Genomic DNA, 70302 nt, shown 5'->3' with positions numbered 1-70302 from the left:
GTTATCCACGTAAGCCTCGGCGTTGCGCCCGATTTGCCTCTAGAGGCATCTCTGGATGGCTTTCTGGTAGGTGGCACTCGCGTTCTTGAGCCCGAACGTCATGATGTTGTAGCAGTAGGCCCCAAAGGGCGTGATGAAGGAGGTCTTCTCTTGATCCGACTTCTTCAGGGTGATCTGATGATACCCTGAGTAGCAATCAAGAAAAGATAGAAGAACGCACCCAGCTGTTGAGTCAACAACCTGGTCGATGCATGGTAAGGGAAAATGATCCTTAGGGCAGTGTTTGTTGAGATCGGTGTAGTCGACACACATTCTCCATTCACCATTTTTCTTTTTTACAAGGACTGGGTTTGCCAGCCAATCTAGGTGTGCGACTTCTCGAATGAACCCAGCAGCTATAAGCCAGGTGACTTCTACCCTAATGGCCTCCTTCCGATCTTGGGCGAAATGGCGCAAGCGTTGTTTGACGAGTCGTGCCTTCTCTTTGAGATCCAAGGAGTGCTCAACCTCCTCCCTCGGAACGCCTGGCATGTCGGAGGGCTTCCATGCGAAGATGTCCCAATTAGCTCGGAGGAAGGAGGTGAGTGTGTCTCCCTATGCCGGGTCGAGCTAGGACCCGATCAACGTTGTCTTGTGAGGCTCGTCATCCCTGAGGGCGATAGCCTTGACCTGCTGGTCTGGCTACAGCTGGGACTCGAAAGTCGAGTCCTTTGTCGGGGTCTGAAGCTGATCCTTTGGCAGGTCCTTAGCCACCTGAGTGACTAAGGCAGAGTTCCTGAAACGTTCCAGGGTGGAGGACAGATTGATGTTCTTCGTCTCACAGGAGTGAGACGTCTGAATGTCACCGTAGATGGAGAGGACTCCATTTGGCGCCGGCATCTTCATGAGAAGATATGTGTGGTGGTGGATCGCCATGAACTTGGCGAGCGCAGGCCTCCCGAGTATGGCATGGTAGGAGGAGTCGAATGAAGCGACCTCGAAGTTGATGCTCTCGGTCCTGTAGTTGTCCCGAGTGCCGAAGGAGACCTTCAGTGTCACCCTGCCGATCGGAGTGGACCTAGCACCGGGGATGATGCCGTAGAAGGCCTGGTTCGATGGGACCATGGTGGTCATGTCGTATCCCATGTTCTCCAGGGTATCGGTGAAGATGATGTTGAGACTGCTGCCTCCGTCGATGAGTACTTTGGCTAGGCGGACCTGGCTGACCATTGGATTAACCACAAGGGGGTAGGAACCCAGCTTGGGCAAGTGGACCCAGTGGTCGCGCCGATTGAACGTGATCGGCATCTCCGACCAGCGAAACGGCTCAATCGGGTGCCTGAACACCGAGTTGACCTCGTGATCGTGGAGCTTAAGCTGGCGTCGGCAGGATGGAGTGCTGGAGCCACCGTAGATGAAGTTCACGGCCCGTTGGTCCTCCGGGAAAACTCCAGGGGGAGTATTCGAGTGCTCCTCGCGGTCTCGCATGAGCGATTTGTTCCTGCGACCCCGGCTGTGGGAGCCTCTGGAACTTCCTGGCTTGTCGCGGTCATCCACCTTTGCGCGCTTTGGCTCTTCTGGGTTGACACTGTTGGAGAGGGCGCGGCACAACCGCGCGTTGTAGTTGGCGTCCTTGTGCCAGCGGCACTTGCCATCGAGAAGCCGGTCGAGGTCCTCTTGGTTGAGGGAAGACCGAAACTGGGGCCGGTCGGTGACGGTGATGGTGTTCTCGGGGCCTTGCTTCCGGTCCCGGCTCTTGGATGACTCGGCGCGGTAACAGTTCTTGTGAGGTCGAGGTGGACTTCCATCGTGGGGAGGCCCCTGCTGATCATCCCTTTGACGAGGGCGATCGGCAGGGTCGCGGCGGTCCTTGTGCCGACGATGAGCGCGCTCGGCGTCCTCCATGTCAGCGTGCTTGTTGATGATGGCCATCATGTCGGAGACAGTTCTAGGGTTGGACTCGAACATCTTCCTCCATGGTTCGATGTTGTGGAGGCCTTGGTGGAAGTGGTCGATCACGTCCCTGTCATCAACCTCCGTAATGGTGTTACGGTTAGCAAAATACCTCTTGATGTAGTCGCGAAGGGACTCGAAAGGTTGTTGTGTGATGTTGCCCAGATCCCATCTGGCTTTGGGACCCGGGCAGGAAACCTGTAAATACTTGATGAAGGCGTTGCAGAGATCCTGCCAGCTATTGATGGAGCCGGCAGGGAGTGCTTCTAGCCAGTTGAGTGACAACGGGCTCATCATGACGGGGAAGTAGGCCGCCATGATGTCATTGTTGCCGTTGACTGCCGAAACGGCGATGGAGTATGTGTGCAGCCATGTCTTGGGGTTGGACTCGCCATCGAACTTTTCGATGCCGACCGGCTTGAAGGTCGCGAGCCATTGGATGGCCCGTAGCCTGTTGGAGAAGGCGAAGAAGCCGTCAAGGTCGTTGTCGAGGTCGTCGTCGATGACGATGTGGTCGCGACGTCGGGCCGGGATGAAGTTGTCGCGCCGATCGCGGTTGCGGTAGGCGCCAGGGGCGCCGTGTTCTTCATCATAGCGGCGGCGGCGCTCCTACTTGGCGGCGTCACGATCGTGGTGTCGGTTGTTGATGCGGGGACGCAGATCTTGGCGATGAAGGCGATTACGGAGGTCGGGCTGATTGACCTCCTCCTTGCAGTCGCAGGTACGGGAGCGAGCCGAGTGGTTGGACTGCGCCAAGGTATCCCGAGTTCTCCTTTCTCAGACACTGGGTCTGAGCTGCTGCAACATGGAGACGACCACGAGCTTTTTCGAGTTCGGGGGTGTTGGGAAGCGTCTCGAATACCTAGAATACGGCGGCCATGTTGGTGGATGGCATGCCGAAGACATCATGGCCGTCGTACTCCAGCATGAACTCGTCCTCCAAGTTCTGGGCCTGGATGGGGGAGCGTCGTCGTGCCACCCTGGGGTGACATCCTTCAGCGACATCGAGGTCCTCCTCGGCTCACTGGAGGGTTGCTTCATTCTCACGTCGGGTGGCACGATTGGCGTTGCGATTGAGCCGTAGATCGCGCTCTTCCAGTTCTTCTCGATCGACAGAGTCCGAGTCGGAAGAAATGATGGAGATCTGGCGCCGATCAGTCGGCCTGTTGCGGTTGGGCAGGAGGGTGAAAAGCGCCACTTGGTACTCAGGATCCAGCCCTAGTGCTGAGTCAGATCTAATCAGACCTGGGGCGGGAAGACTCCTACGGGGTACTCGGAGCCGATCCGAGTAAACTGCCGAGTTGTTGCGTAGGCCAAATGGCATACGGCCCGAGTTGCCTGGACGATGAAGGGCGTTTTTGTTGAGTTGAATGCACTCAACGATGGAACGGCCGACGCGATCGATCTGAGAGATCAGATCGTCGGAGTAGATGGCGAAACGACTGGTAGTCCTGCGGCAATGGGAGCGTCATCGATCTCGAGTTCAGAAACTCTACGTGTGATGGAGCACTGGGCGGTCAGATCGGATCTAACTCTGGAGGAGGAGCCGCTCTTGGTGGTCGAGGTGCTGGTGGGTGGGTTCCGGGGAACCATGATCTCCGGGAAGCTCCCAAAGGTGAAGGAGAATCCGGCGGCGGCCTCCATCTGGACAGCGACGTTAGCGGAGAAGAAAACGCCGCTCTTGAATGCCACCAAACTCGCAGCAAGGACTCCTGAGAATCCTCCTACCTGGCGCGCCAACTGTCGGATTGCGATTCCGGCAAGTCCACTAGGGGTATACCCGGCAGTAAGTTTCAGGTGGAGGATTTCGGAGCCAAGAGATCGATGGTTACGTGGTGATGCAAGGGTTAGACAGGTTCGGGCCGCTAAGGTAGCGTAATACCCTACGTCTTGTTGGTTGTTGTATTAGGATTTCCGAGGTGTAAGATGATGTGGTGCTATGTAATGTGGTGTTTTCTACGGATCCCCCCACGTCCCCTTTATAGCCTAGAAGACGTGGGTTACAAATAAGAAAGAAGATCTACTTGGGTTGTTTACAAGGAAGCCGGTCGGTTCAGATCCCAAGATTTGCGGGCAGCTCTATCGAGCCTTCATCCTGATCCGCAGAGGACCCTTCCGTTCGTCCAGCCGAGTGCATGTCCGCCGGGTAGTTTATGCAGAGTAGCCGAGAAGGGTAGGCACCTGGACTCATGGACCCTACTCGGCAAGGAGGTACCTAGATCTACCTCCATCACTCTCTCTCTCCCTCTCTCTCTGCACCTCACCTCATGACTAACCGGTTTCAAAGTTAACCGGCGGTGATAAACTATCACTATCTGTTTGAAACAAACCAGCGGTGATGGGCCATTTGCAATGACCCGATATGTAGTAGTGTTCAGATATTCCTATTTGTGGGCGGAGCCACATCTGGTCCCCTAGAGGCCTGGAGACACTGGCAAAATATTCAGCCCCAAGTGTCACCAGGAGTTTCTTTTTTTACTTCTGGTCTTCTGCTACTGAACAAATCTGTCACCTATTATGGTCTTCTGCTACTCAACAAATCAGATTCAAACTGTTAATGGAGAGTGCACCTTGCAAATCTGATTAACAGAGAGTGCACCTTGTTGGTGGAGCAGGAGCTGCGTCGGATATTTTTGGTTGGAACTTGAAAGCTTCTCAGGGGCGCTGGAGCTCGCGGGACGCCGGGGCCGCGAGATAGTTTTGCGGCCGCCGTGGCGCGTCGCGCGATCATTGGACTAGGCCAAGACCGCGAGACGGCGAGGGAGCGAGGCCACCAACGCAGGACGACGGCCGGGGTCGGGGTGGGCACGAACGGGGGATGGCAATAATGGAGGTAGGCGCGCCACTGCAGAAGATGCTTCGTCCACCAGTAGCAGCAGCCCGCAGTGGAGGGACCCGCGCGGGCACAAGAGAGTCAAGCCGCCGGACACCGACGGAGCTCGGCAAGATAGGCGTTCCCACCCCCGTAACCCCGTACAGCAAAAAAAAAATATCACATCAATTGTTTCGACACATGAAGTACTAAATTAAGTCTATTTATAAAATTTTTTGCATAGATGGACTGTAAATCACGAGACGAATCTAATAAGCCTACTTAATCTATGATTTGCGACAGTGATTATACAGTAATCATCCGCTAATTATTAATTAATCATGAATTAATTAGCATCATTAGATTCGTCTCGCGATTTACAACTCATCTGTAAAAAAATTATAAATAAACTTTATTTAATATTTCAAATTAACAAAAAAAATTTGCAAAACATCTAAACACGACCATAGTTTCTGAAGAGCCTGAGGTCTCCCGGCCGGATAGGCCTCGCAGGAAGTCACAAGTCGAGGAACACGACGGATCAACGCCCATCCATTTACTGATTTTTGAAAAAAAAAACACTTTCGTTTTATTTAAGGAAAACGGTTTGACGTAGGTTTAGTCTGGACAAGAAGCTTCTTTATTAGTGCAAAATAGGCGTAGCGGATTGCTTTGGGTGACCTCACCTTGCGTTCGAGGTCTAAAGCTTGCTTGCTTTGGCAGGTAAATGGCAATATCAAATGGATTTTGTTTGATTTATTGGGGGAGTCGCTGATCGAGAACCCAACGTGCTGCTGGTGGCCGCCGGCCGTGGCACCGCTGATGGAAGTGGAGGAGATGAGCGCTGCCGTGATTCTTGGGCATCAGCTCGTCGATGGCCAGCACATTGCCATCCAGTGAGCTTACTGCACCAGCGCTCCTAGCGGACTGTGGCAGTGGCGCGTGGTGGTCCAGCAGTCCTGCACGTACGGTTACTCTGCTAGAGCATCACAGCTGCGATAGCGGCATAGACGTTAGGCACCATCTTTGTCAGAGACTTGAGCACGAGAGCCCAAGGCGGAGACTATATGCTGGCGCTTCTGCTTGACGGTGCGAGAGGCCGCCGTCTTGCTCAGCCATCAAATTGAATCCACCTGTTGCTTGTAGCCTCTCCACTGATGGAGATGACATGGGGAGGACATGAGCAACAACGAGGGAACAATGTGTGAGATAGCGCTGTTGACTGGAATCGTGAAGGAACTAGAGTGTGGCCGTTTGAGACCGATGAGTCTCCGCTGACTTAAGTCAGCGGGACTCGGGCCATTGACGTGTGGGCTCCACGTGAGCGTGGCCCACACGCCAGCCACAGTGTCCCGCTGACTTAAAGTCAGCGGATCCGGCTCAAACTCGAGAAGATCGAGACGCATTCTGCTCCTATGGGCTGTGTGCTTGATTTCGGCCATAGATGAAAGATCCGACGGTGGAGAAAGAATGGTGACGTGGCCCAATCTCTTGCTCGAGCTGATGGGGCAGATTTCGTTCGGTAGAGATTTGAATTTTTTATTCCCCACTTTTAAGTGGGATCGTTTGATTTTTATTTTAGGTCTTGTTTAGTTACAAAATTCACAATTTCAAAACCATCACATCGAATAGAAATATTACATGCATGAAGTATTAAATCTAGACGAAATAAAAAACTAATTACATAGTTTGCTTGTAAATTACGAGATGAATCTAATGAGGCTAATTAGGTCATGATTAGACACTAAATTGCTACAGTAATTACTCCAGGCTTACTTAGGCTCATTAGATTTGTCTCGTACTTTACAGGAGAGTTCTGTAATTAATTTTGTAATTAATCTATATTTAATATTTCAAATATGAAAAAAAATCAAAAGCTTTAACGAGACCTTATTTGAAATGGGGATCGTTTGATTTGATTGATGGGGATGTGAGTGCCCCCCGCCAGTCTGCCAGAATCATTTGGATCTGGGTTGATTTTGAATTTGAGATTGGGCTGGGCTCGATCGGAGGCTGATCTTATAGGTGGTGCTAACGGGCCCATCTATCTTAACGCGGACGATGTGGTGGGAGATTTTTTCATTTTTATATTTTTTAAAAATTAAAATTTCAAAAATATATGTCCGTTTTCAAATATTTCAAAAATCTAGCCCGGTCGCCCTCCCATAGGGCGACAGGCCCAAAGTGTAATTTTTTTTTCTTCAAATTTACAACAAAGTCCCTGGAGAAAAAAAAGGGGGCGACAGGCCCCCCTTTTTTCCAGGGACTTTTATTTTTCCAGGGACCTATTTTGAGCTATTCGAGCGTGTATTCGTCATCATCGTCGGCAAGATCTCGGCCGCTAACTCCTACCGCACGTAACTTGTCCTTCATTAAATCACGGGAAAAAAATCACAATAACTTCCCTTATTTCACGAGCATTACGGAACCCACAAACATAATAATTTCACATCAATAATATCTATAGAAACAAATGACAAGTAACCTACCACAATCATAAACATCGGATACAAATAAGCAGTCCACAGCTATCTCATTACAAATAAACATCATATACATCTAACCACCCCTAGGGCGTCGGACCCTCTTAGCCCTCTGCTGGGCACGGACATGTCCCTCGGAGTAGGTGAGAACATCCGGAGACCTCACCTGTCGCTCAGGACGCGCAAGGGGCTGCGGTGTCTGCTGCTAAGAGATCCCAAGTGGTGCTCCTCCTAGCTGTGAATACCCCAAGACATCGGGGTCACCTTGCGCGGCAGGCTCTTCTGGACTCAAGCTGTCGAAGTCGTCTAAGGTGAATGTCTCGTTATCTGGTCGAAAGGAGGAAGAAGAAGGTCCGGCGCCCGCATCGGGGTAGAATCCTACGCAAAAAATGTGGATGTTAGCGTACGCTCGTATATTTCGTAATGACATGTAGAAACCGAAATACGAAACATAAATTAACCTGTGTACGCCGGTATCTGTGGCCCCGGTACCATCCCTGGATACGGTCCACCAACTGGTGCTGTCCCTCTAAACATTCCAGTATGGCCGAACACAGTAGCTGGATCGTATCCTATATGTGATATTAGTAAATATGTAGGAACACTTGATGTAATTTTAAAGAGATATGTACGTTACCTGCACTTGGGAAGAACTGCGACGTCGGCCCGTGCATGGTCGACGGACACGGGAACGACGACGAGGCCTGAGACGACCCGTGGCTGTCTTCGTACTGCACACGGCTTCCGAAGTTGTGCGCTACCTGACGCAACTGATCACGTTGCCTCGACCATGCCTCTGTCTGCTCAAACTGGGTCATTGGGGATCCGGCACGTACCCTCGTCAGGTAAGTCGAGCAGTCCGTCTCCATCATGTTGCAAAGGCGAAGCTGCATCAATTCAGTAAAGTTACAAACACATGAATTATCTTATCAATATGATTATATATATATGCAAATATGATCAAGAGACTCACCGCGCCAGCTAGTGCCTCCACGTGGTGCCGGCCATAGCCATCCTGAGGCCTCGCCTGGTGTGGCTGCGGGTGAGTGTCAACAAAAACCAGACGAGCCCGAGTCCGGGGTAAGTACCAGGTGAGGTAAGCCCTAAAGGAGCTGTCTGTGTGTGGTCCTGTTGGATGGACCAAGAGCTCGTCTGCCTGTTCCCATTGGTCCACCCACGGCTGGATCTTGGTGAGCCAATCATCAGAGCACGGCAAGCCACTTTTTGACAACCTACAAAGTGGATTACGAAGAATCGTTAGATTCGACACGAATGTATGAGCCAAGTTCATTCATAATTACCTGTGGTCCTGGCGACTGACACGCTCCAATGCGGTGGGCACCGGAAACTCCTGGCGCTGCCCAAACAGTCTCCTGACTCTCCAGGGGCAATATGCCTCAACCGCGATGTCATAAACCAGGAAGGCGGAAGTAAGCCACAGGCTCGCATTCGCGGAGCAGTGCGAAGACAGGCCTGCTGCTGCACGCCTAGCCACAGCCTCTGGGCTGTAAGGCTCCCAGATAACGTCCTCGGGTGTCAGCATGTCGAGCTCCGAAACAAACTCAGGATATGCGCGTCTAACCCGCGCATGTGCCCAGGACCTCTGCATTCCGAATAAGTAAAATTAAAATTGCGCTAATACATCATGTAATAATGAATAACAAAATTAGATTTGATACGAACGTACCTGACGCCATATCCAGATAGTTCCCATAGTGGGCCTCTCGTCCTCCTCGTCGCCGTACATGCCTCCGTGGTAAGGCTCGTGGCTGACAAAGGGCCGACCAACGGCTAGCCTCTCGTACGACCAAAGCTGTAGCAGTAGTGGGCACCCTGACAGGATAGCGTTCCCATGTGTCTTCATGCAGCCGTCACAGAGTCCACGGTAAGTGGCTGCAAGTACCGCCTCACCCCAGCTGTAGGGCGGTACGTCCTCGTCCCCATCCGCAATCTCCCGTACATACGGAAGGAGAATCCTATCGACCGAGTTGCCATGAGTGTTGTTGAATATGATGTAACCAAACAACCAAAGTAGGTACGCCTCCAGCGATCTGGTCACACTGTACTCATCGGCATCCGCAGCCAAAAGGGCAGGCTGCATAAACAATTAAGATTAATGGTTTCAACTATCAATGGAACATGTGAATTGTAACAATTAAATTTATATTTGGAATGAATACGTACTGTAAACTGTAGGAACCAGGTCTTCGAAGGACCTGCTGCTCGCGGGTGCGGGTTGATCGGACCTGCTTCTTCCACGCGGTCAACCAGGGCAAAACGGGCCTCCAGCGCATCCTTCCATGAGGCCGCCACCACACGCGGACCTACAGCCTCCCCGACGATAGGGAGGCCGAGGAGGTAGGCCACGTCCTGCAGCGTAGGAGTCATCTCCCCACACGGGAGGTGGAACGTGTGTGTCTCCGGCCTCCATCTGTCAACGAGCGCCGTCAGGAGGGATCAGTCGAGCTGAATAGGCCCAACCTCGACAAGACGGCTCAGAGTCAGTAGGCCGGCCTCACGTAACCTGCAAAAAAACAAAAAATGTCGAAACAAAGGAAAACCTCGACAATAATATTTCATTACATACCGGTCACACCAATCGTGGTGTATAGAGATCGCCTCGCCGGGTGGATGAGGACGTAGCACCTCTAGGGCTCGGTGCTCAACAGCTGCAAAGTAAGACCTGTGGCTCGAGTCGATCACTGGGTCTAGCAAGGAGTCCATCTCCATACCTGCATTCAAAAATATATGAGAACACATAGGTAAATATATATTTCATACAAACTGGACACATAAATACAATAATACTTCATTATATACCTGCCATATTTCATTACTACATATTACAAATAATGAAATACAATTGTGGATCATGACACCGAATGCCTTCCACGAGCAATTCTCGCCGATGCTCGTCTGAACATAGGAGGTGCTCCATCTCTGGGATTTTCGGAAGGACCGACGTCAGCAGCATCGTGAAGTGTATTCTGAGGACACTTCTTGTAGTTATGACTCAATGATCCACATTGGCTGCAATGCTTTTGTGCCTTGCTTGCTTCCGACTCGTCCATACCATTCCGAATACGACGTGTCTGACGGCGGCCTTTGCCTTTCTTAGTGGCTGGATCAGGAATAAACATTTTATTCTCATTATCCTGAGTGAAAGGCCCCACAATTCCAATCCCGTATACCTCATGTCCCCATGTGGATACAGCTGCTTCCTTGCTGAAGTACGGTGAAACAAATAGTCCTGGTTGTAACGCAGACTCTGCACATGCCGCAATGAGATGGGAGCATGGCATATGCAATAACTTAGGCTTCATGCAGGAGCAGAATGCTTTGCCATCAACTGTAATCAAACTCTCCTGTACCACTCTATCTCTACGGATACCACGACCACTTCTATCCTTACATAGAACCTCAAATCTATGCTCCATTGTACCTGTGGATATGGCGCGGTGCAGTTTGGCCTTTTCAATCTTCTCTTGCATATATTGTGTCACTCTTTTGCAAAACTGAATTTGGGGGTTGCTGATATTTATGCTTGCAGCCGTGTAACGCTCTCGGAAATACTTCATGCACCCATACATGATGAACTCAACAATTCCCACAAGTGGAAAGGCACGACAAGAACGCATAACCATATTGAAACACTCTGCATGGTTCGTTGTCTGAATACCATACCGTATTCCGTTGGTATCATAAAGGAATGACCATTTCCCCTTAGGTGCACCTCGAATCCAGTGTGAAAATGGCTTCTCAATTGAATCCCTAGCCTCTGCAGCCTGACTCGTGCCTGCTCCTGATGCCCTTACCTTCACTAGCTCTGCAGTCAACTGATCAAGCATCTGTCATAATGCATTGAATTTTCTCTGTTGATTTTGGGTGCACAATCTCTTAAACAGGTTCTTAAGATCCTTGTTCTTGAAGTGTTCATAGAAATTTGCACCCATATGCCTAATGCACCACCTGTTTTGGACATCATGCCATAATGGAGGCATTGTCGCAGTTCCACGTTGCAATTTCAGAATTGATTGCAGGATGCCTGCATGCCTATCACTAATAAGGCACACATCTGGACGTGCAGCAACAACATGATTCTTCACTCGTTCAAGGAACCAATACCAACTGTCTATGTTCTCATTCTCAACAAATGCAAATGCGAGCGGAACAATTTGGTTGTTGCAATTTACACCGATTGCGGTGAGTATCTGACCTTTATACCTTCCAGTCAAAAATGTGCCATCAATGCAGATCACCGGAAGACAAAACTGAAATGCTCTAACAGAAGCACCTATGCAAAAGAAGGCTCGTTGCATAATTCTTTGTCCCCTAGTCACGGCTGGTAAAAGGTATGTGTCATAAAAGCTTCCAGGATTTCTAGCAGCAACTTGGGATAACATACGAGGTAGGTTATCATATGATGCCTCGTATGTGCCGAACCGCATCTCGAACACCCTTTGTTTAGCCCGCCATGCCTTCAAATAACTGATTGTGTACTGGTAAGTCTGCTCAATGTGTCGAACAATCATTTTTGGCTCATAATTTAGGTTGTCCATAATAAATCCATACATTTGCTTTGCAACAAAGTCGCATGATATATTGCGATGCGAGGGAAGAACTTCTGACAGCAAATAAGTGTGCTCTGTGACAATGGAACATTTCCAGTTTGACTTCCATTTTCCCTTGAATGCATGTACTCGCCATGGACATCCAGCATTCACACACTTCACCTCATATTCTTTACTGCCAGACTTTACGACTCTGAATTCTCGTTTCAATGAGATTGCCCATAGTCTCACAGCATCTTTTACGGCTTCAATGTTTGGATATGTTGCACCTTGCACTACCTCATTCCCTCTGTACTCCCACTCCTGATTTTGTACATCTTCTGCGACATGACTGCCAAAACCATGCTCTTTCCACTCTTTTGGCAATGAGTACTGCTCGCCATCAGATGAGTCCTCATATTCTTCCATCTCTATTGCGGTTTGGTCTTCTGCCTCCATCTCGTCCAGAATGCTATGTATCCTCTCTCCCTCATCAGCAAGGCCCTGTGGTCCCATGTTTTGGTTCTCTGTCTCTTCTGACTCATCTTGCTCAACATAATTGGTCTCTCTTCGAATACTCGGAGTTTCTTGATCTGCACAATGTTGGATTTCATTTTGTGTCTTCTCCTGGATTTGTACAAGAATGGCCAGAGGCCACCCACGCTCTAGAGCTGCTTGCATGTACTTCTGCCAGTCATCAGTGCTGTGTATCATCATTAATTCCCATAATTCACTTTATACCTCCCAATTAACAAGAGACTGGACAGTGATCACATGTGTCAACGGATCAACATGGAACCCACGCTGCAGCCACTTACATATGGAACCAAAACTCCTTTCCAGAGGTTTATCTATGTCGCTAGATGTGCGCTTAAAGGCAGAAAGATCTACTCCATTTGGCCCATACATAACATTGTATTCACCATAAAATACTTGAAACTACATCTTGCTCGACATATCTGTATATCACATAATATTTATCGAGTTATACTCTTTACTTCACTACCTTATTCAATAATCCGTAAAAACTAAGTATGAAATTCAATTACAACGTATAAGTATTCATAACTACGTGATGACACTCAAATTCTATACTGCATAAATGGTTCTACTAATTTTCTAAACTAATTTACTACTACGTAACTACAAACTAAAGTATCATTGAACTCCTACTTAAATGGTTCTACTATAGCACTAATTAAATCAAATTACTCATATTAAAATACGTAGTACTTAAATATAATAATATTTAAACTAAATGTACTAACCTGCAGATCACAAGTACTGAATCCGGCAGGGCTTCGCCGCTTTCCTTCTCCTCACTTCTCTCTTTTTTTCTGGAATTTTCGGGCTCAAATGAGGAGGGAAGGGGAGGGCTGGAACTTATATAGGGGGTACCCCCGGTCGCCCGGGGGGGGGCGATAGGCCCCCCTGTCGCCCGCGGGGGGGGGGGGGGGGGGGGGGGCGACAGGCCCCCTGCCGCGCCCGTGGGCAGGGCCCAGCGGCGGTCGCCCGTGGGCTGGGCGACAGGCCCCTGTCGCCCCCCCAACGAGCGACATGTTTTTTTTTATTTCCAGGGATCTTATTGCGAATTTGAAAAAAAAAATTCACTTAAAGCCTGTCGCCCTATGGGGGGGCGACCGGGGGTATTTTTGAAATATTTCAAAACGGACATATATTTTTGAAATTTTAATTTTTAAAAAATATAAAAATGAAAAAATTTCATGTGGTGGTGGGTCGGAGGAATCGGATAGACGATGCCATACAGAGCGGTCCGGCCCAAACTGATAGGCGCCGGTCCGATATGGCGATGTTGCGCTTCAGCGCTGTTAGGGAGCTGTGCGTTGTGGATTAATTTTTACCTTTGCTTTGATCGATTGCCAAGTCTTGCAATATTTTTGTACTAGTACCCACGCGCTCAATTTTACTTTGTTTCTATTTGGTTATACACAATTGTTACGACTTACAAATAGTGAAAGACTGTTAAGCGGGCTAACTATTCCTTTTCGAAAAGAAAAAAAGATTGTAGTATTTGGTCGCGTTGCGTACAGCCTCTTGCGATTCTTTTTGGTACTGCAATGCAAAGTAGGGATGGGGAAGGGTATTATACTACGAAAAACGAAAACGGTCAGGATTTTCCCATTTTTATGAAATTAACAAAATCAAATATGGTGAAAAACAACTATAAAATTAATGTAAATGATAACTTTTATATTTTTCTAAAAAATGGAAAGAGTCGGAAATAATATCATAATACGGAAAACAATATCGGCCCGTACAAGAATTTCCCGGCGTCGTAGAATGCAAGTGAATACCCAATAGTATTTTTTGATTCTGCTAATTAATTACGATGGCATACCACTCTAGTTTATTTCTCATTCCAAATTATTTATGCGGAATGCCACCCTAGTTCACTCATCAACTTTTTGGGTCAATCGAATGATCCAAAATATAGATAATTTACATCCCCAGTTGTGCATGTTTGGATGCAAGAGGTACATAAAAATCAAGGTTTTAAATAGCCGGCTATAACTTCCGCTATAGACCGCTATAGCTTCTAGAAAGGGCGGCCGCTATGGCATTTAGCCCGCTAAATTCCGGATATAGCCCGCTAAACGCCGTAACGGCAGCTCTACCGCTAAACGTCGTAGCCGGCGATTTAAAACCTTGATAGAAATACATATGACTACAGCGTTTACAACAACATCGTTTCATAGACTAGTAGAAGCACCGCATTGATTACATGAATATAGTACTCGAATTCTTCCTTCTAAGGCCGTGTTTAGTTGCACTTTGTAAAAATTTTGAAAAGACATCTTTCTATATTTGAAGTACTAAACATAGACTAATCACAAAAATAATTGCAGAACTCGTCTGTAAATCGCGAGACGAATCTAATGACCCTAATTAATCCGTCATTAGAGGTTATTTACTGTAGCATTACTGTAGCAATTTAGCATCTAATTACAGCCTAATTGGGTTCATTAGATTCGTCTCGCCATTTACAGACAGCAGTCGCAATGCGTTTTTTATTTCGTCTAGATTTAAGTCTCCATGCAGGTGCCGGAAATTTTTTTTGGAATTTTGATTTTTGTAACTAAACACGGCCTAAGTTACATGTATTATATATCACTTCAAAGGCGTACGAACAGTCACTTTCAGATATTTGGACGAGGCACAGGCACAGGCACAGGCACAGGCCGTGGCCCAAGAAACATCATCGTCCTTCGTTGCTAGTACTTGCCATGCTGCTGAGTGCTGATGGTCAGGAAGGACACCTGACCATTCAGCGTTAAACTCGGTGAACCTGCAGCTGGCCCCAGGATGTTATCGACACGAACCAATATATCGAGAGCGCGACGCACAGAGAAAGATTGACAGGTCACCCGAAAAACAAATTCAAATTTCTTCCTTATCAATCAATCAACAGTCACGAAATCTCTCCGATGCCGAGCCCTCACTTTCCTTGCATATGCATTCTTAGCTGCTCCCCTATATATCCACCTCACGCCTGCATGCTATCGCCATTGCGCGACCGTTCCAAGGTGCAGATGGCGGAGGAGGCGTCGGCCATGGCGGAGGCGGCGGAGAGGCGCCGCGGCGAGGCTGGCGGGGAGCAGCGGAAGAGGAAGAAGACGCTGGGGCGGCAGAAGATCGAGATCAAGCGCATCGAGGGCGTCGCGGCGCGGCACGTGTGCTTCTCCAAGCGCCGCAGCGGCCTCTTCAAGAAGGCCGCCGAGCTCGCCGCGCTCTGCGGCGCGCACGTCGCCGTCGTCGTGTTCTCCCGCGCCGACAAGCCCTACTCGCTCGGCATCCCCTCCGTGGACGCTGTCGTCGACCGTTACCTCTACCCAGCCTCCGCCGCCGCCGGGGAAGCTCCAGCAGGCGGCGCGGACCCGGCGGTCCTGGAGGAGTTCGAGAGCGAGAAGGAGCGCCTGGACAAGGCCATCGCGGCGGAGGCGCGCAGGCGGGAGGCGCTCATCGCGGCGGCGCGCGCGGCCGGCGTGCCGGACGGCGACGACGTGCGCCGCGCGGGGATGCCGGACCTCCTCGCCACGCTCGCCGCGCTCGAGCGGGTCCGGGCCGAGGCGATGCAGCGCGTGCGCGTGCATGAGGCCATGGTCGAGGAGATGACGATGCAGCAGTGCGCGGTGGCGGTCTCCGGCGACGCCGGCGGCGCCTTCTACTGCGCCGCCGGCGCAGGCGCTTTCGCGGCTGACGGCGGCGCCAGCAGCAGCAGCAGCCATCAGGGGGTCTTGTACACGCAGATGCTGATGGGCGGCGACGCCAACCATGCATCGATGCCTTTTGCTCCGACGAAGCCTCCTTATCTTCCGCCGCCGCCTTTCAACTACGGCTCTCACCACAACCAATTCGCCTGCTACGGCTACGACATTGGAGACGACGGCAGCTGCCACGACGCCGCCGCCGCATATGGAATGGAAGGGTACCACGGGACAACGACGACCTGCAACTTCTTTTGGTAGCAATAATGCGACAGTTCTAAAATAATACTCCCCCGTTCCAAAATGTTTGGTCGTTTTGATTTTTCTATATTCATATATTTTGCTATATATCTAGGTACATAGCAAACACTATGAATCTAGAAAAACCAAAATGACCTACATTTTGAAACGGATGGAGTATCACTTGTTGCAGCTCTTGCGAGAAAATTAATTATTGTATTTAAATGCAGCTTCAAGCTGTGCCCTGTTTTTAGTTCCACAAGCATTCAAACAAATGGTTTCGAGTGATAGAACTACTCCCTCCGTTCCAAATTATAATTTGTTCAACTTTTTTTACCACAAGTTTGACCACTCATTTTATTCAAAAAATTAAACAAATTATCACTTCATTTGTTATGGCTTGCTTTAGTAATAAAAATTCTTCAAAAATGACTTAAATTTGACTATATTTGTATAATTTTTTGAATAAGACCAGTGGTCAATTTAAAAAAAATCAAATAAATTATAATTTGAAATGGAGAGATATATAGACAATATATGAGTTGAATAAGAGTCGATGGGCACCTTGTTTTAGCTGAACATATTTCGTTAAACAAGTTGATATTGTATTTTCTTTATAGTCGACTTCATCGCAGAAAACTAATTATTTAATAATCACTTATTAAGGGAAAATTCTTCCTACATGTGTTGATATTAACTTCTGTGTGCATGTGAGATCTTCCATATCAAATATGCGTGTTTGAGATATTCTTCATGCTGACTTGCTGATACTGACCATGCATGATGCTCGGTGTTGAAGTATAATTAATTAATTATGTTCCTTTTATCGCCCATGCCCAATTTACGACATAGAATTGGAAGGTGGGGCAAGGCTCTTTCCTCTCTAGTTTCTTCAAGAATTTCAAAGGGATGAATGTCTCGAATTTTAAATTTAAAAATAAATTAAATGATAAATACGAGCCAGACATTGTTCATGTCGGTACCCTGCAACTGGGGTACCCACTCCTACTGTGCCAAGACTCGCGTAGTTATCCGTAACTACGCCCTAAGGAGCTGAGCAGCCGGACCCCTGGGGTCCGACTCCATCTCACCGGACCAACGGTCCCGGACCCGCTTCCCGCTCGGGGACGGGTCCGGTGTCACCACGTGTCCTAGAGGTGGAAAAGCTCAGTACCTGTGGCCGCGGACCCGGACCCCCGCAGGTGGGTCCGGGACCTCCACGTGCCATCCGGACTCCCGCAGATGGGTCTGGGACCTCCACGTGCCTATCCGGACCCCCGTGAGCTCTCGGCTCAGCTAGCTGATCGGGAGGGGTCCGGAGCCGCCACGTGTCACGCAGGCGCGGGCGCAAGCCTTCCGCTGGAAGCTCCCTCACCCACCCGCATTAAGTGCGAGTAGTTGAGGCAGGCTCTGCTGCCTTCGGGCACGGGGCAGCTTTTGTAAGTCCACACTGTGGATCGCCAGTTACCGAGGCGGCTCGTTAGTTACCAAGACAAGCATTAAAGACTCAGCGCCGCGCGCACGGGCGCCGAGTCATGATGACCAGCTACTGACTGGAGCAACAGTGCACGCTGCTATAGTGGACTGAGTCAGTAGTTCGGTGCTTCATCATGACCTCGACGCGCGGCTGCAGAGGCTAGACCATCCCTGGTCAGAAGCTATGCACGGAAGCCGACGACAATATCTCCGGATCTGAGGCATTGAAGGCCAAAGTGTAGTTTATAATACATCGTCGGGTCCACATGTCGGGGCCCCGTTCAGTGTACGTGCTCCCCTTGGACATATAAAATGGAGAGCACGCCTGCTAGAACACAGGTTCACACAAGCCCAGGCTCACGTTGGACTCAGCACCAAACTCTCGCAGATACTCTCGAGATCCTCAAAGATCCTCAGAGACCCTCAGACTCTCTCGAGACTCTGCTGTGGATACACACAAGCTCACCCAGACTCAAGCAATACAGCACACAGTGGACGTAGGGTATTACGCTCCGGCGGCCCGAACCACTCTAAATTGTTGTGTTCATCGTGTTCTCCCTCTGCTCGTGTTCTTCCTCTGAGATCGGGCTAATCCTAACTAACCCCCGAGTACTCACCCTTTGGGCTTAGGCTGGTGCACTACGCCACCCGGCTGTGGTTTGCCACGTGTCGGGTGCCACAATTAGGGACACCCTAATTGGAGTACTAAAACCACTTTCGAAAACACAAACACATGTTAAGGCAACTGGGCCCACAAAGGCCCCCGGCCTCCTTCCAAATCTGGAAGAGAGGAAAGGACTCAAAGAAGCCTAGCATGTGGCCCATTCGCACCCCTCTCAGGCCCACCGAACAATCTCCGCCCCGCTCGAGGGTAGCGGATCTACCCTCGGGCGGGTCACTCATCTCCGCCTCGCTCGAGGGCTCCCCTCGGGACCCTCGACCGCGCAATCGCATTTCCGCCTCGCTCGAGGACAGCGGACCTGCCCTCGAGCGGGTGGCCAATCTCCGCCTCGCTCGAGGCCATCTCTCGGCACAAGGGACAAGTGGCCCCGCCGCCCAACCGACCGCCGTACAAAGGCATTAAAGGCCAGCTACTCCGCCACGGCTCAAAGGACGGGCGGCGTCAGACTGCCACTCCCGCAGTGGATGTGACCGGCGTCCCGTCCACTGACCCCGGTCACTGCTCTACCACCCCAGCCGCTATAGCAGCACTGTGGAGCATTCAACGCGGTACAAGACAAGTTGGCGCCGCCCCCGTTACTGTCACGCCGACATCAACCATCCGAACACACATCCCCCTGGGGAAGGGGTCTGGCGATGTCACGTGCCCTTCCGAGAGGGGCACTCCGCATGCGCGGGCGGGACCCCGGACCTCCCTCTTGTGGGGTCCGGGACTTCCACGCGCCCCCGGACCTTCTAGTGCGCACGCTCGCACCCCGACCAGGGAGTCCGGGACCGTCCCACGCCATTACTACCGCTGGGACTCTGCAGGACGGCCGCCGCCATCTCCACGAGACCAAGGACGGAGCCCAGGATGACGGCGACGTGCGTCGCCTTCCCACAGTACACTTCCTACAGTGTTCGACCACTGTACCCGCGATTCAGGGGAAAACGACGACTTCCGCGCCCCTACACTCATGTACGCCGCCCCTCCTTACAACTATAAAAGGAGAGGGTGGGCTTCCTTTTGGGCAGGCTGATCGACTCTCTCCAATCAAAGGTTGGAAGTAAGTTCTCTGAACTCCCCCTCAGAGGACTCTCAGCACGACTGAGCACTCATCTCAACCAACTCCACCTCTAGCAGAGACTTGGGAGCTTCTCTTCCTCTCTCGCCTCGCTTGTATCCCCTACTACGAGCACTTCGGGTGCAAGATAATACAGTGCCCTCGCACACCCCCTTTGCTGGACGTACGGCCCCGCGGCCGGAACCAGGATAAAACCGTGCGTTACTGTGATTGCCTCTTGCATCATCATCTGGGACGAGGAAACACACAGCATTTACTAGTTGGGATTCAGGCCCCACGGGTCGGAACGCCGACAGTTGGCGCGCCAGGTAGGGGAGCTGCGTGACTTTTTCTCTCTTTTTCCCACTTGATCTCCAGGAATGGCGAGCAGATCGAACCCATACCCTATGGGTGTTTTGGATCCGTTTCTATAACACCCTAATTTTAAATTTCAGCATTTATTAATAAATTTAAATGGCTTTATTCCATTTCTAAGGTTTATTGTGTTAGACTGGCATTCAATCTAAATTTTTGTTCCTTAAATAATTAAAATTCATCATAGGTTAATTTTGTTGTTGCATCATGCTGGAGCATCTTTTCTTTTGTTGTGTGGTTAGGTTTTGAATTCAAATTAGTTTGAATTCAATTAGTTGTATTTGGTTAGAATTAGGAAGGAAAAGAAATAGAAGTACAGAAGAAAGCCTTAAACCCAAACTCAGAAAATCCAAAACCCAGTCCGGCCCACTACCTCAGCCCAAACTCGCGAGATCCAGCCCAACCCGGCCGGCCCAGCTCGCCACCCCGCTCCTCTCCCCGTGGCCCAGCTGGCTCTCCCTGCCCAGCCCGCTCCCCGGCCCGCCAGCGTGCCACTCGGCCCAGTCCCGCGTCGCGCACGGCCTGCTCACCCCGCACTCGCTCGGGCCCGCCTGCCAGCGCCCGCGGCCTACGCAGCTCGCCCCAGCGCGTCGCCCACTCACACGCCCCTCTCTCCCTGCGCACCCGGGCCCGCCTGTCATCGCCCTCCTCCCCCTTCCTTCTCCAGTGCGCCAACGAACCCCGCCCATCTCGCCGGAGATCTCGCCCGCGCGTCCAGTGGCACGGACGCCCAGGACCCCAGCCCCTTCATTTAAACCCCACGACCCCCCTGCGCCTCTCCCAATCCAACAGAGCGCTGCCGTAAACCCTAGCCGCTCGCCCGCCTCAGCTCTGCCCCTGCGCCGCCGCGGACTCGCCGCTCCGCCGCGATTTCGCTGCCTCACTGCCTCCCGAGCCACCACAAGCCTCGAGTTAACTCCGCCGCGTGCCCAGAACCAACACAGAGGCCGCCTTTCCCCAACACCGGACCTCGTCATCGCCGGAATCGCGCCCTGTCCGCCGCAGGTGAGCAAGCTGCGCCGCCGCAATTGTTCGCCGCCGTGGAACCTCGGGCCGCCTTGACCCTCGGTCCTGCTTTGCAGCACCGCCAAGACTCGATCCGTGGAGCCTGGACGCCCAGAGGAGCCCTCCATTGGCCAGGCCCCGAACTCCGAGCGCCGCCCACGACCTTCGCCGTCGTCGCCCTTCCGCTGCTACTCCAGCCATCCCTCGCCTTGGTAAGAGTCAGCCCATCTCCCGGATGCTTTTACACCATAGCTTGTACCCCGTAGGCCACCCCCGTAGCGGGAACACCCCGGCCGGCGAAGCGCCACCGCGCAGAGCCGCCGTCGTTCTTGCAGGCGCCGCCCAGAGCCCTACCCAGCCTCGCAATTGCCTCAGGTGGTTTACGCATGTTGCGTAGACCCTTCTGGACCCTAGCGCCGGTCCGTTTAGCCCCCAGAACACCGGATTTGAGGAAGTCCGGCGAGGTACGGCCGCACGCCGCCGCGGGCACTCACCCCCGGCGACCCAGCGCCGCCGCCTGAGCCCCCAATCACCTAGTGCCGCCCGATCTCGAATGGACGGCCGAGATTAGAACGGCGCCCCCTTTGATCCTAGCCACCAGATCTGGATCTGACGGTCCAGATCTGAACGTACCGCTTCGCCCTGCCCACTTTGCTAAAGAGCCCTCGGGCTTTTGCAATATCAACCCGCCGTCCCAGCCAGGTCAAAAATATTTACGGTTAGGCCCTGTTTTTATCGTTTTAGCCCCTGAGTTTTACCAGAATAGTACCCGCCGTCCAGGCTTAGTCTTTTTGCGAGTTAGACCCTAGAGTTTTAGTTTAATTATGTTTTAGCCCCTGGTTTTTGCAGAAAACCCCCTGGAACTTAGTTTTTCTCGCAGATAAGCCCCTAGAACTTGTTTTTGGCCTAGAAAATGCGTTTTAGCTCCGTTTTTAGCGTTCTTTATATCCACGCGATCGTTGTAACGCGTAAAACAGTATTAGAGTAGTTTAGTGCGCTGTTTTTATGTATTGATGTACTGTTTCTTTGCTTTTTGTTAGTGTTTGCTTATATGCTTATTTCGTGCAATGTTTTGGCCATGTGCTCGTGAGTAGACGTTGATCCATCTGAGGAGCCCCAGTACCAGTACCCGGAGCAGCCATCTTCGGAGCAGTTTGAGCAGCAGCCAGAGCAGTACGAGGAAGGCAAGTATAACATGAACAACCTATCACCTTTAAATACATTTTCTTACTGCATTTAATACTGTATGCCTATAAGGATTTCCTAGCCACTTTATATCCTTTATATACATCCTTTGGGTTGCATTTTGGTTAGTTGTGCTAGGTTGCTGTGCTATAACACACTCTGGTCCTTTTTAATTAATTTGATTAATGGTTTACTTGAACTTAATTCTGAGAGTGGCACTCTGTGTGGCTTGAGTGGCTCACGTCTCGTTAAAAGATGTTTTTTGTAGAAACATGGTTTAGGGGGCCAGCACGGTGCTTAGTGCTTGGTTGGCCACTCTCCATAAGGACCGGTTCATAGAGCGACAACCTGGGACAACAGCGCTACCACAAGGCTAGAATGGGATAGACTTGGCTTACTAATTAGGTCTTTTTGGTTTGGAGTAACTTACCTGCGGGGCAAGAGTAGTAAGCTTCAATGGTCCCTGCTACTCCGGCTTGGTCTGTGCTTGGATTGCGCTCCTGTGCTTGTACCCCCGGAGGTGAGCCCCATCGTCGCTGACCTAACTCTCGCGGTTACGCCTTACCAACGAGATTGTTTGTAACGGCCTCGTAGTGAGTCGCTAGTCATCTCACCTAAGGAAGTGTGATGAACCTCTGGCGTAGCTCACGACTTGTGGTTAAAGATGTGCAACCTCTGTAGAGTGTAAAACTGGTATACTAGCCGTGCTCACGGTTATGAGCGGCCCAGATCCTCCTTTTGATTAGTGGGGTTGTCTCCTTCCGACGAGGAAGGTGCCTCTCGGGGTTACCTTGGTTTGGTTTGGTTTGGTTTGGTTCTCAGTAGTATCATGATTAAATTTGACTAATTACTATGTAACCGGGTTAATGGTAATTCATCAACTTGTAGTAAATAGCTCTAATAAAATTTTGCCAAGATTAAAAGCTAATGCAGTTGAGTCAGCCAACCTTAGAGCCTCATAGTTTGTGTTATACTTGTTGAGTACAAGTTGTGTACTCACTCTTGCCTCTTCTCTACTTTTTCCTCTTGGCTACGCTACTGCTGCTCAGTTCCTGCCGACACAAGGGAGTTCGTCCAGCGCTACCAGAACTACGAGGACTTCTAGGTGTTCGTCTCCCAGTCGACGTCCCTGTGGCGCCCTGCTTCCGCTTCGGAGAGCTTTATCGTATTTTGTACTTCGCTTCCGCTGTATCAGACATTTTTGTCATTATTGTAATAAATAACATTCGTATTCGCTTTATTATATCTTTTACGTGATATGTGCTATGATATACTGTTCATTCTGTTGTATATACGTGTGACTTGATCCTGGCACGTATATGATTGCTCGGTTTATGTTCTTTTATAAACCGGGTGTTACAGAGTGGTATCAGAGCCGTATCGACTGTAGGACGAAGCCTAGATAGAACTGGTCGAGTTTTAGGACTTCTTCTCTCCAATCCTTGCCTGCTGAAACTATTTTACTATTATACCCCTTGACTTCTATGACTTTTTACCCGTCTTGCCTTGATTTTTCTCTCTGAAGAATAGTTTTCGTAGATTTTGGCCTGAATCAGTCATCTGACCACCATGAGTATTAGCTAGGTGACCCTTTTATAATAATACGATAGCACGTTCTGCGACGCGTTGTGTTAGTCGAGTCTTTTGCTAAACTCGGCTAAGTTGTGAAAAATTGTCTGCTTGTTATTATGCTACATGTTTGATTTGGATTTTTGACTGATTGCATAGCTTAGTTGTTTAAATTTGTTTAAAGAAAATCACTCAGATGTTAAAGTTAACTAATTAATAAAATGAGTTAGATCGTTGGGGGTAAAACAGTCAACTCTATCCTGTCTACTTTAACATGGCTGAGTCTTTTTCCGCAAAGAGTTATCATATCCATCTGAATTTATTACTGCAATATCCTTACTCGTGAAATCTTTTGTCCAAAATCAGATGGTGAACACCAGGCGTGGTTCTGACCAGCAGGGGCAGAACAACCAGGGTCAGAATACCCAGGGGACCGGAATCCCGATGCCGCCGCATTTGACTCCGGAGCAGTACTTCCAGCTCCAGATGCAGATGATGGCCACCCTGAACAACACCGTTCAGGCTCTTCAGCAGGCTCACACTCAGCCTCCGCCTCCTCCACCGCCGCAGCCTCGTGACAGGCGTGCTGAGTTCCTGAGGGGTCACCCGCCGACGTTTTCTCACACGTCCGACCCTCTTCAGGCTGACGACTGGCTCCATGCAGTGGAGCGTCAGCTGGACATCGCCCAGTGCGATGATCGGGAGAGAGTTCTGTACGCAGCAGGACAGCTGCGAGGGGCAGCTTTGGACTGGTGGGAGTCCCACCCAGTTCACGACCGCGAGACTCTCACTTGGCTCCAGTTCAGGGAGCGGTTCTGCAGCCACAACGTCCCCGCGGGCGTTATGAAGATGAAGCAGAAGGAGTTCCTTGCACTGAAGCAGGGGACTATGTCGGTCACGGAGTATCGTGATCGCTTTCTTCAGCTGGCTCGCTATGCCCCTGCCGATGTTGCGGATGACCGCAAGAAGCAGGAGCACTTCATGGAGGGTCTTGAGGACTACCTCCAGTACGCGCTGCTCAACCTCCGCTTTGACGACTTCAACCATCTGGTTGACAGCGCGCTCAACACCGAGCGCAAGCACCTGGAGATGGAGGACAAGAAGAGGAAGGTTGTCCCCGTTGCTTCCGGCAGCAACACTCGCCCTCGACTCCAGCAGCCCCAGCAGTACCAGCAGCAGTACCGGCCTCCCCAGCAGTACCAGCCGAGGCCGCAGCAGTACCCGCCTCGACAGCAGCAGGCAGGTCAGGGCCCGAGGTTACCGGCACCTCCGGCTCGTGCTCCACCAGCTCCACAGGCACCGTAGGCTCCACGTCCGGCAGCTCCTACCGGACAACAGGCTCAGGGACCTCCTCGCACCTGCTTTCACTGCGACCAGCCGGGGCACTACACCAACGCTTGCCCCCGGAAGGCGCAGGCGGGACAGCAGGGGCGCCCAGCTCAGCCCAGGGCGCCAGCACAGGTTCGAGTGAACCACGTGACGGCCGAGTCAGCGGCCGAGGCTCCCAACGTGGTTATTGGTACGTTCATGGTTAATTCATATCCAGCTACAGTGCTTTTCGATACTGGTGCTACGCATTCCTTCATTACTCAGTCCTTTGTCGAGCATCATGGTATTCATACTAGCACATTAAAGAGGTGCCTGTTAGTATCTTCACCGGGAGGACAGTTGAGGTCTCACACTTACTGCCCGAGAGTCAGTGTTTCTTTGAGGGGAGTAGAGTTCTGTACTGACCTGATGGTGCTAGACACCAAGGGCATTGATGTCATTCTGGGAATGGAGACTCTGGCCAAATGGGGAGTTCGGATAGATTGTGCTCAGAGGACAATCTTGCTATCAGGTTCCAGTGGCCAAGAGGTTGTTATCAGTGCAGTAGAGCCTTCGGGATTTCTTCATCAGATGGAGGCTAGACCCACGGACGGTATTCGCATGGTGTCTGAATTCCCGGATGTCTTTCCGGATGATCTGCCAGGTATGCCGCCTGAACGCGCCATTGAGTTTTGTATTGATCTCTTGCCTGGCACAGCTCCTATTGCAAAGCGGCCCTACCGTATGGCACCTATAGAGCATGAAGAGGTCAAGAAAACTATTGATGAGTTGCTAGCCAAGGGCTATATCCGTCGCAGCTTCTCTCCTTGGGCTTTTCCGTTGTTGCTGGTAGATAAGAAGGATGGCTCGAAGAGGATGTGTGTGGATTATCGGGAGCTGAATGCAGTCACTATCAAGAACAAGCATCCGCTGCCCCGTATTGAGGATCTCTTCGATCTGCTTCGAGGTGCTCGTATATTCTCGAAGATTGATCTTCGTTCGGGTTATTTTCAGCTGAGAATCCGTCCTGGGGATATTCCGAAGATGGCATTCACCTGCAAGTACGGGCTATATGAGTATACGGTCATGTCCTTCGGCTTGACTAATGCCCCGGCTTACTTCATGCATCTGATGAACATGGTCTTCATGGATTATCTGGATGTCTTTGTGGTGATTTTCATTGATGATATTCTAATCTTCTCCAAGACAGAAGAAGAGCATGAGGAGCATCTGTGACTCGTATTGCAGAGATTGAGGGAGCATCAGTTGTATGCCAAGTTCAGCAAGTGCGAGTTCTGGATTGACGAGGTTCCATTCCTCGGTCATGTTATCTCTCAGGGAGGCATTGCTGTTGATCCGAGCAAGGTGAAGGATGTGCTAGAGTGGGAGACACCGCAGACAGTAAAGGAAGTCAGGTCTTTCTTGGGCTTAGCTGGATATTATCGGAGGTTCATTGAGAATTTCTCCAAGATCGCGAAGCCTTTGACTTCTTTGCTGGAGAAAAATGTGGCTTTCGTATGGACTGATGAGCGTCAGAGGGCCTTTGATGAGTTGAAGAAAAGGTTGACTACGGCACCAGTCCTGACTCTGCCAGACCAGACGAAGAGGTTCACGGTGTATTGTGATGCTTCGAAGGATGGTCTTGGGTGTGTTCTGATGCAGGAGGGCAGAGTGATTGCTTATGCTTCACGGCAGTTACGTCGGCATGAGCTGAATTATCCCACCCATGATCTTGAGTTAGCCGCAGTTGTGCATGCTCTGAAGATTTGGAGGCATTACTTGTATGGGCAGCGGTGTGATATCTACACTGATCACAAGAGCCTCAAGTATATTTTCACGCAGAATGAGCTGAACATGCGGCAGAGAAGATGGCTAGAGTTGGTCAAGGATTATGATCTGGAGATTCACTATCATCCTGGCAAGGCCAATGTTGTAGCAGATGCTCTGAGCAGAAGAAGTTATGTCAACATGACCGTGGCTTTCCAGATGCCTCCAGAGTTATGCGAGGAGTTCGAGCAGTTGAGTCTGGGCTTCTTACATCATACTTCGAGTGCAGCGTTTGAGGCAGTACCTACTCTAGAGTCAGAGATCAGGCAGCATCAGAAAGATGATGAGAAGCTGTAGGAGATTTGTGAGTTGCTCAAGAAGGGCAAAGGCTCCTCATTTCAGAGAGGATGGTCAGGGTACCTTGTGGTACAAGAACCGGATCTGTGTGCCAGATGTGAAGGATCTTCGGAAGTTGATTCTGAGTGAGGCCCATGATACAGCTTATTCTATTCATCCGGGCAGCACGAAGATGTACTATGATCTGAAGGAACGTTTCTGGTGGTATGGGATGAAGCGTTCAGTGGCAGAGTACGTGGCTATTTGTGACACCTGTCAGCGTGTCAAGGCTGAGCATCAGAGGCCAGCAGGTCTATTGCAGCCTTTGAAGATTCCAGAGTGGAAATGGGAGGAAATCACTATGGACTTTATTGTTGGATTGCCTCGTACTCAGAAAGGGTACCACTCCATATGGGTAGTAGTGGATCGTCTGACGAAAGTTGCTCACTTCATTCCAGTGAACACTACTTACTCCGGTGCTAGACTTGCAGAGTTGTACATCTCTCGGATTGTCTGCTTGCATGGTGTGCCCAAGAAGATCATATCTGACAGAGGGTCTCAGTTCACTTCTCGATTCTGGGAGCAGCTCCATGATTCGTTGGATACGAAGCTGCGTTTCAGTACGGCTTATCACCCTCAGACAGATGGGCAGACAGAGAGAACCAACCAGGTGTTGGAGGATATGCTGAGAGCTTGTGCCATTCAGTACGGTACTAGTTGGGATAAGTGCCTGTCTTATGCTGAGTTCTCATATAACAACAGCTATCAGGATAGTCTGAAGAAGTCCCCCTTCGAGGCATTGTATGGCAGAAAGTGCAGGACTCCTCTCTATTGGGATCAGATTGGTGAGAAGTAGCTCTTTGGCCCTGAGATCATAGATGATGCAGAACATATGGTTCAGGCTGTGCGAGAAAATCTGAGAATTGCACAGAGCAGACAGAAGAGCTATGCTGATGGCAAACGGAGAGATCTGACCTTCAGTGTCGGTGATTATGTGTATCTGAAGGTGTCTCCGATGAGAGGAATCCGCAGATTTAATGTCAAGGGGAAGTTAGCACCTCGGTATGTGGGGCCATTCAAGGTGCTAGAGCGGAAAGGCGAAGTTGCTTATCGCCTGGAGTTACCTCTCAGCCTCTCAGGAGTTCATGATGTCTTCCATATATCTCAGCTGAAGAGGTGTTTACGAGTACCCGAGGAGCAGGCACCACTAGATGGAGTAGATGTACAGGAAGATCTGACTTATACTGAGCATCCGGTGAAGATTCTGGAGACATCAGAGAGGGTTACTCGGAACAAGCGCATCAAGATGTGCAGAGTTCAGTGGAGTCACCACAGTGAAGCTGAGGCTACTTGGGAGCGAGAAGATGAGTTGAAGAAGACGTATCCAGATCTCTTTGCTAGCCAACCCAGCTAAATCTCGGGGACGAGATTTCTTTAAGGGGGTAGGGTATGTAACACCCTAATTTTAAATTTCAGCATTTATTAATAAATTTAAATGGCTTTATTCCATTTCTAAGGTTTATTGTGTTAGACTGGCATTCAATCTAAATTTTTGTTCCTTAAATAATTAAAATTCATCATAGGTTAATTTTGTTGTTGCATCATGCTGGAGCATCTTTTCTTTTGTTGTGTGGTTAGGTTTTGAATTCAAATTAGTTTGAATTCAATTAGTTGTATTTGGTTAGAATTAGGAAGGAAAAGAAATAGAAGTATAGAAGAAAGCCTTAAACCCAAACTCAGAAAATCCAAAACCCAGTCCGGCCCACTACCTCAGCCCAAACTCGCGAGACCCAGCCCAACCCGGCCGGCCCAGCTCGCCACCCCGCTCCTCTCCCCGTGGCCCAGCTGGCTCTCCCTGCCCAGCCCGCTCCCCGGCCCGCCAGCGCGCCACTCGGCCCAGTCCCGCGTCGCGCACGGCCAGCTCATCCCGCACTCGCTCGGGCCCGCCTGCCAGCGCCCGCGGCCTACGCAGCTCGCCCCAGCGCGTCGCCCACTCACACGCCCCTCTCTCCCTGCGCACCCGGGCCCGCCTGTCATCGCCCTCCTCCCCCTTCCTTCTCCAGTGCGCCAACGAACCCCGCCCATCTCGCAATCCAACAGAGCGCTGCCGTAAACCCTAGCCGCTCGCCCGCCTCAGCTCTGCCCCTGCGCCGCCGCGGACTCGCCGCTCCGCCGTGATTCCGCTGCCTCACTGCCTCCCGAGCCACCACAAGCCTCGAGTTAACTCCGCCGCGTGCCCAAAACCAACACAGAGGCCGCCTTTCCCCGACACCGGACCTCGTCATCGCCGGAATCGCGCCTTGTCCGCCGCAGGTGAGCAAGCTGCGCCGCCGCAATTGTTCGCCGCCGTGGAACCTCGGGCCGCCCTGACCCTCGGTCCTGCTTTGCAGCACCGCCAAGACTCGATCCGTGGAGCCTGGACGCCCAGAGGAGCCCTCCATCGGCCAGGCCCCGAACTCCGAGCGCCGCCCATGACCTTCGCCGTCGTCGCCCTTCCGCTGCTACTCCAGCCATCCCTCGCCTTGGTAAGAGTCAGCCCGTCTCCCGGATGCTTTTACACCATAGCTTGTACCCCATAGGCCACCCCCGTAGCGGGAACACCCCGGCCGGCGAAGCGCCACCGCGCAGAGCCGCCGTCGTTCTTGCAGGCGCCGCCCAGAGCCCTACCCAGCCTCGCAATTGCCTCAGGTGGTTTACGCATGTTGCGTAGACCCTTCTGGACCCTAGCGCCGGTCCGTTTAGCCCCCAGAACACCGGATTTGAGGAAGTCCAGCGAGGTACGGCCGCACGCCGCCGCGGGCACTCATCCCCCGGCGACCCAGCGCCGCCGCCTGAGCCCCCAATCACCTAGTGCCGCCCGATCTCGAATGGACGGCCGAGATTAGAACGGCGCCCCCTTTGATCCTAGCCACCAGATCTGGATCTGACGGTCCAGATCTGAACGTACCGCTTCGCCCTGCCCACTTTGCTAAAGAGCCCTCGGGCTTTTGCAATATCAACCCGCCGTCCCAGCCAGGTCAAAAATATTTACGGTTAGGCCCTGTTTTTATCGTTTTAGCCCCTGAGTTTTACCAGAATAGTACCCGCCATCCAGGCTTAGTCTTTTTGCGAGTTAGACCCTAGAGTTTTAGTTTAATTATGTTTTAGTCCCTGGTTTTTGCAGAAAACCCCCTGGAACTTAGTTTTTCTCGCAGATAAGCCCCTAGAACTTGTTTTTGGCCTAGAAAATGCGTTTTAGCTCCGTTTTTAGCGTTCTTTATATCCACGCGATCGTTGTAACGCATAAAACAATATTAGAGTAGTTTAGTGCACTGTTTTTATGTATTGATGTACTGTTTCTTTGCTTTTTGTTAGTGTTTGCTTATATGCTTATTTCGTGCAATGTTTTGGCCATGTGCTCGTGAGTAGACGTTGATCCATCTGAGGAGCCCCAGTACCAGTACCCGGAGCAGCCATCTTCGGAGCAGTTTGAGCAGCAGCCAGAGCAGTATGAGGAAGGCAAGTATAACATGAACAACCTATCACCTTTAAATACATTTTCATACTGTATTTAATACTGTATGCCTATAAGGATTTCCTAGCCACTTTATATCCTTTATATACATCCTTTGGGTTGCATTTTGGTTAGTTGTGCTAGGTTGCTGTGCTATAACACACTCTGGTCCTTTTTAATTAATTTGATTAATGGTTTACTTGAACTTAATTCTGAGAGTGGCACTCTGTGTGGCTTGAGTGGCTCACGTCTCGTTAAAAGATGTTTTTTGTAGAAACATGGTTTAGGGGGCCAGCACGGTGCTTAGTGCTTGGTTGGCCACTCTCCATAAGGACCGGTTCATAGAGCGACAACCTGGGACAACAGCGCTACCACAAGGCTAGAATGGGATAGACTTGGCTTACTAATTAGGTCTTTTTGGTTTGGAGTAACTTACCTGCGGGGCAAGAGTAGTAAGCTTCAATGGTCCCTGCTCCTCCGGCTTGGTCTGTGCTTGGATTGCGCTCCTGTGCTTGTACCCCCGGAGGTGGGCCCCATCGTCGCTGACCTAACTCTCGCGGTTACGCCTTACCAACGAGATTCTTTGTAGCGGCCTCGTAGTGAGTCGCTAGTCATCTCACCTAAGGAAGTGTGATGAACCTCTGGCGTAGCTCACGACTTGTGGTTAAAGATGTGCAACCTCTGCAGAGTGTAAAACTGGTATACTAGCCGTGCTCACGGTTATGAGCGGCCCAGATCCTCCTTTTGATTAGTGGGGTTGTCTCCTTCCGACGAGGAAGGTGCCTCTCGGGGTTACCTTGGTTTGGTTTGGTTTGGTTTGGTTCTCAGTAGTATCATGATTAAATTTGACTAATTACTATGTAACCGGGTTAATGGTAATTCATCAACTTGTAGTAAATAGCTCTAATAAAATTTTGCCAAGATTAAAAGCTAATGCAGTTGAGTCAGCCAACCTTAGAGCCTCATAGTTTGTGTTATACTTGTTGAGTACAAGTTGTGTACTCACTCTTGCCTCTTCTCTACTTTTTCCTCTTGGCTATGCTACTGCTGCTCAGTTCCTGCCGACACGAGGGAGTTCGTCCAGCGCTACCAGAACTACGAGGACTTCTAGGTGTTCGTCTCCCAGTCGACGTCCCTGTGGAGCCCTGCTTCAGCTTCGGAGAGCTTTATCGTATTTTGTACTTCGCTTCCGCTGTATCAGACATTTTTGTCATTATTGTAATAAATAACATTCGTATTCGCTTTATTATATCTTTTACGTGATATGTGCTATGATATACTGTTCATTCTGTTGTATATACGTGTGACTTGATCCTGGCACGTATATGATTGCTCGGTTTATGTTCTTTTATAAACTGGGTGTTACAGTTTCCAGCGGGACGCGCGATCTCGTTCGGGAGTCTCGAGTTCAGGACAACCGGCAACGGTTACCTCATGCAGCTCCTCTCCTCCGAACGCAACCTCATCACTCCGACTTCGCCAGCCCGGCGCAACAGGCGCTCGGGTCAGCGTTCGCGACAAGCACGCGCGGAGCGGCGTCGTGCGGCACGCCACAGCTCCCCCACGTGGGTCGAGGCTGGTGTGTCGCAACTCAGCATCACGACCAATGGGGCAACCGTTTCACCATCGCGTGCCTCGGCGTCATCTACGCCGGCACCATCGCCTGCGGCAACACTAGTGCCTCCCAGGGGGGACTCGACTTCGGCGTCGCCCTTCCCCTTCGGGATGCGCAACGCAGCCGCCCACGCCTCGTCAACCGTCGCTGACTTCATCGAGCGTGGGGATCTGCCGGGTCATCATCTTCGGTCGATTCGCAGCCCCATCGCGTCATCTCCTAACGAATCCTACCCCGAGACGGCGAGCTCGATCGCCGACGACATCGACTTCTTCATGACCAACTTCATAGCCGAGGGGGCCGAGGACTACTCCGGGGCCCGTGACCCCGACGCTCTCCGCGCGTTCCAGCTGGCGACGGCCTACTGCCTCACCTGCTCCGAAGACTCCAGCGAGGGGGATTTCGATCCTTCCCGGGAGTGCTTCATGGTGGACCTTGCGGACGAGCAAAATGACAACGCCCCAGGCAACAACGGGGAAGGCGGGGCGGACGTACGGGCAAAGCAACCGGTGGTCCCGCCTGCGGCCCCTTCCTCGTCAAGTTCGGCGGCGCGACAAGCTCAACTGGCGCAGCTCAACGAGCTTCGAGCCAAGCTCGACGAGCAGTGTCAACAAACCCAGGAGCTACGCGCCGCACTCGAGCAGTAGCGTGCCGTGCCTGGTGCACACGCCCAGGCGGCGGGATGTGTTGCCCGGGAGCGCATCCTGGCCGACGACAACGTCGACAAATCTCCGGAACTGAAGACGGCGGGCGAGAAGCTCGTCGCTGCGGCTTACCTACTCCAAGCTATGCCCGAGCCATCGACACCTTCGGGCCGCAACCTGCGCCGCGAGGCGTAGGAGCTCATCGAGCAAGCTGCCGTGCAGCAGGCCGAGAGTTCTGCGTCTCGCATGCGCTCGAAGGCCCCGGAGCAGTGTGATGGGACTGCGCACCAGGACCGTGAGGTCTCCGTGCACACACCCCCAGCGGCGAAGGGCAAAGCAGCCGTAGCGCCCGGCGCGAGGGCACCCTCGGTGCACGAGCGCATCGGGAGAGTTCCCGTAAGGGAGCGAATCCGTGACACTCGCGGGCACGCTGGCGACGGCGACGCCCGCAACGTCATCGACGGCAGGAGGTACACCCCTCGACGGGGTGGACGCTTCGACCCCGAGCACGACAGGGGTGAGTCACCAGAGCCTCCGGGCACCCGGGTGTTCAGCCGGGAGATTCGAACCGCGCCTTTTCCCCCGCGCTTCCGACAACCCAACACCCTCGTCAAATACTCGGGCGAGACTGATCCTGCAGTCTGGCTTAACGACTACCGCCTAGCATGCCAGCTAGGCGGCGCGACGGAGGACGCGGCCATCATCCGCAACCTTCCTCTCCATCTTGCTGACGCCACACGAACGTGGCTCGAGCACCTGCCTGCGGATCAGATCCACAACTGGGTCAATTTGGTCCACATCTTCGTGGGCAATTTCCAGGGCACGTATGTTCACCCTGGGAACTCTTGGGACCTCAAAGGGTGTCGCCAAAAGCCCCGCGAGTCCCTGCGTGACTACGTGCGACACTTCTCCAAGCAGTGCACCGAGCTCCCCAGCGTCACCCACGTCGAGGTCATTAACGCTTTCCTCGAGGGTACGACGTGCAGGAACTTAGTGCATGAGCTTGCGAGAAGCCGACCCGTTAACACCCATGAGTTGTTCGACACTGCCACCAACTATGCCGCCGGCGAGGAAGCGGTTGGTGCCATCTTCGACGACAAATTGAGCAAGCGCAAAGACGATGCGCCCGTGGAGGGCGGCAGCGTCAAACCCAATGCCCCCGCCAAGAAACTGAAGCGGGGGAAGAAGGGAAAGAAGCCGGTCCCACCAAGCCAGCGCGGGTCGAGACAGGCAGAGGACTCCGAGGAGGCCTTTGCAGCTGCCCCAGACCGCAAGGGACCTCGAGGCCCCCCTCGAGGCGGTGGTGGCCAGTTCGACGACATGCTTAAGAAGCCGTGTCCTTACCACAAGGGCCCGGTCAACCATACCCTCGAGCAGTGCGAGATGCTCAAGAAATACTACAACCGTGTCGCGCATCGCGACGAGGACAAGAAGAAGGATGCTGGCGACAAAGGTGGAGATGACGAGTTCCCCCCAGTGGAGAACGCCTTCTTCATCTTTGGAGGAACAACAACGAATATGACTTCTCGGCAGCGCAAGCGTGAGCGCCGCGAAGTCTTTTCTGTTACCAAAGCCACGCCATCCTACCTCGACTGGTCGAAGGATACCATCGCCTTTGGCCGCGAGGACCACCCCGACTACGTCCTGCATCCGGGACGGTATCCGCTCGTTGTCGATCCCATCATCGGCAACACTCGCTTCTCCAAGGTGCTCATGGACGGAGGCAGCAGCCTCAACATCATGTACGCCCCTACCTTGGAGCTCATGGGGATCGGACTGGACAAGCTTCGCCCCAGCAAGTCGCCATTCTATGGCGTTGCGCCGGGGAAGCGAGTCCAACCCCTCGGCCAGATCGATCTGCCTGTATGCTTCGGCACAGCAGCCAACTTCCGCAAGGAGGTTCTCACTTTCGAGGTGGTGGGATTTCGAGGGTCCTATCATGCCATCCTTGGTCGTCCTTGCTACGCCAAGTTTATGGCTGTCCCCAACTACACCTACCTCAAGCTCAAAATGCCGGGTCCGAAGGGCGTCATCACCATCGGCTCTTCGTTCGAGCACGCCTACGAGTGCGACGTCGAGTGCGTTGAGCATGCGGAAGCTCAAGCGGAGGACGAGGCCCTCGCAGCCACCCTCGACAAAATGGCGAGCGAGGCCTTAGACTCCACGCACCGACACGCCGGGAGCTTCGAGCCCGCCGAGGGTATCAAGAAAGTACCCCTCGACCCAAGCCACTCCGACGACAAGGTGTTGCAGATCAGCGCCACCCTCGATGACAAATAGGAAGTGGTGCTCGTCGATTTCCTCCGCGCCAACGCAGATATCTTTGCGTGGAGCCCCTCGGACATGCCTGGCATACCGAGGGAGGTCGCCGAGCACTCTCTTGATGTCCGACCCAACTCCAAGCCGGTCAAGCAGCGCCTAAGACGCTTCGACGAGCTCAAGCGCCGGGCGATCGGCGAGGAGTTGCAGAAACTTCTGGCGGCCGGATTCATCAAAGAGGTATTCCATCCCGAGTGGCTAGCTAATCCAGTATTAGTGAAGAAAAAGAGTGGAAACTGGAGGATGTGTGTGGACTACACTAGTCTAAATAAGACATGTCCGAAGGTTCCCTTTCCCTTGCCACGAATTGATCAGATTGTAGATACTACTGCGGGATGTGAGCTCTTATCCTTTCTTGATGCTTACTCCGGTTACCACCAAATCAAGATGAAAGAGTCCGACCAGCTCGCGACTTCTTTTATCACACCTTTTGGCATGTACTGCTACGTTACGATGCCCTTTGGCCTCAGAAACGCCGGAGCTACCTATCAACGGTGTATGCTCCACGTTTTCGGAGACCATCTCGGGCGGAGCGTAGAGGCATATGTCGATGACATCGTTGTAAAATCCAGGAAGGCGGACGACCTAGTTGCCGATCTCAGGATCGCATTCGATTGCCTACGGGCCAAAGGGGTAAAACTTAACCCCGAGAAGTGCGTATTCGGGGTGCCTCGAGGCATGCTCTTGGGTTTCATTGTCTCCCAGCGGGGCATCGAACCCAACCCTGACAAAGTCTCGGCCATCACTCGGATGGGACCGATCCGAGATATGAAGGGGGTACAGAGGGTCATGGGATGCCTAGCGTCCCTTAGCCGTTTCATCTCGCGTCTCGGCGAGAAAGGCTTACCCCTGTATCGACTCTTGAGGAAAACCGAGCACTTCACGTGGACCCCCGAAGCTCAAGAAGCCCTCGAAAGGCTGAAGGCATCGCTCACTCATGCTCCCATTCTTACGCCACCTACGGACGGCGAGCCCCTCTATCTGTACGTAGCTGCGACGACCCAAGTGGTCAGCGCGGTGATCGTGGTTGAAAGACAAGAGGAGGGTCAGGCTCTGCCCGTCTAGCGGCCGGTGTACTATATCAGCGAGGTGTTGTCCGAAACCAAGACACGCTATCCGCAGATTCAAAAGCTGCTCTACGCAGTAGTGCTAGCTCGACGCAAGTTGCGCCACTACTTCAAGGCTCACCCCGTCACCGTTGTCTCGTCTTTCCCCTTGGGAGAGATAGCCCGCAACCGGGAAGCCGAGGGTAGAATTGCCAAATGGTCTGTGGAGCTGATGGGAGAGACCCTCGCCTACGCCCCCCGCAGAGCGATCAAGTCCCAAATCTTGGCTGACTTCGTGGCTGAGTGGACGGACACTCAGCTACCCCCATCACAAATCCAGGGCGAATGCTGGATTATGTACTTCGACGGGTCGGTGATGAAAACTGGCGCCGGTGCCGGCCTCCTATTCATCTCACCCCTCGGAGAACACATACGGTACGTGATCCGCTTGCATTTCCCTGCTTCGAACAATATGGCGGAGTATGAGGCCCTCCTCGGTGGCCTCCGCATCGCCATCGAGCTCGGTGTCAAACGCCTCAACGCGCGCGGTGACTCTCAGCTTGTCGTCGACCAAGTAATGAAAGAGTCCAGCTGTCACGACCCGAAGATAGAGGCATACTGCAACGCGGTGCGCCGCCTCGAAGACAAATTCGACGGTCTCGAGCTCAATCATGTCCCGCGCAAGTACAACGAGGATGCCGACGAACTGGCCAAGATAGCCTCGGGGCGGACCACTGTCCCCCCGAATATCTTCGCCCGCGACATCGCCAAGCCCTCCGCCGAATTCAAGGACCCGCCGGAGCCGGGCCCCTCGTCCACCGGGTCCCCCGGCGGGAACCCCCCGGCGGACGGGGTCGAGCCCATGGACATTGACTTTGGGACCACCTCCGCGGACGAGGCCGAAGCAATGGAAGTCGACGAGGCCCCCACCTCACGAGACTGGCGCGTCCAGTACCTTGACTGGATGATTCGAGGGATCTTACCCTCGAACCGTGCTCAGGCACGGCGCCTCGCCAGGAGGGCCAAGTCCTTCGCTCTAATCGACAATGAGCTACACAAGCGCAGTCCCTCGGGCGTCTTGCAGCGATGCATCCCCCTCCCCGAGGGCAAGGAGCTGATCCGCGACATCCACGCTGGCATCTGCGGCCATCACGCCGCACCACGTACCCTCGTGGGCAACTCGTTTCGGCAAGGATTTTACTGGCCCACCGCGGTCGCCGACGCCACCGACGTCGTGCGGACCTGCGAGGGTTGCCAGTTCTATGCTCGAAAAACACATCTTCCGGCCCATGCTCTGCAGACCATCCCCATCACGTGGCCGTTCGCCATGTGGGGGCTGGACCTCGTCGGTCCGCTGAAGAAGGCGCCCGGGGGCTTCACCCACTTGCTGGTGGCGGTCGACAAGTTCTCCAAATGGATCGAGGCTCGACCCATCGGCAAGATCAAATCCGAGCAAGCAGTCCAATTCTTCACCGACATCGTCTTCAGGTTCGGGGTCCCGAACTCGATCATCACCGACAACGGCACCCAGTTCACAGGCAAGAAGTTCTTGGCGTTCTGTGACAGCTTCCACATACGTGTGGACTGGTCGGCTGTGGCACACCCACAGACGAACGGGCAAGTGGAGCGTGCCAACGGCATGATCCTCCAAGGACTAAAGCCAAGAATCTTCAACAAGCTGAACAAGTTCGGCCGGAGGTGGCTCACGGAGCTACCCTCGGTCATCTGGAGCCTGAGGACGACCCCGAGCAGAGCCACGGGCTTTTCTCCGTTCTTCTTGGTCTATGGTGCCGAGGCTATCCTCCCCACTGACTTGGAGTACGGATCGCCGAGGCTCAAGGCATATCAAGAGCAACGAAACCAGCGAGCTCGCGAAGACTCGCTGGACCAAGTGGACGAGGCTCGAGACATGGCGCTCCTCCACTCTGCGCGCTACCAGCAGTCCTTGCGAAGGTATCAAGCGCAGAGGGTCCGGCGCCGAGACCTCAACGAAGGGGACTTGGTGCTAAGGCTTCGACAAGACAACAGGGGCCGCCACAAGCTCTCACCTCCATGGGAAGGACCGTACATAATCGCCAAGGTGCTCAAGCCCGGCACGTACAAGCTGGCCAACGAAAAAGGCGAAGTCCTCACCAACGCTTGGAATATACAACAGCTACTCGCTTTTATCCTTAGCATTTCAAGCTATTTGTATATTGTTCGTACTCGCATTTTCAATTTCCCGAAATAATAAGGAAGTACGCTTTACTTATTTCTTTTTGGGAACATTCCCGACCCTCGAGGGCTCGGGCGCGCACGAACATCGAGGTACGCTCGGCTTTACCCTCGGCAAAACCGAGCCTCCCTCGGGGGCTACTAGGGGGGAACCCCCGAACGTCCCCAAAAAGTCGCCAATGTTTTTTCGAAATATCTCCGTCTCGACCCTAAGCTTCTCGTATCCTTGGAAAAAACGGACGCGAGGCATAAGCAACTACGGTACGGGGCTGGCCGAGTCGTGGGGCCGCCTACGCCTCCGGGATACGGCACCCCCCTCACCACCCTACGCCTACGTTGCTTATGAACGCGAACTTCCTCGCAGATGTTTATCTAAGTCGCATACGAAGAACACGGAAGTAAAGTAAAGAAACACAGGCTCGAACACACAAGGCCTCGACGGGCCACACATTCAAATTACGAAAACAAATCTCTTATATTCATAAAGTGCGATTACAAGGCGCGACTATGATAAACACTAATCTATTTACAATGGGCTTCGAGGCCCAACTTTCCTACAGGCATCCATCCCCCCCTGCGGGTCTTCAGGGGCGTCGAATTCAGCGATGGGAGGGATGTCTGCCTCGAGCTTCTCGGCGAGGACGGTGGCGAATTCCTCTGCGGCTGCGTCAGCTTCATCCATGATGACCGACGCGGCGTCCGCATCCGCATCATCGGGAACGACGTACCCCGACGACACCCTCTGGAGATCCATGAGGTAATGCGTTGAGGCCACGGCGAGAGCCCGCAGGACACCGAGGCGGAAGGTACTCTTGGCGTGTTCGGCAATCCGGCCGCCTAGCGCGCGCAGGCGGCTGATCACCGAACTGCCCGAGACGGTGCCCTCCCCCTCGAGCTCTTGACACATGCTCACGGCGGTCTGCTCCAGCTCAGCAAACTCCATTTGTGCCGCCGTGAGCACGGTGTGGACCGCTTCCTTCGCCGCGGTCTCATCCGCCACCTTTTGCCTCAGCTCTGAGCAAAGGAAATCAACATTAGCCACGAAAGAAAGCAAAACGACGGAAAATCGAAGGTACTCACCCTCCATGTTCTTTTGCGCCTCCTCCCTCTGGGTACGGGCGGCCTCCTCGAGCGAGGACATGGAGGCTTCCTTTTCCTTAAGGCTAGCCCCCATGTTCTGGAGGGCCACCTTCCTCTCTTCGAGGGCCACACCCTGTTCCTAGAGGGTCCCGGCGAGCGCAACCACGGCCACCTCTTTGTGGAGGAGCTCGGCTTTTTGCTGCTCAAGAGTGGCGCCGAGGCGTTGCAGCTCGGCGCTCTGCGCCTCCGCCTCCCGAGCTCTCTCCTCGAGCGCCGTCCGAAGGCGCTGCAGCTCGGCAGCTTGTGCCTCGGCCTCCTGGGCCTTCTCCTCCGCTGCCGCCCTCTGGACGTCCCGCTCACCAGCAACCCGCGCCAGCTCCTCCTCCAGCGCCCGCTGACGCGCTCCCAGATCGGCCATTTTGGTGTTGGCGTCGATGTTTTTGAGCACCAGCTCGGCGTTGTGTTGCCCGAGCTGGCTCATCTGGGAGTACAGCTGGTTCATCTCGACGCTCTTTTGGCGCGAGATTTCCCTCAGCTGCTGCAAAGGGGGAGGGCGTGGGTGAGGACGCGTAAAAGCTAAAACCGAATCCGAGCAATTTTCGGGGGGGAAATATTTACCTGGCTGACCTGGTAATCCGCGTTCTGATGAAGCTGATAAGCGCGGTCGAGGGCCTGCAAGATCTCGCGCCCAACGCCCATCTGCTTGTTCCAGGCCTCCTCCTCCTCCTGCTCCTTGCGAAGGAACTCTGAGGGGACACCAGACGGGACGATAACCCCGAGGTGGCTCCCCTCCGACGCCCCCGCTTCGAGCACGCCCGCGCTGGCCGACGCGAACTCGGCAATATGTGCGGCGGCGCTCGCCGCAGCAGCGGGGTCGATATCCATCGAGTCCCCATACTCCTCGCTGCTGTCTGGCAGCTCCACCACCGCCGTTGCGCCCCCCTGCGCCGTGGGCACGGGCACTATCGCGGCGGTACCCTCGTCTCGGGCCTCGGTGGGCTCCGAGATGGGGGCTCCTTCTACCACTGGCGCCTCTTGCGCCATTTCTTCTGCGAGACCCTCGCCCTCGGCCCTCGAAGGCTCGAAGACGGGGGTCTCCTCCGCAGTTTGGCCGGCAGGGTGCTCCTGCGCGCCCCCGCCAGTTTCTCCTCCTATGTCCGGCCGGGCGGCGATATCTGCGTCGCCCTGACCGGCCTCAACATCAATGACCGCTTGGGCGGCGCCACCGGCACCGCCCTGGCCGGTCTCCTCGGCGTCGGCCGCTTGAGCAGCCGCCTCGGCGCCACGGTGGCCGGCGTCACTCTGACCAGCGTCACCCTCCTTCTCCCGGGCTTGCTGCGCCGCCTGGGCCCCTCGGGCCACTGCCTCCCGTAGCCTAGCGGCCGCCGCCTCGAGATCCAAGGCGGGCGGGGGCTGCGGCGCCGTGTGCGGAGTGCTGCGAGCCCCGGTCTTGAGAGCCTTGGCCGGGGCAAGCCGCACTGCATCCTTGGGAACGGCCCTGGGGCTGGAAGTCAAGAGGCACGAGTTGAGCGGGATCGAGAAATTTACCAAGTACATAACAAAAAACGAAATCCAAAATGCTTACCCAGATCGAGCACTCATGCTCCTCTTCCTCGTGGCGCTCTTTCGAGCCTGGGGCATCGAGCTGTCCCTTGAAGACTGCCCCGAGGGCGCCCCCCTCGTGTCAGCCCGATGGCTCGAGGCTGCCAGCACGGACGACTCCTCTCCCGCCGTGGCCTCGTGGCCGCGGATCAGCACCTGGGGCGCAGGCGACCCCTCGCCGGCCGCCGGCGAGGATGACCCCCGTACCGCACCCTCGAGGGTGGGATTCGCCGATGACCCCGCTACGGCCCCCGGCTCCTCTGGCGCCACGGTTGCTCCCTCTTCCTCGTCCCACAGGTAGAACGGTAGGGGGCTCGCGCCCTCCCCGTCCCCCCTCGGCGCGCGGTCCTCGGCATCCGAGGCCTCCTCCGAGTCCTCCTCCTCGTCCTCCTCCGAGGACTCAGGTGTGGCGGGTCGCGGCTTCCCCTCCGCCCGAGCGAGCTGGCGCGCCTTGTCGTGCGCCGCCTTCCTTTTCCTCTTCCTCTCGGCCTTGGCCTCCACCACGTCCTTCCGCCTCTTCATCTTCTCCGCGTGGAGGCGATTGATCAGGCGCTGTTCTGAGACTGGAGGCCTCGAGGTGCCGCATCTCAAACCCTGTACAATACACACAGATGGGGTCAGGAAAGGGGAACTACACGATGCACGACGAGTTCGAAGCCAAAACTCACCAGGGAAATATACCCCGGCTCGGGGCGCATCTTGATCCTCCAAAGATCCGCGGGATCTTAGGGAAACTCCGCCACCGCATACTTCGCCCTTCGGGCATCGTTGGTGTGGGAGAGAAGCTTGCTCGACGTCCTCGAGCCCTCGACCTTGCTCCCGGGGATGAGCCGGTAAATCGGCAGGGCCCTCTCCACAAGAGGGATCACCCTCTGCCGGTGAAAGTTCGCGATGACGTCCGCCGCTGTCAATCCCTTCCTCGCCAAACGCGCCAGCGCATCGGTGAGGCCCTCGAGCCTGGCTTGTTGGGCTGGGGGCGACACCCCCCAGTCCCACTTCGCCGGACGCTCCCGAAGAACCTTGTTAGTAAACGCCGGGAGCGCGCCGCTGAAGTTTCGAAGGTAGAACCACCCTCGGCTCCACCCGGAGTTGTTTGTCGTCATCTTGCTTGTGATATAAAGGTTCCGCCGGTTCGGGCGGACGTGGAGCGTCAAGCCACCGGCGCGCGCGAACCGCCTTGGCTGGTTCCGCGCGTTCTCGACGAAGAGCTCGCTGCGGAACAGGTGGATCCAGAGATCCCAGTGGACATCGATGCCGAGGTACCCCTCGCAGACGGCGACGAAGACCGCCGCCTGCGAGATGGAGTTGGGGCTGAAATTGTGCAGCTCCACTCCGTAGTACGCGCACAACGCCCTCATAAACTTGCTGGCGGGGAGGCCGAAGCCCCGTTCGTGGAGGCGCACGAAGCTCACAACATAGCCCTGCGGGGGCTCCGGCTCAGACTCGTCCGAGCGCGGGGAAATCCACGCCGGCGCCCCCGCGTCGGGGTTCCGCGGCAGCAGCCGATCGGCGACCAGCTGCTCCAGCACCGCGACGGTGGCAGAGGACTTCCCCCATGGCAAGGGCTCCTGGATATCCGACATCTCCGAGAGTCGAGGGGGGATGGAAAAAGGAAGGCTCCGAAATGGCTAAGTCTCTTCCTCTCTCTTTCTCTTTCTCCTTTCTCCTTCTCGCTCTAGGCTATGGGTTCAGGAGGCGACGGAGGCAGAGAAGGCGAAACAGGATGAAGGCAAATGGCCAGGTGAACCCAAAACATCCCCTTCTTCTCCATATTTATGTACCACGGGGGGCGCACCCACAGCCACGGCCCAAATCTACCGCATTCAATGCGGTAGATTTTGCTATCACTGACGGGTGGGCCCCACGACCGCGGAGTTCCCCACGCGCGCACGCGGCGATAAATGCGGCACGGTAACCGGCGGGCGTGATGCGACTGTTGTGTTATCCCATCCGTCAGCCGCCGCCCACGCCGCTCCGTCTGCCCGAGGCTGACGCCTGAAAAGGCGCGCCCACGCCGCACCGCACGAATCGGGCCACGTTCGCCCACCACCAGCAGAAGACCCGCGCGCACGACTTGCGACTCTGCGTCGTTTCAAACCAAGACGGAATATTCCTTCAGGGGTCTCTTTACCCTTGAAGGAACCGCATTTCGAGGCCTTACTGATCAAGGGATCGAAGCCTGGCCCTTCAGGGGGTTCGACAGGCGCCCCAGATCACCGGAGTCAGGGATTGCAGGGATGTGCCATACAAGCTACCCTTGAATGCGGAGTTCGAGACATCCTACGCAGTGTTCAAGGCCAGTCGAGGGTGCCTAGAAGGGGGATCCCATCGAGGGAGAGCGTCGAGCCCTCGGACCCTATCGAATGGGTCCGAGCCCCGCCTAGTGAACCCTCGCAAGCGCTTTATGAGACGTGTCTATGGACCACGAGCCGACCCCTATCGAATGGGGCACGGACGTCCACTTGAACAACCCACTAATAGCTCACTGAAGCAGCCATAGCTCGCGGCCCGGGCATGGGTAGCATGGTGCGCTTCACCCCTCCTCCCTGCGGAAGGGCGACGAGGGTCGTAATTAAAGTCGAGGGTTTCCCCTGAACGCCTTCACACGGGCCTAGGCTTGGGGGCTCCTCGCACACCACGGTTCAAAACCACACCCTCGAATAAATCGACAACCATCACTTATGAAGCTCCACGCGTAAACCGAACCCACCGCTATTAGCGTACGTCCCCCTAACGGCTAAAGCTGAACGCCAGATCGCCGTACCAGCACTAAGAGTGCCGAGGCCGGCTGAAAAAGTGCCGATGCCGGCTGAAAAAGACGCTGGACGGCCATCCCAGTAGAGCTACCCAGCGGGACAACGTTTATAGCCCTTGGACGAGCACAAACTCTCCTCCAAGGCCTCGGGGGCTACACCCGCGGGTGCGCTGACGCGCCCCCACGAAGGTGACTACACACATATTCGAGGGTCGTGACTCTCTATACACCCCTATACCCTCGGTAATCCTCCCCGCAGAGGAGAAAGGGGACTTTATTGCTCAAATGCAAGTAAAGATTACAAAGGATCACCGGCGCGAAGCCATCGAAAGATACAAACACATTGCCACCTACGTGGCAATTTTCCCTATCTTGGGGAGGAGCGAGCGACGAAGAAAGGCACCAAGCCCCTAGCTGTCGCAGCGGCGGGGCTGCTAGGGATGCGAGAAGCGGCCCCCAGACCTCACGGGTCCAGCGGGACGCTCTCCTCGCAAGCCTTCTTCTAGCGTCTCCTCCACCGAAGACCGCGCGGGGGGTCAAGCTGGCAGACAGCGCCCTCCGCACCGTCTCCCCGAGAGCAACCTTGTCGCCGGGGGGGACGATGCGAAAAACAGCCGCCGGACCTGGCGCCAGCGCCCCGGTCAGGCGTCTCCATCCCCCTTCAGGCTAGGGGACATCGCAGGAGCAGGACCCCACGGGCCCAATGCTCTTCCACTGATCCCACTGAAGCTGAGGGATGGTGCACACACCCACTCCGGTCTTCCCCAACCGCTCGCAAGCATTCTTCTAGCGCCAAAAGCTTAAAAAAGCCAGGCCACCCCATCTGGGGGCCGGTCGCAAAAAGGCAAAGGAAACATTACAAGATTTAGGCAATGCTGGAAGAAAGAGTCGGAAGGCTGGAGAAGAAGGGAAATCCCACGACCCCTATTTATAGCTGTGCCGGGCACAAAGCTTCGAGCTTTCCGAAGAGCGGAGGCTTGTATCGCCCGTGACAAAGCGGCGCTCCACGAGCAAAGGATGTCCTCGGTCCCTGCGCCGAGACACGATCGAACGAAATAAAGCGGAGCTGAGCCCCCGGATGCTAAGCGATGCAGCATCGGCCCTGGCCGGATGCCCTCGAACGGCGCGCCGTAAAGCAACTAGGAATGCTGGGGCCAAGGCCCTACGTACGGGATAGCACGATGGGAGCACCAGCTGCCAAGCAGCGGGTGCCACCGTCGCCCTGGCCCCCCTCAGTGCGCGGACACGTCTTGTCCTTCAAACAAACAAACAAACAAAGAGGCGCGCACCTCGAAGTACACCCCCCACGGGCGTACTATCCCGACCGGCGTGTTGTCGCACCCGCCGGGCCCGCGCTCAGGCGCGCCCAGCAGGTGCGCGACTTTGACTAAACACGTCGAGAGAGAAACCGCCGAATTACCCTTTGGACGAATCCCATGACTCGACCAAAGCCTCGGGGGCTACTGTCAGGTGCCACAATTAGGGACACCCTAATTGGAGTACTAAAACCACTTTCGAAAACACAAACACATGTTAAGGCAACTAGGCCCACAAAGGCCCCCGGCCTCCTTCCAAATCTGGAAGAGAGGAAAGGACTCAAAGAAGCCCAGCATGTGGCCCATTCGCACCCCTCTCAGGCCCACCGAACAATCTCCGCCCCGCTCGAGGGTAGCGGATCTACCCTCGGGCGGGTCACTCATCTCCGCCTCGCTCGAGGGCTCCCCTCGGGACCCTCGACCGCGCAATCGCATTTCCGCCTCGCTCGAGGACAGCGGACCTGCCCTCGAGCGGGTGGCCAATCTCCGCCTCGCTCGAGGCCATCTCTCGGCACAAGGGACAAGTGGCCCCGCCGCCCAACCGACCGCCGTACAAAGGCATTAAAGGCCAGCTACTCCGCCACGGCTCAAAGGACGGGCGGCGTCAGACTGCCACTCCCGCAGTGGATGTGACCGGCGTCCCGTCCACTGACCCCGGTCACCGCTCTACCATCCCAGCCGCTATAGCAGCACTGTGGAGCATTCAACGCGGTACAAGACAAGTTGGCGCCGCCCCCGTTACTGTCACGCCGACATCAACCATCCGAACACACCTCCCCCTGGGGAAGGGGTCTGGCGATGTCACGTGCCCTTCCGAGAGGGGCACTCCGCATGCGCGGGCGGGACCCCGGACCTCCCTCTTGTGGGGTCCGGGACTTCCACGCGCCCCCGGACCTTCTAGTGCGCACGCTCGCACCCCGACCAGGGGGTCCGGGACCGTCCCACGCCATTACTACCGCTGGGACTCTGCAGGACGGCCGCCGCCATCTCCACGAGACCAAGGACGGAGCCCAGGATGACGGCGACGTGCGTCGCCTTCCCACAGTACACTTCCTACAGTGTTCGACCACTGTACCCGCGATTCAGGGGAAAACGACGACTTCCGCGCCCCTACACTCATGTACGCCGCCCCTCCTTACAACTATAAAAGGAGAGGGTGGGCTTCCTTTTGGGCAGGCTGATCGACTCTCTCCAATCAAAGGTTGGAAGTAAGTTCTCTGAACTCCCCCTCAGAGGACTCTCAGCACGACTGAGCACTCATCTCAACCAACTCCACCTCTAGCAGAGACTTGGGAGCTTCTCTTCCTCTCTCGCCTCGCTTGTATCCCCTACTACGAGCACTTCGGGTGCAAGATAACACAGTGCCCTCGCACACCCCCTTTGCTGGACGTACGGCCCCACGGCCGGAACCAGGATAAAACCGTGCGTTACTGTGATTGCCTCTTGCATCATCATCTGGGACGAGGAAACACGCAGCATTTACTAGTTGGGATTCAGGCTCCACGGGTCGGAACGCCGACACCACGCCACGACATTTGGCACGCCAGGTAGGGGGCTTTAGCTAGTTTTAGCTCATCTCTTGCCCATCTCCATGGCTCGGGTGGTTGAGCACTCCCACCACGACGACGACGTGGAGATGACGGTGGGTGTGGCATCATCCGCGCCACACGCCTCTCGCCTTCCTGCGCCAGGGGCAACCGTGCCCGTGGAGCAGCCACCATCGGCAGCGGCGCGCGCTGCACGTCGGCAAGAGTCAGGGCACCCGTCAAGGGCCCCCTCACAAGCTGCGAGCGGCGGAGCGACAAATCCCAGCTCGCAGCATACCTCACTCATGTGAGGAAGCCCGCTCTGGCGGAAAGCCGACTCCGGTCGCACCAAGCCCACTCCGGTCGCACTAAGCCGACTCTGGTGGCTCTCTCCGGCGGAAAGCCGACTCCGGTCGCACCCCCAACTCTACATCTCTGTAAGTCCTACCCTTAGAGGCCCAGCAGGGAATAAAGTCTTTTCCTTTGTAACTAGGTAGTACTTCCGTGTGGTCCAGTCCGGTGAGCCTCCCCCGTGGAGGGGTCCGGACCTCTGTGAACCAGGTTCAGGGAAGCGTATTCACCCTCCGGGGAGGTCCGGAGTCGTGTAGCCGCTTATCCTGGTTCCGTACCCTAAGTCTGTATGCTCTAACTCCCTAGGGCGAGTACCGTAGTACCTAAGACTGGGGGCCCAGAGGTCCGGACAGCTCTGGCCTCATAAACCCATGTTCTGGCTTACATCGCACATCTCATGTACATCTAGTTATAAAGGAAAAGTTTATTCTCAGTTCGCCTATAAGAATGTTACATTCCAATTTCAATCTACGCATTCTGTTTGCACTAACCCCCACGTGGCTTCTTACTCTTGTGCGGTGATTGTGGTCCGAATTGAGTTGGCTAGTTAGTGACTTAGCTCGAGACCCCCTCATGGAAGAGAGGGGTTCGGACCCCTGGGAACCTGCAGGTTCAGGGAAGCGCACTCATTCTCCGGGGAGGTCCGGAGCCGTGTAGCCGCTTAGCCTGGTTCCGTACCCTAAGCCTGCACGCACCACCTCCTGTGAATGAGTGCCGTAGTACCTAGGACTGGGAACCTGGAGGTCCGGATTTTCTCTTAACCTAAATGCCGGCCCCTTGGGCTCCGTTCACTGAGCCTAGCTGTCTATCTCAAAGGATCACAACCAACATGATTTGGGACCCGTGGGCACGCTACTAAGCATCTACCTTGAGTCATGTGCAGGTCCAAACGTGATGATGCAGCAGGTGACCCAAAGGATGGACGACGCAGGACAAGACCCTTGCGGTGCGCACCGCTGGGCGCCAGAAGCAGCCAAGTTGCTCACAGTAGTGGCCCCACTTGCGGGTTCGTTGGCTCTCCCGAGGCGGGCCCAGGGACCACTGTCGGTACCCTGCAACTGGGGTACCCACTCATACTGTGCCAAGACTCGCGTAGTTATCCGTAACTACGCCCTAAGGAGCTGAGCAGCCGGACCCCTAGGGTCCGACTCCATCTCACCGGACCAACGGTCCCGAACCCGCTTCCCGCTCGGGGACGGGTCCGGTGTCACCACGTGTCCTAGAGGTGGAAATGCTCAGTACCTGTGGCCGCGGACCCGATGGGTCCGGGACCTCCACGTGCCATCCGGACTCCCGCAGATGGGTCCGGGACCTCCACGTGCCTATCCGGACTCCCGTGAGCTCTCGGCTCAGCTAGCTGATCGGGAGGGGTCCGGAGCCGCCACGTGTCACGCAGGCGCGGGCGCAAGCCTTCCGCTGGAAGCTCCCTCACCCACCCGCATTAAGTGCGAGTGGTTGAGGCAGGCTCTGCTGCCTCTGGGCACGGGGCAGCTTTTGTCAGTCCACACTGTGGATCTCCAGTTACCGAGCCGGCTCGTTAGTTACCAAGACAAGCATTAAAGACTCAGCGTCGCGCGCATGGGCGCCGAGTCATGATGACCAGCTACTGACTGGAGCAACAGTGAATGCTGCTATAGTGGACTGAGTCAGTAGTTCGGCGCTTCATCATGACCTCGACGCGCGGCTGCAGAGGCTAGACTCTACTCTGACAGGACAGCTCAAGACCATCCCTGGTCAGAAGCTACGCACGGAAGCCGACGACAAGATCTCCGGATCTGAGGCATTGAAGGCCAAAGTGTAGTTTATAATACATCGCCGGGTCCACATGTCGGGGCCTCGCTCAGTGTACGTGCTCCCCTTGGACATATAAAAGGGAGAGCACTCCCCCTAGAACACAGGTTCACACAAGCCCAGGCTCACGCTGGACTCAGCACCAAGCTCTCGCAGATACTCTCGAGATCCTCAGAGATCCTCAGAGACCCTCAGACTCTCTCGAGACTCTGTTGTGGATACACACAAGCTCACCCAGACTCAAGCAATACAGCACATAGTGGACGTAGGGTATTACGCTCCGGCGGCCCGAACCACTCTAAACTGCTGTGTTCATCGTGTTCTCCCTCTGCTCGTGTTTTTCCTCTGAGATCGGGCTAATCCTAACTAACCCCCGAGTACTCACCCTCTGGGTTTAGGCGGGTGCACTACGCCACCCGGCTATGGTTTGCCACGCCACGACATTTGGCGCGCCAGGTAGGGATCGAACCTACGGCCTTCTGCTTTAAAACAATTTGGCATCCTTTTCAATATGCCATGCTATGAGAAATTAAAATAATATGTATCCTTTAAAATTAAATGGGAGGAGAAGATTGTATGGGAAAATGAAACTATAGTTCAAATTAATAATAATGTATTTAAGGAACAAAGCTTTCAAGTTGCGCATTTTTTGCGTGGCTCAAAATATTAGTTAGGGACCAACATGTTTTATTTATTTTTTTTAGAAAACTTTAAAAAAAAGAATAAAAAACAATGCATGATCTTGTTGATGTGCTTTCTTGCACACAATGTTGATATCATGATTCTTGGCTTGACCAGCTTCTGAGATCATTCCTCTTTCCCAACTTCTTTTTGCGAAAAAGAACCCTTGTGGATTCCAACTTTTTTCCCCACTTGCAGGAATGTGGTCGACAATGGCTGTCAGTCAGAGCCACCAACGCCAAGGTTCCTCTCCTTTGTTTACTGCAAACATCCCAGCACTACCAAGGGCCACGAATGAGCCCTGCAAACATCCGACAATCCCCAAGAGAAGAGACCAAGCTGCGAATCCCCAGTCGCAGGCGAGCAAGAGCACAGCACCTAGCAACCGAAGTTAAGCTTGGGGATCCATCATCCATGGAGATGGCAGGCGCCGTCGGAACGGAATCGTGGCTGCCGTGTGACACCACGGTGGCGTCCTGCGTCGTCGGCGTCATCTTCTTCCTGCTGTACTTCTACGCGCCACACTGGGGTGTCAGGGACGTGCCGGCGCCGCCGGCCTTGCCCGTCGTGGGGCACCTGCCGCTGCTCGCCCGCCACGGCCCTGACGTCTTCTGCCTCCTCGCCAAGAAATACGGCCCAATCTTCCGGTAGCAAAGCATTAATTAATTTGCAAGTTTGAGTGTTCTTTTGAGTTTGTTTTGATCTGTCTGGAAGTAGGATTTGTGCGTGAGTGAGGTTTTGCGATGGCTGCAGGTTCCATTTGGGGAGGCAGCCCCTGGTGATCGTCGCTGACCCGGAGCTCTGCAGGGAGGTCGGCGTCCGGCAGTTCAAGAGCATCCCCAACAGGAGCTTGCCGGCGCCGATCGCCGGCTCCCCTCTCCATCAGAAGGGGCTCTTCTTCACTAGGTGACACGCTCCGCCGCGATGTACTTAATTTTGAAATTACCAACACTTGCGTTGCATCTCATCAGGGATGAACGGTGGTCGGCGATGAGGAACACGATCATCTCGCTGTACCAGCCGTCGCACCTCGCCGGCCTCATCCCCACCATGCAGCGCTGCATCGAGCGCGCCGCGGACGCCATCCCGGCGGCGGCGGCTCAGGAGCACGGCGACGTGGACCTCTCGGACCTCTCCCTCAAGCTGGCCACCGACGTCATCGGGCAGGCGGCGTTCGGCGTCGACTTCGGCCTCACGGTGACGAGCGGCGGCTGCGAGGCCGCGGAGTTCGTCAGGGAGCACGTCCACTCCACCACCACCCTCAGGATGGACCTGTCCGCGCCGCTCTCCGTCGCGCTCGGCCTCGTCGCGCCGGCGCTGCAGGGGTCGGCGCGGCGCCTGCTGCGCCGCGTCCCGGGGACGGCCGACTGGAGGGTCGCCCGGACCAACGATCGTCTGCGCGCGCGCGTCGACGAGATCGTGGCGGCGCGCCACCGTGAACGCGGCCGCGATGGCGACGGCGAGGGGGCGAGGAGGGACTTCCTGTCGGCGGTGCTCGACGCGCGGGACCGCAGCGCGGCGCTGCGGGAGCTCCTGACGCCGGAGCACGTGAGCGCGCTCACCTACGAGCACCTCCTCGCCGGGTCGGCCACCACGGCGTTCACGCTGTCCTCCGCCGTGTACCTCGTCGCCGGCCACCCGGAGGTCGAGGCCAAGCTGCTCGCGGAGGTCGATGCGTTCGGGCCGCCTGGCACCGTGCCGACCGCCGACGAGCTGCAGCACAGGTTCCCATACCTTGATCAGGCAAGCACACATCGTGCTACTGCTCAATCTCTGTAACCATTGTGCAGTGCAGGAAGCTGTGATCCGGCCATGAACTTTCCAGCTTCCATTTGCATCTTTGCAGGTGATAAAGGAGGCGATGAGATTTTACACCGTCTCGCCACTGATCGCCAGGGTGACGTCACAACAGGTGGAGCTCGGAGGCTACAAGCTCCCAAAGGTAGTATACAAAACCCATTTCCACTTCACACCAAACAGAGATCCTTGGCGTTCGTCCTGCTCACGGTTCACAGCGGCGGCCAGGGCACGTGGCTGTGGATGGCGCCGGGCGTCCTGGCCCGCGACGCCGCCAGCTTCACGGACCCCGGCACGTTCCGGCCGGAGCGGTTCGACCTGGCAGGCGAGGAGCAGCGGCGGCGGCACCCGTGCGCGCACATCCCCTTCGGCGTCGGCCCGCGGGCGTGCGTCGGGCAGCGGTTCGCGCTGCAGGAGGTGAAGCTGTCCGTGGTGCACCTGTACCAGCGCTTCGTCTTCCGGCGGTCGCCACGGATGGAGTCGCCGCCCGAGCTCCAGTTCGGGATCGTCCTCAGCTTCAGGCACGGCGTCAAGCTCGTCGCCGTCGAACGGCGCGTCGGCACCGCCTAGGCTTGTGCACTGAATACTGACGATGGGTGATGGCAAGCCCCGGCCACGGCCTGGCAGCCTGGAGCTTCCGTGCTTGGAGTTAGGCAACGTGGCAGGCTAGCTAGGCACATGAAGGCATGGCGCCACGGCCTTGCCTCTCTGCTCGGGAGATGAATTCACCTCCATGGATTTCCAACGCAAGCTCACAAGCAGCATCTCACCAAAAACTTCATCGGCATTGCACGGATGGTAATTTCATCTGTGCGAACCAGTTAATTAACCAAGCACCTCGTGCGCGCGAGTGGAACAAAGGGGACGCAAACAGACATAGACCAGCCAGCAATTCACCGAACACCCCGCGTGCAGGGAGCCAGGGATCGGACTGGGCAAAACGCATGCTCACAAGCAATTCATCGAACAGCTCGCATGAGCAAACCAGGGCAAACAGTTTGGCTCCAAAAACACATGCTCATCAACATCCATTAATTCGGCATCGCGAAGACCACGCGGTTCATCTTCCAGACACGATCAACAAAGACGGCGAGCACTACGGTTCTACTCCAAAATCTAGATAGGTTTGAGTTAATAGGTACTACCACTACTACTAGATAGCACTACTGATCCAATCCAACAACGAGGGCAGAAACACTGGTGCGCGAGTGCGAGTGGTGAGATCTCCCCGATCAGGCGGCGGCGCGGTACAAGGCGTAGAACATCGTGGCGTACGCGCCGCCCAGGAAGGCGAAGCCCATCTTGACGCCCTCCTTCAGGTAAATGGCAGCGACGACCTCCGCCTCCGCCCTCGCGCGCAGGAAGGCGAGCGCCTCCGCATCCGCCTCCGCCTCCCTGGCCGCGCGCATCTGGGCGCGCACCTCCTGCTGGACCAGCAGCGCGACCCGCTCCCTCTCGGCCTCGGTGGCGACGCCGCGGCGGCCGGCGGCGCTCGCCGCGCGGCGGGAGGCTTGGCGCAGCGCGGACTGCATCTCTCTCTCCTCTCCTCTCTCTCTCTCTCTTGCTCGCTGGCTCTCTGGTGGAATGCTTTTTCAGTTGCTGGCCTGGGAGGACAGGCACTGGCACCCGCTGGCAGTTATAGGAATCCGATGGGGGGAGCTGCCGTGCCTTCCACGTTTGCTAGACGCTCGATCGGAGCCGTTGGATTCGTCGAGATGAACCGCCGCGATGCGCCGGGGAGTTGGGCGCTTGTGGCCGGGGATCCATTTTTGATTCGAGGATTGGGGTAATTCACCACCTTCTCGGTCCTCACATTTTTATTTGGGTTTAGAATTGATCCCTTTGTTCGCCCAAATGCCACCTCATCACCGTTGAAATGAGAAACATTTGAGAATCGGCCTCCTCACAACGGGTTTGTTACTAGTTACCCGCAAAAAAAAGAAGGTTAGAGTTACGGTCCGGAACAAGAATACTGTATGTAAAAGGCTATTTTTCTAATTTCTTCATTGAATTATACAAGTGAAGTAGTTGTGTTTAGGTTTTCTCATTGATGTATTTCCCGTCGCCACACAGGCACAAGTACTGGGTACACAGGCTCGTGGCCCAGTCGGCACGCAGGCCCAATAGAGTTCTATTACATGGCCTTAGGTCCATACAGATGTAGCCCATGACATCCCCCCCTAAAAACAAACTCGCCGTTGCCATTTCAACAGAAATCAGCCAACGATCAGATTCACACAGTCTGGAAAAGTAGCTTGTAGTGTATTCAGATTCTCCCAAGTGACCCATGATGGTGGTAAGTTAGACCATTGCACCTGCACTTTGGGAATCATCCGGCTGCCCACCTTGCAGCGCTTGATAGCTCGCAGTTGAACAGGAAGCAATGGTGATGTAACAGAAATGCAAGATAGATCAGCGTCAGGACTAACCTCGGTACATGGTGGTAATGCCTTCTTCAGTTGAGAGACGTATACTACAGGATGGACTTGGCTTCCTGGAGGAAGTTGGAGCTTGTATGCTACTTCACCCACTTTCTGCAGTATATAAGGTAAGGACCAAAGTAGCTTTTGATTGGACCTCCTTGCCACAGATAGCTGCACATATGGCTGCAATTTAAGATAGACCCAGTCCCCTACTGTGAAGCTGCGTTCTGTTCTATTTTTGTCAGCCTGCATTTTCATCCTTGTTTGTGCTCTCTCTAGATTATGCTTCACAATTCTATGCATCTCTGCTCTGTTCTGTAACCAAGACTGCAATTCAGGCACTTGACACTGTGTCTCAGGTGTGATGCCAAAATGCCTAGGTGGATACCCATAGAGTACTTCGAATGGAGTTTTGCCGAGAGTGGAATGATACGTGGTGTTGTACCAGAACTCCGCCAATGACAACCATGAAGCCCATTGATTAGGACACGCTTGAATCATGCACCTCAAATATGTCTCCAAGCACTGGTTAAGCCTTTCTGTCTGTCCATCTGTTTGCGGATGGTAGCTTGAACTCATATTTAGTGTTGTGTCAGCTAGCTTGAACAATTCTTGCCATAAGTTGCTTGTGAATATTTTGTCCCTATCTGAAATTATGATCTGAGGCATTCCATGCAGCTTATACACATTATCCATGAATAGTTTTGCTACAGATGATGCTGTATATGGATGTGTGAGGGGCAGGAAATGACCATACTTTGAAAATTTATCAATGATGACTAGTATGGTGTCGAAGTGCTTGGATTTGGGTAGTCCATCAATGAAATCTAAGCTGATTGTATGCCATGAATTTGGTGGAATTGGTAACGGTTGCAGTAGCCCTGGATACTTGTTATGTTCAGATTTTGCTTTCAGACAGACCTCACAGTTGGTGACATACCTCTTTATGTCGTCCTTCATGCCTTCCCAAGCAAATAATTGATTGATTCTATTGTATGTGGCTGTTATACCACTGTGACCCCCAATGCCATTTGTGTGTAGAGCCAGCAGCACGGCCTTATGTGCTTCTTCATAGTTTCCTAACCAAATACGCCCCTTATAGCGGATGATGCCATCACTGAGAGTGTATCCTTTAGCATTAGAGCCTGTCACACTGAGCTCAGCCAGTAAGTCCTTTGTTGCGGGGTCCTTGAAGTAGGACTCAGCAATTGTTTCCAGCCATGTAGGCACTGCAGTGGATATGGCTGCTATTTCTGAATCAGATTGTGCCTTCCTGGAGAGAGCATCCGCTGCCTTGTTTTCTGGTCCTTTCTTGTACTGGATTCGGTACTGCAGCCCCACGAGTTTGATGAATGTCTTGTGCTGGAGTCCATGAGTCAACTTCTGCTCAGACAGATGGGTTAAGCTCTTGTGATCAGTTAAAATGGTGAACTCCTTATGCTGCAAATAGGATTTCCATTTACTTATAGCTAGCAGTATTGCAAGGCACTCCTTCTCATAGGTGGACATTGCTTGGGCTTTTGGTCCTAGGCCTTTGCTGAGATAGGCAATGGGATGCCCAGATTGCATCAGTACTGCCCCAATCCCCTTATCTGAAGCATCAGTTTCCAGTTGAAATTTCTTGGAGAAGTCAGGTAATGCCAGAATTGGTGCACTTGTGAGAGCTTGAAAACTGTCTTCCAGATTTGCATTCCACAAGAAGATTGCTCCTTTTTTCAGCAAGTCTAACAATGGTTTACTAATGGAACCATAATTTTTTATAAACTTCCTGTAATACCCTGACAACCCCAAAAAGCCTCTGAGTTTCTTGATGTCAGTTGGTGTTGGCCAGTTTTGCACTACTTGTACTTTGCTTGGTTCTGTTGCTACACCTTGGGCACTGATGATGTGCCCTAAGTACTCTAGTTGGTTTTGTGCAAAAGAACACTTGGACCTCTCCAGCAATAGCTTGTTGGCTTGCAATATAGCAAAGACTTCCTTGAGATGTTCGATGTGATCCTCCATGGACTTGCTATAAATCAGTATATCATCTACGAACACCAATACACTCTTCCTCAGCATTGGGGCAAATATGTCATTCATGATTGCTTGGAATGTCGCTGGGGCATTAGTAAGGCCAAAGGGCATGACCTTGAACCCCCAGTGGCCATTGTGTGTTTTGAAGGCGGTCTTGTGTTCATCTGCTAGTAGCAATCTGATCTGGTGATATCCAGATCTCAAGTCCAGTTTGGTGAACCACTATGCTCCATGTAACTCATCCAGGAGTTCATCTGTTATGGGAAGTGGATATTTTTTTTCACAGTTATGTTGTTGAGGTGCCTGTAGTCGACACAGAATCTCCAAGTACCATCTTTTTTCTTCACCAATAGTACTAGAGAGGCAAATGGGCTTGTGCTCGGCTTGATTATCCCTTGCTGCAGCATATCTTTGAGTTGTCTCTCTATCTCATCCTTCTGGGCTGGAGAGTATCTGTAAGGCTTGAGGTTAACAGGTTGGGTGCCCTGTTGCAGTGGTATGGAGTGATCATACTTCCTTTGTGGTGGCAGCCCCTTAGGGTCTTGAAACAGAGTAGCATGCTGATCTAGTACTTGCTGCAGCTCTGGAGGTACTTCTGTAGATTTTGTTTGTGTTTCATCATGTGGTGCCAATTGGACAATTTGTGCTACCCCTCTCTTTCTGATCAGGCCCTTGAGCTTCTTGACTGTAATCTTCTTACAGTGTGTTGTGTTATCCTTAACCCCACTGAGTGAATTCTCTTTCCTTGATGACTGAATCTCATCCTTTTTCTCTTCCAATGCACCCACATTGGGCTATGTTGCTCCAGCCAATCAATGCCCAGAATTATGTCATAGCACCCTAAGGCCAAAACTCTTGCTTCAGTGGAGAAAGTATGCCCCTGAGCCCACCATGTTAGCTGATTAACTTTTCTGGTACTCCTTAGTAAGCCCCCATTGGCCATTTTCACTTGTGTTGCTGGAATATCAACAGTTGGCAGCTTTAGAGACTGCACTAGTGCCTCACTCACAAAGGTGCCTGAACTGCCTGAATCAATTAAGATGAGGACCTCTGTGTGTTGTATCAGCCCTTGAATCCTGATGGTCTTTGTTGCCCTGTGTACCTTCTGCAGCAAAGGCAGACAAGGACAATAATTCTTCTTCACTATCTTGGCTACTGTTGTCAGTTCCAGCTTCACTTTGTTCTTCATGCTGCAACAGCTCCATCAGTTCTTCAACTACATGTAAACCCACTTGTTTGGGACAGCGATGTTGTGGGCTGTATTGTTCCCCACATTTCATGCAGAGACCACTTGCTCTTCTTTTTGCTCTCAGGGCTTCGTATTTGTTGTCCCATTTGTTCTTGTTCTGATACTTGTCTACTTGAGGCTTCTCTGCTATGGCAGGATTGTTCAGCACACCAGCAGTTGGTGTAGAGCTTGAGGTTTTGACAGCACTCCTGCTGTATTCTCGGGCTCCGGAAGAAAACCTTTTGTTTGATGCTTCCAGCAACTCTTCCTGCATTAAAGCCAATGATAACGCGGCATCAACTGTTCTAGGTTTATGTAGTGTTATGGCATTGCGTATGGGATATTTCAAGCCATCTAAGAACTTTTGAACAAAGAACATCTCTCCTATGTCCTTGTTATGAACTAGAATTCTATGCTTGGTAGTTTCAAATCTACCAGCGTATTCAAGCACATCCTCAGTTTGCCTAATGGAAAGGAGATCTAACTTAGGCAACTTGAACTCTCTAGAGTCATACTGGTGAGTAAACATGTTCTGCCTTCTAGTGCTGGTCTCAGGGAAATCAGTAGCCAAGAAAGTGGAATTGGGAAACTGATTCTCACCCTTAACTAGGGTGTGATGGAGAGAAGAGTTCCTCCCATCAGCACCCTGGTAGCGTGGTACGACGCGGTGGCCGTTGGCCCGCCCCTCTTCCTCGCGCGGCGGGGCCTGAGGCGGAGCAGTAGTGGTTGCTGCTTCCAAGGCCTCGATGCGCTACGTGAGATTCTTCATCGACATGCTGAGTTCGGTGGAGATTGAGTCGGCGTTGATACTCCACGTGTTGAGACCGTCGACGGTGGTGAGCAGCTTGAGTTGCCCAGCCTGGAGGGCCTTCACTTCGGTGACAAGGAGATCGAGTTTCTCCTCCGCCGTGGCCATCCTTGCTGTTAGGGTTGGTGGTTTCCGGCCGCGTTGGCGAGATTTTGGGGGCGGTGGTGGTGGTGGTGGGCTTGGGGAAGGTGAACTGGGTTGTGGATTGAGTGGAGGTCGGGAAGTGGTGGCGGTGGTGGATGGTGGCGCCAAGGTCAACTAATCCGGCGGGACAGGACAGGATCGAGTCGCCGCGGTGGAGAGGAGGCTCTGGATACCAAATGTCACGCTCCTGGGGTAACTTCGCCGGTGTCGCGTACAGCGGGGGGCGAGGTCGGCGGCGCCACCTCGGCAGAGCAAGCGAGGGAGAGAGAGGAACAGTAGTTGTGTTTAGGTTTTCTCATTGATGCATTTCCCGTCGCCGCACAGGCACAAGTACTGGGTACACAGGCTCGTGGCCCAGTCGGCACGCAGGCGCAATAGAGTTCTATTACATGGTCTTAGGTCCATACAGATGTAGCCCATGACAGTTCGTTTCTGCTGATCGATTCTTCAGCCGGCGCAACAACTCTGCACGCCGAACGCTCTGCATTCCACTCCGCTCGCGCGGTAGCGTCTGCTGTGCATGCGCACGTTAGCCTAAGGAAGTCAGTTAGAGATCCATACCTCCGTTTTATTCAAAATCGATCACTCGTTTTATTCAAAAAAATTTAAAACACGTAATGTGTTTGACTGTTGAGTAAATCTGTTTACTGTTTCAGTCTTTATTAACCCAAGATTCTAGTATATCGCAATCACCAAATTCCATGAAGTGAGAATAGAATACTGAAGAGAGTGATACTGACACCGACGTTGCACTGTTGCAGTGTTATGGTGTCACTCAGGGCCGGCTATTGGGCCATGCGGCGGAGGCGACCGCCGGGGGCCCACGGAGGAAGGGGCCCAACAACAAATATACATTACACAGGTTGGCCTGCTATCGACGACAGCGAGACGAGGCACCAGGCGACTTTGCCTCCTCCCTTAGCCCCTGCCGGCCCTGATCGCTGCCACCTTGCTGCGTTGCAGGTTCTGCGCCCCTACCCCACCCTGTGTTCTCTCCTGCTGTGCTCCTGTCGCCGTCGCCCTGCCCAGCTGCCCTGCAGCCTGCAGGGTCCTCCGCCCTACCCCTTCTTGATTGTGATTGGTAATTCCTATTTAATACTTTATCTAGTGTCTTAGATATTTAGTTCTTTCCGATTCCAGCGAGGTAGCGATCAGCGAATTAGTGACCATGACTTGCTTTTCTAATTAGGTCTTAGATGTTGCCCAAGAAACAATTGTCAGGTGCTCAGAAAAGAAAAAAGAGAAAACATGATGATCAATTGGCTGAATCGCAAAAAGGTGCTTTACATAAGTTTTTTGTCAGTTCAAGTACTGTTGATGTCAATGAAGTTCAAGGGCAGGAATATGATCATGGGCAGCAGGAACATGACCATAATTTAAATGTAGAAGATGAAGTCAATGAAGATGGTCCAATGGATGATAGAGTGAGGCAGGAAAATTTGCATCCCTCGTCTGATCATGAAAATTCAAATGGTGCTGAACTAGATGGTTCTGGTTTACCAATTTATGATCCTAGAACATGGGATAATCTTGACAATAGCAAAAGGGATATCTTAATTGAAAAGGGGCCTGTGAGAGAATTGAATCTTGTTTTCCCTAAGGATGCCATTGGAAGACATTTTTCATATGCTTACTACTCTAGAGATTTAACTAATGGTGAGTCTGTAGATAGAAAGTGGTTGGTTTACTGTAAACATGGGGACAAAGTATATTGTTTTTGCTGCAAATTGTTCAAGTCAAACAAAAGCAAGTCTTTTTTAGCATCTGATGGAGTAAGAGACTAGCAGCGTCTTAGTAGGAAACTCAGAGAACATGAGAGTAGTGTTGAGCATCTGACAAACATGAATACATGGAATGAAGTTAGATTGAGGTTAAGCAAAAATCGAACAATCGATGATGATATGCAACGGGAAATCTCAAATGAAAAAGAGCGTTGGAGACAAGTTCTGGTAAGAATAGTTTCTGTTGTGAAGTTTCTTGCTAAACATAATTTAGCCTTTCGAGGATCAAATGAGAAGCTTTATCAAGATAATAATGGCAATTTTCTAGACACAGTTGAAATGATTGCTGAGTTTGATCCCGTGATGCAAGAACATATTAGGCGCATTAAAAGCAAGGAAATTCATAATCATTATCTTGGCCATAATATTCAGAATGAGTTAATTTCTCTTCTTGCGAGTGCCGTGAAGAATTATATCTTGAAGATTGTCAAGGATGCTAAGTATTTCTCTGTTATCTTGGATTGTACCCTAGATGCAAGCCATGAAAAACAGATGACCCTAATTGTGCGTTGTGTCAATATGTCAAGTGGCATTCCAAGAGTGAAGGAGTTTTTTCTAGGGTTCTTAAAAGTTGATGACACATCAGGGTTGGGCCTTTTTGAGGTGTTGATAGATACATTACAGAAACTGGATTTGAATGTTGCTGATGTGAGAGGTCAAGGTTATGACAATGGTTCCAATATGAAGGGACATACGAAAGATGTACAGAATCATTTGCTTCAAATTAATCCCAAAACATTATACATGCCATGTGCATGTCACAGTCTAAATCTCATTTTTTGTGATATGACAAAATCTTGCAGACAAGCTATTTCATTCTTTGGTGTACGAGGCGTCGAAGATTCCGGCGTACGCGCCGCCCATGAAGGCGAAGGCCTCCCTCTTGCGCAGGAGGGCGAGCGCCTCCGCCTCCTCGGCGCGCATCTGGGCGCGCACCTCCTGCTGGACCAGCAACGCGACCCGCTCCCTCTCGGCCTCGGCGGCGTCGCCGCGGCGGCCGGCGGCGCACGCCGCGCGGCGGGAGGCTTGGCGCAGCGCGGACTGCATCTCTCTCGCTCGCTGGCTGTCTGGTGGTCGAATGCTTTTTCAGTTGCTGGCCTGGGACTGGCGCTGGCACCCACTGGCAGATATAGGAATCCGATGGGGGGAGCTGCCGTGCCTTCCACGTTTGCTAGACGCTCGATCGGAGCCGTTAACGCTCCGCCAAGATCGACGGCTGCGATGCGACGAGGAGTTGAGAACTTGAGATACGGTCAGGCTTATTTTGTTCATGGGCGGTCCATGTCCATCTAACTATGATAGTGGACTGATCTCAGGGTTGAGATGTAGGTCTGCCTGAGCCACTCGTATTAATTTGATTTTTAAAAAAGGTTCGTGTGAATTTGTGAGTAGTATGCAGCTTCACAATGCATACTTTGACATCAAATTTTATGATCTATTTAAGAGTAGGACAATATTTATCTTTATAAATACTATATTGGAATTGCTCATGTCGTCCAAGTGGAAGATTGCTGAATTTCACATGTTATATGTACAGTTTTTTTTTTTGCCAAACAATGATATACATTTGCTCACAAGATATGTTGTGACTTGCACAAGCTCATGCCATTAACTAATAACTACAACTAAGTTCCCAGAAAAAGAATATTCCAACCTAGTAATTGAAAAGGAACAGGTCAATCAATAGTTCAGTTTGCGACATCACAGGTCAGTGGAAAAGTTTAAATCAGGGAAATAGTTAGGGAACTGAATGCAGTGAATCAATCTATGTGCAAAACTGGTATTTGAAGATACCTGGACGGCTACACCTATCTGTGTACAGATTCCATGTGCCTCTATTCACACGATCTGTGTAATGTTTGTGACATGTTATTCAGAATATTATCTAGCGAGATGGCAGCCTACAAAAAATCGGCTCCATCGTCCTCTCAGCCTGCAGGACAAAGTATATCAGTCACCACGACTCCTGTTCTTCTCAATCGCCAAAAGACCACTATCCTTCTTCGTATTTCAATCTCATTCCTAGTTTCTCATATCATTGTCAAACATCACCTATATGTTTCCTTCCTTGAAGCACACTGCTCCTGTGTCCTGAGAAAGATGCGATTGCTTCTGTAAGGTACAGAATCATGATAAGATAAAGCAGCAGTTTGATCCGAAACATCAAAAACAGCAGAACAACTATAGCTCTGTCCTCCAAAATAACAAAGGAGGTTGCTACATAAAGTAATAATTGAATGCATGCAACTATGTGTTGGTGGATTTCTCACCTGATGGTTTGCATGAAGGAATCGTTGGTGGCTGTTTGTAGCAGAGGCCGGAGAGTAATTCCATTAGCTAAAAAAATGAAGGTATGATCCTGGTCGAACTTGCAGGCAAACATCAAAGATAAAACCAGTCAGCCGAGGCCACTATGATACTCTTCCAGTTCCTGATAGGCCTATCCTGTTGCTAGTATAAACCTGAACTGACCAAGCTTCCATGAGTGGGTTTCACCTTCACCATTTTAATCCATGAGAAATTATCATTCATAATGAATATTTGCTTGTGTGGATCTGACTGAGTTAACATATTTCTGTGTAAAGTACATACTACCAAGAAAAGCCTGTCATCTAGAATACTGATTTCTTTTGAACATCAGTATTTGCACTCTTGACAATATTTTGTGGTTACCCAATAGCAGATTGCAGAAGAATATGGTGTTATTAGATCTCTGCTGTTTCTGATGCTTCATCGATCAGTTCAATTAGTAATGATGGATGGATCTCAATGGAAGGAGGAACACGTAACAGGAGATAAGGAGGTGCAAAGTCTACATCTTCATCAGGTTTGTGTGAGACTCCTTAGTAACATGAGGAAAGGGTTCATATGTATAGTCCATTGATCAACTGAAATCTTTTGATTGGACCAAATTAAAATGAGGTCCTCACAGGGCCATAGGAAGACTGAGTCCATATTCAGCAACCAATTACTGATGACATATGCTGCTTGATTAAAAATTACTCAGTGAATTCCCATAGCTGCAAGGACTTAATGAGTGAGGAAGAAAAAGGACTTATGAACAAGGAATATCAGACAAATGTTGTTTGCTTTCCCTGTGTCTCAATATGATAAGGATCATCCAAAACAAAGACAAGATGTATCTAGGGTGTTTGGTTTGAGTAACCACCTCAATAGGATCACTTTTCTATAAAATTTCAGCCATGAGAGCTGTGGCGATGATTTTCAACCCAGCTTACTACTTGAAAACAACTACTAGGTTACAAGTCAAGCTCAGTCCATTCAGAATCTAGTTCCTCAGAAGAAAAATTCAATACATTTTATTTTAATGCAAATAATGATTAAAATATTTCAAGCAGTGAAGTGAACAGACCAAACTGTTAAAACCAATGAAGCAGCTAATTATCAACTATTGTAAATAACAAGATAAGTATGTTAAACTTACATGCTTCGCACAGTCAAATCATCTGATACTGGCATCAGTAAGTGCAAGTATGGTAAATGGTATTAACCTGTATCAAATACAAATGGCATTGTTTGACTATCAATGGACCATGACTCAGAAGCCACATCAATAAAAGATGACAAATATTGCTAGTAAACAGATTATAATTTTACCTAGAATACATGATAGATAATAAAGATACATCCAACCTAGTCATTATATTTTTTGCACAAAATATACCAAAAGAAATTTAGCAAGATTATTGTAGCATGTCAGGTGACAATGCTATATTTGTAGCTATTCAGTTGATCTTACCATTGCATCATTTCAAAACTTGAGTTCCTCCTTTGAGTGCAGCAAAATCCCCTCATTTGTTTGCTAGATTCTGTATCCAGCTAATGGGAATATTTGTCCTGCCTTCTCAAATTTGGCATCCAATGAAGATTGTTGAGCAAATTGACTGAGATAAAAGTATCAGAAGCATACTGAACCACACAGCGCCATGTGCTTCCATGCTGCGAGGGCAGTTTCGGTTTAGTGAATAGTGATGATGTCTATGTTATTCAATTGCAGATTTGTTGACACTATATCAACAGAAAAGACTATCCCTTTATACCTTGTAATGGTGCAAGCTCAGGTGTCACCACCAGAAACAGTATCATCTTCTTTACAAGAGATTAAAACACTTTCCATTTCAGTCTGAAGACTCGATGCTTCCTCCATGTCCCCCAATTTCTGGTACTTGCTTATCAGACAGTTATAAGCCATTTTATCAGGAGTAATACCATTCCCAATCATTTCTGAAAGAACTTCTTTAGCCTCTTGCATCATATTCATATTACAGAAGCCCCGAATGAAGCAAGTATATGTATAAAGATCGAGTTGCAAACCACTTTCGATCATCTTGGCCTTGAGTGCAAAGGCATCCTGGAGATTTCCCTGCTTCAGGTACCCATTAATAAGAGAAGTGTATACAACTTTGTCAAGACACATACACTTGTCAACCATTTCATTCAACAACTGCATAGCCTTATCCAAGGAGCCATTCTTGCAAAAACCATCAATTAAGGCAGTGTAAGCCTGTACATTTGGTTCTAGACCTAAGTCTCTCATTTTGTCAAAATGGGAGACTGCCTCAGCAATTGATCCTGCTTTGCACAATCCATCAATTAATGCACAGTAAGTTACAGCATTAGGCTGGAACCCAGAATTCAGCATCTTGTGGAGCAGGGCAATGGCCTCTGACTCTTTTGCTGCTTTAAAGCAAGCATCCATTACCGTCGTATAGATGACAGTATTTGGTTTCAAACCACAGCCATCCATTTTATGTAACAGCTTCTTAGCTTCATCCACCTTTTGAACATTACAGAGACCCCAAATGAGGGTGCCATAGAGTGAAACATCAAGTTTCATTCCTTTATTCTTCATCTCACTTAACAAATCCAAAGCTCTTTCACTGTTCTTATTCATGAAGTGACCATGGATCAGTGTAGTGTACAACAATTCGTTGGCTTTAACTCCAGCTCTGTCCATCAGCCTCAAAACACTATCCGCTTCAGCAACCTTACCCGCTTTGCAGAGGCCATCAACCAAAACAGTGTACGTGATCACATTCAGCGCTACCCCCTGCTGTACCATTTCATCAAGCAATACAATAGCATCATCAAGTCTCCCTGCCTTGCAAGTGCCATCAACTAATGAAGTATAAGTGAACTCATTCGGCATCATTCCCCTAATCCTCATCTGTGCAAACAGCTTCATTGCTTCCCGGACCAAACCCTCTTTGCAAAATGCATCAACAAAAGTGCTAAATGTGACCACATTTGCCATCACTCCCTGCTTCTTCATCTCCCCAAAGTAGTTGTATGCCTTCTCCATCCTCCCAAATTTGCAAAAGCAATTGACCAATGCATTGTACGTGACAACATCAGCTGCACATCCAGACTTCCTCATCTCCCCCACCAGCAACTCCACCTTCTCCAGCTCCCCGCACTTGCCATACCCGTCAATCAAAGAATTGTAAGTGACGACGTCCGGCGAGCAGCCCATAGCCTTCATCCTAAACAAGAGTGCCCTTGCCTCTGCAAGCTCCCCCTCCTTGCACAGGAAATCGATCACGATGTTGAACGTGAACACGTTGGGCGCGGGCAGCTGGTCGAAGAGCCACTTGACGAGCCGGCCGCGGCGGTCGCGGGCAAGGCGGAGGAGAATGTGGTTGCAGGTGCGGGTGTTGGGTGGCACGCGCAGCTCCCGCACGCGGGCAACGGCGCGGACGGCGTCGTCGAGGAGGCCGCGGTCGGTGAGCAGGGAGAGGAGGGTGTCGGCGACGGAGGGGAGAGCACTGCGGCGGGGCCCCAGCGCGAGTGCCGCACGGTGGAGAAGGTCGACGAGCGAAGCGGCGAGGTGGGGGCGGTGGCCAGCGCCGAGCAGGCGGCCGAGGAGGCGGCGGGAGTGCGCGAAGAGGCCGGCGCGGGCGGCGAGGTGGGCGGCGAGGCAGACGTGGGCGGAGGAGGGGAGGGGGTGGGAGAGGAGGTGGTCGGGGTCGACGGCGTGTAGGGAGTGGAGGGTGCGCAGGCGGTCGGAAATGGGAGTGGCGGAGGCGGCGGTGGAGAGGGCGGCGGCGTAGGCGCCGAGGGCGAGGCGGAGGAGGGTAGGTTTCCGGCGAGGCCAGAGACGGAGGAGGAGGTGGCGGCGGCACGGGGGGAGGGATAGCATGATTTGACCGCCTCCCTCCGGCGGCGGCGAGGGGGGAGGGAATCAGGCCATGAAGAGAGAGTGTAGGGTTTTGAGGGGTTTTGTTTCCAGATTTTTTAAAAAATTTCAATTTCTTTTGTGTTGAGTTTAGTCGTTTAGATCTGACTTTGGTTCTTAGAAATCCATTCAAACTCTTTAGTACCTCACGCTTACAGCGTATATACTAGTTAAGATTTGGAATATGAAATTCCTAATTCTTTTTCTAAAAAAATCATAAAAACTTTGGCGAACGACCAGAATAACTTTGCGGACAAACTTGAACGTTTGGTTGCTTTTCGAAGTGATTGCCAACTATACTAGGTGATTCACATGCGTTGTCGTGGGATCTAAAAGAGTTTTTTGATAAACTATGGTAAAAAAAATATAATAATTTTTTAAATAAAATGTTATGAAGAGCATATAGTAAAACAAATAAGCATTTAGATCGAGTTTGCTAAAATATAAAAAAAACTATGGTAGATTTTTTAGTAAAGAAAAGCTCATATGAATAGTGCATTTGTAGAGATTACATTGAAAGTCATATGAGAAAATTTTTTGGTTAGAGAAGAAAAAACGAATAAGACATGCATTTCATAGATATAAGACATGCACAAAGTTGATTGATGGTTACAATAAAGATGGTGTGGCAGATTTAGAGAACAAATAATAATAATAAATTCTTATGGATTCTAATAGTGATGCACACGATGGCTTGGCTGAATGAAATAATTATATATATTCTAATTACATTTATTAATAAATAAACTATTATAAATTAATGCTAGTGGATTGCATGATATATTGACGGAAAACGCTACTGTAGTGGGTTTTAATTGCATGTGATAATGTATTGTTGAGGTGGACAGCTTACATGTTGAGAGAAATCTCTAGTGGAGACTAACTATATAAGTTTTTATAGATTTCTCGGCTCATAATTAGGCCACTCCCAATGGAGGTTTCATAATAGCTTCATGCACATTAAATAGGGTGTCATGTTACCATTTAGATGATAGGACACTAGTTTAATAAGTAGAGAAATGAAATGGATGAAACCATATATGCACGGTTATCAACTCTTAATGAGTCTTAGAATTAAATGAGATGAGTGCCTATGAAATAAAAAATATGAAATGATGCATTGTGGAGTGAGTTTCATCCAAATTTCATTTGTATTTTGATGATGAACCTCTTATTGGGATTAGCCTTATTGTCATTGTAAACACTTGATATATGTCACAATTCCAAAAAGGCTAGACGGAGGTAGGATTATGTGTAGTCTTTTTTATGATATGCAACAACTCTGAAAATATAACAATTACTTTATGAATAATCATTATTTACTAATTAGTAAAACACCAAACTTACCGATTTTGATGAACAAAGTTTTGCATATAAACTATAAAGAGCCCAAAACTTCTCATGCCTAGTATAACACATAACACAGCGGTCATGTTAAGTTAAAAATATTACCAACCTTGTACTGTTACAATGAAATTCTCTCAAATCGACAAGACAGACTAATACATTTACGAGAGTCTGTTTCCATGGTAGCTAGCAACACATAGGTCACAATATCTTAGGATGTTTTGGTTTAACACAATAAGAACATCTCCAGCAGATTTGATATAATGGATACCTATCTCTAAAAACTACCATAATACCTAAAATCTACTAAAAAACAGCTCTAGCAGATTTGGTATATGGATACCTATCTCTAAATTTTTTAGTAAATTAGCTAAAGTTCTCTCTCCTTGACCCAAATATACCAAACCAAAGGCTAGATTGCTAAAACTAGAGGTGTGTGGCGGGAGAGGCAACTGCTCTTGAGCGGGGATTTCCGCGTCGTCTCCGGTCGCCCGCCGCCTCTCCGCAGGGCCGCGCGGCCGTCCCCCAGATGCCGGTGCGGCGTCGACTGCCGGTCCCTGCGCGCTTCGGTCGAAGCGGCTTGTCGTGGCGGAGCGGAGCAGCGCGGCGTGGTGGAGCGGAGAGGCACGACGCGGCGGAGGAGCGGGGTCGGGTCGGAGCGGCGCGGCGTGGCATGGCGGAGGAGCGGGGCTTGGTCGGAGCGGCACTGCGGGTGGAGCGGAGCAGTGCGGTGGATGAGTGGGGCCAAGCCGTTGCGGCGCGGAGCGGGGTGGGGCCGGGCTGGAGCTGCGTGGCGGGCGGAGCGGAGCGGGGCGGGGCTCTGACGGCGGCGAGGTGGTGGGGGGAGGGGGTGGAGAGGAGGAAGAGGCGTATGAGGCCGGGGAGGGGAGGAGGAGGAGGCCGGCATAAGGGAGGTAGAAAAGAGGATTTTTATGTTATGTTTTGCCAAAAAGTCCTCAATGAAACATGTAATTTTTGATAATTTTTCTATGTCTTGGACCTTTTTCGAGAACCCACTGCAATATGAGAGTATTTTTATAAAGCTTTATTGGTGTCCAGTTATACCAAATCTGCTGGAGTGGAGCACAAAACCATAACCTAATTCTTCTCTCCTATACCTAAAAGCAAATTTAGGTATTCAGTTTTACCAAATCTGCTGGAGATGCTCTAATTATGGCTCATCAGAAATTGTTCCATCTTTCCCTATCCTACCAAATTTCACTATATCTTCACAAATAACTTCTGTCCCTCAACATTCAACTGAATGAAACCGCACAAAACCGACTGTTAAGTGACAAAAAGTTAAATGGATAAATTTCTTTAATGTCAAATGTACACTAACATAGCATTAAGATAATGCAAACCAAATCTCAAACCAAACTGAAGTTGTATTACAGGAGGCTATCCCAGAGCTAATCAAGAACGTACTGATGGTGATGAAAGCAAGTTGCATCTTGTCAAAGACAAAAACTGGTGAAAGCAGTTTGTGGGAAGCAACATGGCTTCAAGTTAACAATATTTCGCCAGTGCTGCAGTCAGAAGTTTTCCCTGTCAATGATGGCAACAATGCAACACAAGGTGAACAAAACAAATCGGATACTCCAGCACAATCTGACCAAAGTGCTGAGTAATAGGATGCGATGGATTCTGCCATTAAGATCAAGTTAGTGGAGCTGAAACTTGATCCTTCATGGCAGTATGACCTTTGAAACATTTTTATCTAGATGCATACAGCATACACAAATGCTTGGAATGCCCTCGGTGGGACACAAGGGAGACTAAGCCGGTAACACTGTAATTTTCTTAGTCTATACATATTCTTTTTGTTATTGACAGGGATGTTTTTGGGATTTATGGTTGCAACCCCAAGGTTGTGTGATTAGTATACAGCAGATATAGCAATTTTTTTACCAACAATACATGATTTGTTAGAGGCGCTCTGGACTGTGGTAGCATCATAGCTCTATACTGTGGACCCATGTGAATTCATGTATTTTACGGGACACGATATCAACGTATGATTCGGACACAAATTACATTCTAGCAAGTGAATAAAATGGTTGGTCAAATTTGTCAGAAGTGGTGGTAAACTAGTAAATTTTCTGAGGATTTGCAATTTTGCATGCCGTCCGTTGCTCGATAGGCTGCAACCCTAGGTATGCTTGCTGTACATTTTTTTACGAGACTACTCTATAAAGGATGATTTCAGAAACATTAATTTTCATGTAAAAAACTCATTTATTCGTTTCTGTAAGTGAATTTTGTCCCCAGCGAACAGTGTCAGGTTGGTCGAAGCATGTTCTGACATTTGTGTGTAAAGCATGAAATCGATTAAACTGTCAGGTTGGTTCCAGACTTCCAGTAGCTCTCACTACAAGTTCATACATTTTGCTATCTGATCTGACTTCAGCAGTTTGCAGCTAGTTACAGCACAAACTTAGATCAGTTTTTAACCCTTGTCTTTGCGTTGCTGTATGTGGAGCTGACTGGCATCCAAGCAACTTAGCTTCACCAAAATACGAGTAAAAAACTGAGCCCTTTGCACATAAATCAAACTGAACAAACACAGTCTCTGAATTCGATCTGCTCGAACACGCATCCAAGTCTACCCTCCTGCGCAAACGCATTGTGTCCTAGCACAAGCATCGAAGTTTACATTGAAGCTGTAATTGGGTGGCTAATGGCCAGCATTCAGCTCATGTCTTTCAGAGCAAACCTATGGCCAGCATTCAGCGGGCCTACTGGCCTGTTGGGCCGCCGAATTGGGCCCAGGAAACTAAGCATGATCGGACACGGGATGCAGCGGTATTAGAAAGAACCGACCTATTGTTTTAGTACCACATCGAATAGCTAAACAACAGCGTTGGGAGAGAGCACTATAAAAGAAAGTGCAGCACACCCGTATAACTCATACCTTTCTCGGCCTTTTGGCTAAGATCAAGTGTAGTATCTGTTCTTATCAGTTTAATATCTGATATGTGGACCATGTGTCCACTTTGATATTAAATTTATTTTTTATTGGGGGAGAGTCCATCATAGTGGCTTGCCATTAGGGCCCTCGTGTGTCGCCTTGGCTTTGCACTACAGCCTTGGCCTGGTGCACCCCTACCAAATCAAGTTACAAATTTGGTCAAATTACAA

General features: G+C 52.0%; 4 protein-coding genes and 1 non-coding gene across 10 annotated transcripts; 4 read left to right on the top strand and 1 right to left on the bottom strand.

Moving 5' to 3' along the window:
* The first annotated feature begins 15163 nt into the window (after positions 1 to 15163).
* On the top strand, positions 15164 to 16508 carry LOC120670978 (MADS-box transcription factor 21-like). Its single transcript, XM_039951168.1, has one exon. The coding sequence runs from the start codon at positions 15224 to 15226 to the stop codon at positions 16262 to 16264; it is 1041 nt and encodes a 346-aa protein (XP_039807102.1). The 5' UTR covers positions 15164 to 15223; the 3' UTR covers positions 16265 to 16508.
* Positions 16509 to 29459: 12951 nt separating this feature from the next.
* LOC120669338 lies at positions 29460 to 38125 on the top strand (the record flags this gene model as incomplete). The annotated part of the gene is made up of 3 exons (XM_039949108.1): positions 29460 to 29513; positions 36719 to 37450; positions 37637 to 38125. Coding segments are annotated over exons 1-3 (1275 nt in total), but the record flags the coding sequence as incomplete, so codon positions are not given.
* Positions 38126 to 49624: 11499 nt separating this feature from the next.
* Positions 49625 to 52051, top strand: LOC120670869 (cytochrome P450 711A1-like). Its single transcript, XM_039951047.1, has 5 exons — positions 49625 to 50068; positions 50175 to 50327; positions 50393 to 51164; positions 51268 to 51363; positions 51447 to 52051. Exons 1-5 carry the CDS (start codon positions 49716 to 49718, stop codon positions 51786 to 51788), a joined length of 1716 nt encoding a protein of 571 aa, XP_039806981.1. The 5' UTR covers positions 49625 to 49715; the 3' UTR covers positions 51789 to 52051.
* Positions 52052 to 61276: 9225 nt separating this feature from the next.
* Positions 61277 to 65837, bottom strand: LOC120670511 (putative pentatricopeptide repeat-containing protein At2g02150). Of its 6 annotated transcripts, none has more exons than XM_039950623.1 (5): positions 63680 to 65837; positions 63379 to 63578; positions 63064 to 63130; positions 61889 to 62638; positions 61277 to 61730 (listed from the first exon to the last, which is right to left on the bottom strand). In XM_039950623.1, the coding sequence occupies exon 1, from the start codon at positions 65776 to 65778 to the stop codon at positions 63697 to 63699; it is 2082 nt and encodes a 693-aa protein (XP_039806557.1). In that variant the 5' UTR covers positions 65779 to 65837; the 3' UTR covers positions 61277 to 61730; positions 61889 to 62638; positions 63064 to 63130; positions 63379 to 63578; positions 63680 to 63696. The 6 variants fall into 6 exon arrangements, with proteins under 6 accessions (XP_039806557.1, XP_039806558.1, XP_039806559.1 ...); XM_039950624.1 differs by having other exon boundaries at positions 61277 to 61709; XM_039950625.1 differs by having other exon boundaries at positions 61889 to 62114.
* A 4234-nt stretch (positions 65838 to 70071) lies between these two features.
* LOC120671743 lies at positions 70072 to 70269 on the top strand. The gene has a single exon (XR_005673833.1). It is a non-coding gene; the product is annotated as a U2 spliceosomal RNA (small nuclear RNA).
* The last annotated feature ends 33 nt before the right edge of the window (positions 70270 to 70302 follow it).

The sequence above is a fragment of the Panicum virgatum genome, chromosome 4N (assembly GCF_016808335.1).
Source record: "Panicum virgatum strain AP13 chromosome 4N, P.virgatum_v5, whole genome shotgun sequence".
Lineage (NCBI taxonomy): Eukaryota > Viridiplantae > Streptophyta > Magnoliopsida > Poales > Poaceae > Panicum > Panicum virgatum.
Note: the sequence above shows the minus strand (reverse complement) of the source record. Positions and strands in the feature narration are given on the sequence as shown.

Coding starts and splice junctions, on each gene's coding strand:
- LOC120670978 (XM_039951168.1), top strand. CDS start 15,224: ATGCCGAGCCCTCACTTTCCTTGCATATGCATTCTTAGCTGCTCCCCT.
- LOC120670869 (XM_039951047.1), top strand. CDS start 49,716: ATGAGCCCTGCAAACATCCGACAATCCCCAAGAGAAGAGACCAAGCTG. Junction 51,165..51,267: donor GGTTCCCATACCTTGATCAG/GCAAGCACACAT, acceptor GCATCTTTGCAG/GTGATAAAGGAGGCGATGAG. Junction 51,364..51,446: donor GAGGCTACAAGCTCCCAAAG/GTAGTATACAAA, acceptor AGCGGCGGCCAG/GGCACGTGGCTGTGGATGGC.
- LOC120670511 (XM_039950623.1), bottom strand. CDS start 65,778: ATGCTATCCCTCCCCCCGTGCCGCCGCCACCTCCTCCTCCGTCTCTGG.